At 24.8% G+C, this 65,490-nt stretch overlaps 7 protein-coding genes across 21 annotated transcripts; 4 read left to right on the top strand and 3 right to left on the bottom strand.

The window, feature by feature from the left end:
• Positions 1 to 3,134: 3,134 nt before the first annotated feature.
• LOC126905387 (uncharacterized) lies at positions 3,135 to 14,176 on the bottom strand. 3 transcript variants are annotated; one of them, XM_050685028.1, is made up of 10 exons: positions 13,914 to 14,176; positions 12,743 to 12,796; positions 9,296 to 12,674; positions 8,891 to 9,008; positions 8,071 to 8,150; positions 7,423 to 7,686; positions 7,118 to 7,340; positions 5,371 to 5,582; positions 4,006 to 4,084; positions 3,774 to 3,937 (listed from the first exon to the last, which is right to left on the bottom strand). In XM_050685028.1, the coding sequence occupies exons 3-10, from the start codon at positions 12,609 to 12,611 to the stop codon at positions 3,907 to 3,909; spliced, it is 4,323 nt and encodes a 1,440-aa protein (XP_050540985.1). In that variant the 5' UTR covers positions 12,612 to 12,674; positions 12,743 to 12,796; positions 13,914 to 14,176; the 3' UTR covers positions 3,774 to 3,906. The 3 variants fall into 3 exon arrangements, with proteins under 3 accessions (XP_050540983.1, XP_050540984.1, XP_050540985.1); XM_050685026.1 differs by having other exon boundaries at positions 3,135 to 4,084; XM_050685027.1 differs by lacking the exon at positions 12,743 to 12,796 and having other exon boundaries at positions 3,135 to 4,084.
• A 7,974-nt stretch (positions 14,177 to 22,150) lies between these two features.
• LOC126905406 (pyridoxal kinase) lies at positions 22,151 to 27,193 on the top strand. 6 transcript variants are annotated; one of them, XM_050685071.1, is made up of 8 exons: positions 22,151 to 22,376; positions 22,941 to 23,048; positions 24,475 to 24,574; positions 24,662 to 24,805; positions 25,850 to 25,970; positions 26,046 to 26,191; positions 26,616 to 26,789; positions 26,972 to 27,192. In XM_050685071.1, exons 2-8 carry the CDS (start codon positions 22,962 to 22,964, stop codon positions 27,082 to 27,084), a joined length of 885 nt encoding a protein of 294 aa, XP_050541028.1. In that variant the 5' UTR covers positions 22,151 to 22,376; positions 22,941 to 22,961; the 3' UTR covers positions 27,085 to 27,192. The 6 variants fall into 6 exon arrangements, with proteins under 6 accessions (XP_050541028.1, XP_050541030.1, XP_050541027.1 ...); XM_050685073.1 differs by having other exon boundaries at positions 22,151 to 22,411; XM_050685070.1 differs by lacking the exon at positions 24,475 to 24,574 and adding an exon at positions 23,961 to 24,060 and having other exon boundaries at positions 26,972 to 27,191.
• A 5,659-nt stretch (positions 27,194 to 32,852) lies between these two features.
• Positions 32,853 to 34,227, top strand: LOC126905413 (protein FAM210B, mitochondrial-like). Of its 2 annotated transcripts, none has more exons than XM_050685085.1 (2): positions 32,853 to 33,211; positions 33,289 to 34,227. In XM_050685085.1, exons 1-2 carry the CDS (start codon positions 33,160 to 33,162, stop codon positions 33,624 to 33,626), a joined length of 390 nt encoding a protein of 129 aa, XP_050541042.1. In that variant the 5' UTR covers positions 32,853 to 33,159; the 3' UTR covers positions 33,627 to 34,227. The 2 variants fall into 2 exon arrangements, 1 of the variants encoding a protein (XP_050541042.1); XR_007703994.1 differs by having other exon boundaries at positions 33,083 to 33,223; positions 33,289 to 33,512.
• A 70-nt stretch (positions 34,228 to 34,297) lies between these two features.
• LOC126905393 (uncharacterized) lies at positions 34,298 to 43,278 on the bottom strand. 2 transcript variants are annotated; one of them, XM_050685040.1, is made up of 11 exons: positions 43,167 to 43,278; positions 40,835 to 41,229; positions 39,933 to 40,091; positions 38,323 to 38,582; positions 37,969 to 38,121; positions 37,058 to 37,168; positions 35,728 to 35,875; positions 35,582 to 35,644; positions 34,759 to 35,091; positions 34,553 to 34,690; positions 34,298 to 34,402 (listed from the first exon to the last, which is right to left on the bottom strand). In XM_050685040.1, coding segments are annotated over exons 1-11 (1,851 nt in total). In that variant the 5' UTR covers positions 43,168 to 43,278; the 3' UTR covers positions 34,298 to 34,312. The 2 variants fall into 2 exon arrangements, with proteins under 2 accessions (XP_050540997.1, XP_050540998.1); XM_050685041.1 differs by lacking the exon at positions 43,167 to 43,278 and adding an exon at positions 41,295 to 41,774.
• A 2,249-nt stretch (positions 43,279 to 45,527) lies between these two features.
• LOC126905390 (mediator of RNA polymerase II transcription subunit 16) lies at positions 45,528 to 48,391 on the top strand. The gene has a single exon (XM_050685037.1). It carries the CDS (start codon positions 45,750 to 45,752, stop codon positions 48,180 to 48,182), a length of 2,433 nt encoding a protein of 810 aa, XP_050540994.1. The 5' UTR covers positions 45,528 to 45,749; the 3' UTR covers positions 48,183 to 48,391.
• A 175-nt stretch (positions 48,392 to 48,566) lies between these two features.
• Positions 48,567 to 53,105, bottom strand: LOC126905414 (transmembrane protein 242). 3 transcript variants are annotated; one of them, XM_050685087.1, is made up of 4 exons: positions 52,863 to 53,105; positions 52,150 to 52,266; positions 51,849 to 52,090; positions 48,567 to 48,833 (listed from the first exon to the last, which is right to left on the bottom strand). In XM_050685087.1, the coding sequence occupies exons 2-4, from the start codon at positions 52,220 to 52,222 to the stop codon at positions 48,669 to 48,671; spliced, it is 480 nt and encodes a 159-aa protein (XP_050541044.1). In that variant the 5' UTR covers positions 52,223 to 52,266; positions 52,863 to 53,105; the 3' UTR covers positions 48,567 to 48,668. The 3 variants fall into 3 exon arrangements, with proteins under 3 accessions (XP_050541044.1, XP_050541043.1, XP_050541045.1); XM_050685086.1 differs by lacking the exon at positions 52,863 to 53,105 and adding an exon at positions 52,486 to 52,626; XM_050685088.1 differs by lacking the exon at positions 52,863 to 53,105 and adding an exon at positions 52,486 to 52,625 and having other exon boundaries at positions 52,150 to 52,246.
• Positions 52,571 to 59,178, top strand: LOC126905408 (zinc finger CCHC domain-containing protein 9-like). Of its 4 annotated transcripts, none has more exons than XM_050685078.1 (4): positions 52,571 to 52,667; positions 56,307 to 56,759; positions 57,489 to 57,644; positions 58,897 to 59,178. In XM_050685078.1, the coding sequence occupies exons 2-4, from the start codon at positions 56,338 to 56,340 to the stop codon at positions 59,099 to 59,101; spliced, it is 783 nt and encodes a 260-aa protein (XP_050541035.1). In that variant the 5' UTR covers positions 52,571 to 52,667; positions 56,307 to 56,337; the 3' UTR covers positions 59,102 to 59,178. The 4 variants fall into 4 exon arrangements, with proteins under 4 accessions (XP_050541035.1, XP_050541036.1, XP_050541034.1 ...); XM_050685079.1 differs by lacking the exon at positions 52,571 to 52,667 and adding an exon at positions 55,603 to 55,912; XM_050685077.1 differs by lacking the exon at positions 52,571 to 52,667 and adding an exon at positions 55,921 to 56,130.
• Positions 59,179 to 65,490: the final 6,312 nt, after the last annotated feature.

Here is a 65,490-nt window from a genome sequence, read left to right as displayed (position 1 = left end):
AATTTTTTCAATTTTTTTTACTAAAAACTGTCATAACTTTTTCAAAAATGAACATATGAATATAATTTTTTTTTTATAGATGCTTGATGTCTTTACCTATCATTTGGTATATTTTTTTTGTAAATTTGACCTTTTTTCTGCCCACAGGGGGGAATTTAAAATGACAACTTTTTCACAAAAAATTAACTTTTCAACTTAACTTTTGAAAATGTTCCAGAAGGTCTGACACTTTTATATATATCTTAAATTTAAGCTAATGTAATATACTTTAATTTGAAAAAAAAAAAATTGACCTCTGGACTTGTCTTCACGGCGAAAATGGCTACCGAATGCTTATTTCGTGTGAAAATTCTCGATTTTATTATTTATATTATATTTAACTTTATAATGCTATAACTTATTGAAAAGTTTATGGATCCACACAATTTTATTATGAGAAATAATATTTTTTAAAAAACCCTTTTTCATTTGACATACTTTATCGAGATATTAATAAGGAACCAGCAGATCAAGTAGCTTTTGGAATAAAACACCAATTTTTTTTAAATTAAACACTATCTAAAGATTTGCATCGAAGCGTTTATTTTTGATAGTGATTTTAATCACTGTCAGATATCATTATACTTGATCCAACTATGCCACGTCACCACTGTGCCGCGACCCCCCTGTGCTGGGTTTTTTTTTTTTTAGATTTATAATTTATATAGCAATATGTTACAAAAAAATTTGGAATGTTATAGACTGGTAGTAGCACACAGAAATAGACTAAAAAATTAATAAATTTCAAAGTAAAATTATATAATATCAAATCTAATTCGACGTTTTAGTAAGATGAATTTCCGATATCATTACAATATCTACTTTTTCTTCTGATAGAGTTAATTATAGTTCGTTGATGTTATTTAGTATTCCATTGGCATTCCACAAGAGGATTGTGAGTAGGTGTGATTGTTGATTAACGGCCATTTTTAAGAAGTTGCTCGATGACAGTCGTGAGGAGTGAGATAAGTGGATTAATTAGCGTTTTTAGATCGGTAATAAAAGAAGATAAATGATTTGAAAAAATTTTCTCTGACGGCTGGTCTGATTTTGTCCACTTAGTTGGATTTTTTGCTGTGGTCGATTGAATAGTTTTAGAGTGAGAAAAGGGTGGAAAATTTTGAGTGGTTAAGATTTTTTCTGAGTGAGTTTCATTTGAGTTTACGTTAAGTAAATAATTGGTTTTAATGTTTGAGTTGAGATGTGATTTTCTTTGCTTTAGTAATTCTTTATGAGACTGACAGCCCCTATAGTTTGCAGGATGGGAGCCTCCGCATAGGGCGCATTTGGCCGGTTCATTTCGGTTTTTTGCTAACAGAGGACTCGTGATCTTCACCACAGCGAACACATCTAGGGTTGTGATTACAGTAACTACGGGTGTGGCCATAGGACTGGCAACGTTGGCATTGGGGTATTTCTTTTTTGGTGTGGGGGACTTCAATTTTTATTTTGGAATAGCAGAGGGAAGTGAGTTTGAATATTTCTTGATTCAGTTCAGCTTGCTCAAGGTCAACAAAGAAGAGGGGCAGCGGCGTTTTAGAAGATCTGTGGAGGACATTCGTTATGTTTTTGACTTGGTACCCTAGATTAGTTAATTCGTCAGAGATAAAATCTTTATCAGTAGAAGGGTGAAGGTTGCGGATGACAATTCTGAACGGTTTGTTTTCTTTTGACTGGTAGGAATGGAAGGAGATGTTTTCACTTTTGAAAAATTTAATGACTGATCTGTATGAATCAGGGCTAAATGTTTGTAATTTAACACCTTTGGTAGAGCTTTTACAGGAAAAACTAGATGCGTCGGTGAGTTCTTTCATTTTGAGGCAAAAAGAATTTTAGTATAAAAAAAAAAATATATTGATTTGTTGATTTTTGAGAAAGTTATGGAAGTTTTAAGAAAAAAAATGACAAAATTTACCAATTTTTAAAATAGTAATTTTTTTGGAGATTTGTCCCATAATTTTATTAGAAACTAAAAATGAACAACATTATGAGAAAACAATCTAGTATTTAAAATTAAAAATATACTAAATTATAGATTGGCTCCCATTAGAATAGTGTAATTGTAAGGGTGTCCTTTATTTTGTTATAATATACAAAATAATCATTTAATAGTAATCAAATATGTCTGGGTATTATGAAATCTTAAACACATTAAATGATTTATAATTTGTTTAAAATTATATTGGCTCAATAAATATGAGAACAAAGAATTTATTTTTTGTTGCCAATCATAACAGTTAAACTCATAAAATAATTAATTTTTGTTTATAATATTGTAAAATATTTTTTAAAAATAGTTCTGTTGACATTTTTGTAAACAAACAATAATAAATTGATTTTTCTTTACTGAGATAAATCATAAAAAATAAAAAAAATATCAATTAAATCAAACATTGTTTGAATTGTCAATTAAATCAAAATCACCTTCTGTATATCATATATTATTATAATTAGTTATTATTTAAAATATTTATGTTTTTTCTGAAAGAAATTTTTTTGCATTTATAAGTGGGATAAGTCTTAGTGGGTTTTTCAAGTAATAGGATTTTTTTTTTTATCCATCAGTGAAGTATGAAAAATTTAGTATAGACACTAGAATTTATTGGATTTTGTAGTTCACATAAATTAGTAGTTCTCCTTAAGTACAAAGATACATTTGTTTTAAATATAATATTCATGTGTGACCTATTACGAGTCTGTACATTATTTCTTTATCTCTTCTTGATTACTGCAATGTTAATTTAGTATGATCTTAATATTTTGTATTATATTAGCTGACAGCTTGTTAGTTTATAGGCAAAGTGTACATTAAATGCTCATTCTTTTACTATTGAAAACATTGTATAACTAAGCAAAAAATACTTCTATAAAATACTCAGTTTTTATTAATATATCATAGAAAATGAATATTAGATCATTTCAAATTAAGATTTTTATAAATAGCTTCATAAAATTAACTAGTTAAAGTTCATTAATGTAAAATTTAAGCACACATCAAGATAATACTTCAGTTAAATAACTTATTTGGAGGAACAAATAGGATAAATTATTTGTAATAAAAAAAATAATTTCATTTTATTTTTACCAATAACTATCTTTCAAATACCAGTAAATTTTTATTAAGTAATAAATAAATATTTGAAAAATATATTTACATACATAACATTCAGATAATAGTGCAATTAAAAAATTCATTAATAATTGTTGTGATTGGGTCTTTGATATCAGTCTTCTTTCTATTACTAATTATTGTAAGGTAAATAACATCAAAAAATATTAATTGGTTTACACAAAGTATTTATAACAGCATAATTACAATTATAATTCAATACTACCAAGGAAATTTTCACCCTATAATAATTGAAATTGTTATTCAATAAAATTACTAACAAAAGATATTTAAGACCATGTTTTGATACCTTTAATAAAAAGATATAGTCAATTCTCATTAAAACTATGATCTTTCTTAATTATTATAGTCATATAAGATTACATGAGTATTATTCTTGTATCATTTTTATTAAATGTATTTTTTTTAAATATAGAAGAAAACCAGTTATTTTGTTCTATACCCTGAATTTACAGCATTAATGAATAATGCTTAAAAATATTTTGGGTTAGTAAAACTATGCATAATATGGATGATCTCCATTATACATTATATTTTTAGTTTTTTCACATAAATGGCAAAATATATTTAATTTTTTAGGCAATATAGTTTTTGTAATATTATGAAACAAATCAAAAGGATCTTGCACTGCAAGACCTTCTCCGAAAAAATTACCCTTAATTTTGATACATCGTTGAGTAGGGTCACCAGTTTTTTTCTTATGAAAACCTAGTATATCTCTAGAGTTCATTGGAATATTAAAAAACTTTTCTTTTGCTATAGCTTCGCCTGTTGTAGGACATAAAACATAGCTTTTAAGTTTTTTAGAACTTGAATAAAAAGAGAAAAATCCATACAGTAATTCCCATTGAGAAATTTCTGGTACTTTCCACATTTGTTTTGCTTTTTCAGGTGTACAAAAAGTACAATCCCAATCTGTAACATAAAGATTTTGAGTAAGTAAATTGAAAATCTTTCAAATATGATTACTTAAAGTTATACAGTTCAAATTACTAAAAAAAAAAAATTATAGATTTAATTTTGCATATAATTTTCCTATGTATACAGAGATTCATTTATTATGAACCACTTAATTAATAAATAAATTTTGAACCAGTATTTTTTGGAAGTTGTTAACACGTTTATACTCAAGCTAGAGGAAGAGTACATCAGAAAAATAATTAGTGAAAAGAACAACAACAACAACCGCATCTCATCTCCAGTGTAAATTTTAAAATTCTAATAACTCCAGAAATACAGTTCCAAAAGTTGTTATAGACGTATCATTTATAATTAGACCATGGCCTACTAAATAAACTAGCTACTTATATGTTCCTGTTTAAAAAAACTAAGTTGACACCCTGTTAAGGTATAAAAAATAAACATTACAAATATTTTGCAATTAAAAATTGAAAAACATATACCTTAATAAAAACTAAAAATTGCCTATATATAAATAGGTATATAATGAGGGTAGGTGCAGATTGTATTAGTTATTACACTTGCAGTCCATACTCACTCTATATATTAAAATGTATGTTATTGTAAAAAAAATTGAGAGTAAGATCCTGTTTTTTTTTAATGTACAGTAAAATAAATTTTCAACAAAAACTAAATGTGAAAAATTAACAAGTCTAACTCCCTCCCTTCCAAAGAGGACCACATATAAAAGTAATAATAAGCAGCAACATTGCTTAGAGATCAGAACCTTTTTATCTTTTCTTCAGAGTTCTATTCTTCCCACGTTATTCCTAAATGAGTACTGAGCCATAATGTAGCCAAAAGTTAAGTAACATGACTCAAAAAGCAATGTTGCTCATTTATTTATTTATACATAAAACGGGCCTGACCCAAATATAAAAATTAAGATAAAATGGGTTATATGTAAAAAAAATATGTTATTTGTAAGTTAAAATCCAACTTTATATTTTTAAATTTATATTGCTTTAAAAATCTATGGCTTGAGTTATATATGGTTCATAACAATTCAGGTAAAAAAAATTTTTCTGAGTTTGAGATAAATAATAAAAAAATTTAAATCTTTATCTGCTCTTTTAGATAAAAATATTATATTGAAACTGTTGTCTACTTAACATATATTAAGTTCTTAAGCCCGCAATAAGCACTTAATATCAATCAAACTATCTTGAAATATAACTATAACAATTGTTGTATTGATGAAAATTTAAATTGATTTTGATGAAGTATTTTTAAATACATACCTTCAATGAACATAATGTCAGATATGGAAGCATGTTCTCTAAGAAATTTTAAAGATGGCACTACATGTATAGTCATTAAATAAAAGAAAACTAGCCAAGCTAATGCATAGCTTGTAAACATGCTTTGATTTTTTAGATCATTTTGAATTGCCCATCGCTTAACAACTGCACAAACAACCCAATGGACACGTTTATCCAACATTAAATATAACCTAGGATAAAAAATTGTAAAATTACACAGTAAGCATGTATAAAACAGTTATTAATCAAATGACATCATATTAACTATATTAGAAATTGACTAACTTTTTGTTCCTAAATAAAAATTACTAATAGTATCATGGATATGTATTCCAGCAACAATGTCCCCATTATCAATGCTAAACACATTCTGACATCCTTATCGAAAAAATACTCCCTTAAACACTCCTAGTGACCTTATCACCCAGTGACTTTACCACTAATTGATGTTATCACTTGGCCTATTGTCAAATTTGGCCAGTTAACACAAGTTCAATAATGAATTTTTCAATTGGCCAATATCACAATTAATTTAATTATTCTAATTTTCAAACATTTCTATTTCCTCCCTTATATATGGTAATTATTTACATTTTAATTAGTTTTATAGTTTAAACGGAGTGATTATGAGTCAATTAATGTTTAGTCATAGGAGCTTTATCAACCTCTTGATATATTGTTCCTCGTGTAATCTTTAAACCTAACCCCTCCCTATAGTTCTTTTTGCTTATCCTGTGTAACATTTATTACAGCTTTCACATTGTATTTTATAAATACCCGATTTCCCTCTTTTTCTACTTTATCTTTAGAGTTACCTAATAAATCATTTAAATTATTACTCTTTAATGTAACTAAAGTAATACCAAGACTTCTTAAAAATTATAGCTAGCTATATATTTTTCAATACAGTGGGACTTCGATTTACTGTCTGTCCGTCATCAAAGTTTTAAAGTTATATTCAAACCATAATCAACAATGAGTTATGAATTATAGGCCTAATAAATAATTCATGACTACATTGATTGTGGTTTGGGTAAGTCTTAAAATTTTAATGATGGTTAAACGTGTGACAGTTAGTCAAAGTTTCACTATACATAAATCATTAATTATTAGCACACATAACCTAATACTAGAGATGGAATAAAAATAAATAACTAAAGAAAAAAAGCTAAAACTGTTCAATAGTTCACAGCAATAAAAAATTCACTTAATTCAATTGATTATAAAAACTTATAATGGTACTCACAATAAATAACAACTGGCTAACCACTCCTATAATTAAGATACAGAATACAAATACAAACAATGACTACAAAACAAAAATTTTTCTCAACATTTAGAACATAAATCTCAATAATAATTTCAATTAAAATTCACAAATTAGTACGAAATATCAGATAAATACTACATGTCGTTATGGCCATAACTTAAAAGAATTAAACAAAAAAAAATTGATTGCTAAGTATTCAATAATTATTTTACAACTACTTAAGTCTTAAAAATCTATGGTGAAATGTATGTGAATAATAGGTTGCTGGCCAAAGTTTGTCGCGTTTACTCTATATGGCCTTAACATAAGCAGTAGGAGAACTGTATCCAAAAAATTTCTAATGATAAAAGTAACAACACCTTAGCCAGTCATTACTTTAATTACTTACAAAACAACACTCACACTATGTTAATATATTTATTTACTTAAACATTATATTTATGTATTTTTACTTACCTAACTAATTTAGTATTGTGAGTGCTTAACCCACTTTTAAAAGACAAATCACAGTGTAAACCTGAAGGTATATGTAAAAATTTAACAATTGGTACTCGAGCCCCACATATTGTCTGAATATTCTTGAAATCTTTACTTTGTGAACGAAAAACTTTGCCAAAATATCGAACTAAGTCTTCTTGGGCAGATGCATCATTACTCAACAAGCCATTAAAAGTATTTCCTAAAATTATGTTTGATTTGGATCAAAGTTTTATTAATTTTTATAATTTAAAAGCTTTTAAAACAGTAAATTTTTTATATACCAATATCAAAATACAAATCTACATCACTATCTCTAACAGCAAGTCCTGACATACGTGATCCAAATACATATGTTCTTCCAAAGTAAAAATGTGGACCAGCACAATAGTATATTGAATTAATCAATGAAATCAATCTGTTAGGAATACTAGGATTTGTTATTTCATAAGTTATCTCATTTAATTGATCATCTATTAATTTTATTAAATGAATTTTGTGGCTAAATTCTAGTTCTGTTTGTTTATTCAGTTCAGGCATTCTATCATCTATTAACACATATACATATGGTTCAAAAATAAATATAATAGTTTTTTTTATTTTTGAAAGTTAAATCAGTGATAAGATTGCAGAAATGACTGAGAATAGCCGAGTTCTATAAAATTGTATCAATATTTCCAAGTTTTAAATAATTTAATATTTGACATAATTTCAATCATTTTATTTGTAAAGTATTAATTGCAATACTAAATAAAATGTTTTTATTTAACTATCATTAACAAAGATTTTCATAATAAAATTATTGACACAGAAAATAGTTTTCTTTAAAATATTTAAAAGTTAAAGTATTCTTAATTCTATATTCTTTAAAAGTTTAGGACATAAAACAAAAAAATTTTAATTTAAAATAAATAATCATAAAAAGCACTTACCATCATCAATTTTATGAATACTAAAATCATGTTTTTTTTCTAGAATTTCTTTAAATTTTAACATATGATTCATTGATGACCTAAATAAACAATCATTACTTTATTCACTTAATAATCAATACTGTAATTTTCTAGATATAAGAAAAATGAGACCAACAATATTAATATTGATATTTGTCTATTTTATCTTCTTCTTCCTCGCCTTAATCACAACTACTAGGAGACGGCCATTTTGTACATTTTATAAATATACTATATGTTAATATTCTTTAGTCATTTAAAAAATGACTATAAAGAAAAAATTTGAAATTAATAGCATACTAATAAATATAACACAGTTATAAGAGGCAAAATACTCATGACAAAAACAATTTTTTAATCAAATTAATTAAATCCAATAATGAAAATATGATTTAACAAACTTTTAAGAATTTTGGATAAAAGGTATTATTAGTAAACATCAAGTTTATTTATTATCCAATATTATTTACGAGGTTTTAAGAATTACTTAATTTAATTAATAATTTTCAATCACCATTTTTATTTTTTTTTTTAAATAAATAATTCCATTTTGTGAAACATCCATTTTCTTTATTATGATTGTTTCATTCATTAAATGCATTTTATTAGTTTTCAAAATAATACTTAAATTTTTCAAATTATAAGAATGTTATAATTTCCTTTAATAGGGCAGATTCAAATGATAATTACATTATAATTGTTTATACTTAAACTACATAAAACATTTCTAAAATCTAAAAAAAATTTTAGGTTTAATTATTATTTTTATAAATGATTCTATAATTTTGAAATTACTTACAATTTTCGATACAATACCATAACAGAATTATTATTGGAAAATATTCTTATATATCCATACTCAGCAAAAATTTTTTTAAGCTCAGCCCAACTATTCTTCTTATACTCTGGTTTAGCTCCTTGAAAGTTGAATAAAATTACACTAAATTTAATATTATAAGTGTATACATATTATTAAAGCCACATTTAGTAATTAATCCGCCCAAGGTACTCAATTCCGCCACCTTTTATGACTTTTTTATTATGCTTATCAAGAACATTTTTTTTAATTTAAATAAGCAACAAAAAGTCTTCAACTCTCTAATTCATATTACTAAATAACTGGCTAACATTTTTTTCATTCCCGTCGCTAGATAAGGAGGGCCTCCTTATTATTTTAATAATTTAATATAAAGCATAATATTACCTATTATTTCAATAAAAATTTTTCGATTATTTGGGCCATCATCTACTTCCTTTTTACTATGTGCTTTTTCTTCTTTAATTTTCAAGGTATTTTCCAGTTTATTATTAGAATGGATTTCAATTTTTTTACTTTCTACATCATTACTATGATTTACTGCACTATTATCAATCAATAATTGATACTCAGCCATTATTTTATGTTCAGTAGAAGTTATATGATTTTTTAAATTATTAGAGAACCCTAAAATAAACAAACCACATACTTCACAAAATATCTTGAAACTCTCTTTTATATTACAAGCATATCCATTTTTTTCATGATTTTCCCAGAGATCTTTATCAGGTGTAATAAAATCACATACAGTACAAAAATATGCTACTTGATTTTTAAAACCAGCACTGGCTTTATATGATTCTTTCATTTTTTCAAATTGAGTTTTAAAATAATTACTAAAATTTGAGGTTTCCAAATTAAAATTTTGTTTATTTAACACATCCATAACTGAAATCTCTTTTTTTCTATTTTCTTCAATTTCATGATTTATTTCTTCAAAAACTTCTGTAGAAGGTACATCATTCTTATTTTGAAGTTTAAATACCCGTAAGAATGAGTGAAGTTGATTTTTATAGTGTTCAAATATTTGATGACGTTGGCCAAACATTAAGGTTTTACAAATTTTACAACGATGGTCCAAGTTTAAACCTTTAATTAGATTACTATGTTTTTTATTATTTATATGTTTTTTCCATTCATCTAATACATTACACAAATAATTACAAAGAAAGCAATAAAATCCAATGTTTTGAGTTTCTTCATACATTTCTTTATTAATAACAAATTTTAATAAATAAAAATCAAGCTCATTAGGTTTTGAGATAATTTTTTCATTGCTTGTTTCATAGTTTAAACTTAAAATTATATGTTCAATACTAAGTTTATGTTGATTATATATATATAATGAGCAATTAAATTCAATTTGACAACTCGGGCAATAAAACAATTCAGTTGTATCTGATGAAACCAAAACATGACTGTCAGTGTTAAAGTGAATTAGATTCTCTTTAACTTTGAAATGTTTTTTACATGGTTCACAAAAGTAACATTTATCATAATAATTATTTTGTATATCTTTTCTACTAATAAATAATTTCTGCATAATGAGAGATTCCATTGGTAGTGATAAATGATCTATAAAATGTTCATTTTTGCAATGATTAATAATTTGGAGATGTTCACCATAAAACATTGAATAACACAATTTACAAAAATACGAATATAATTTAGTGTTTATTTGTTTAGAGTGTAAAATAGCATGTGTTTCCCATTCTTTATATGTATTACATTTATAAGGACATTCTAAACATTCAAACTGCTGTACAAGAGTTTCAGGATTATTTTCAAAAGTTAATTTGTTACAACTAAATAAATGTATTAAGAGATCATGTTCACATGTTATAAGTACTCCACAAACTAGGCATTTATACGTATCTTTGTCAACAGAAAACCATTCTAATATTGATTTGGAAATTTTTGGACTTTCTAATGATGTTATAGATTTTTTTTTCATTTTCTTATTATTATTAAAACTTGTTTTAGTTAGTTCATCAGACTTACTAGAAGTTAAATATTTTAATGATAAATGTTCACTTGATAGTTCGTGTTTTAGGTATAATTCATTTCCATCATCACAAAAAAATTCTATATGACAAGTATCACAAACAATACGTTGTAATTTAATTTCATGACTTTTACTCCAATGAATAGTATTTGAATTTACTTCTTCATATATTGTACAGGGTTCACAATAATAAAACAATTTTTTATTAGACTTAGTAAAAATACGTTGAAAATTAAATGCCATAAATTTGGAAAATAAAACTTCAGATTGATTTGGATGAACTTTTTGATGGTCAACAGCAAAATATTCACTACCATAGCAATGCAAAGCACACATATTACAGGTATAAGATATTAGGTCATTAAAATGTAAGCATTTTTTTATGTGATCAAGTGTAAATAAATGATACCTCCATGTATTATAACTAGACATTATTTCATTACAAACAGCACAGAAGAATTTTTTTATTTTTTCAAGGTGTTTATAATTATTCTTATCTTGTTTTATGATGCATTCTATTAAATGATTAGAAATTGAATCTTCATTTAAAAGAACTTCAATTTTGCAAGCCTTACAAGTTGCTTTCTTAGAGTTAACAAAATACTGATTTAAAATTACAACTGGTAATTCTAAATTACTTATATAGTTTAATTTATTAGTAGTAATACGCAAATGTTCTATCATTATATGTTCACATGACAAAATATGCTTATCATAGACATCTTGGCTACAATTTAATTCAATCAAACATGAATTGCAATTGAATGATTTGGACTTTTTCATCCGATGATTATATGATTGACAATTTAATTCTGAATCAGAAAATATTTTACATGGTCCACAAAATGACCATGTTTTATTATTTTTAGGATTAAAGAAAAATTGATAAAATACTTCACTTAACAACTTAAAAATGCATGGCAATGCAGACCAATCTTTATGAACACTTTTACAATGAGTCAAAATTTGGTCTTCAGGTCCATAAAACATTGCTTTACAACCACCACAATTGTATGAAAAATAATGATTTCCATCTGTACATTTTGTAATATGAACAGAAGAAATAATGTGTAATTTCCATTTATTCTGTGATTTAAAGTGTACATCACAAAGTAAACATATAAATTCATCTATAAAATAAGATTTCAATTTTTTTTTTTTACAATGTATTATGTGATTCTTCAGTATTGACTTTTCATAACTAACTTTACATTTACAAATTGTACAGCAAGCATTTAAATTATCTTCACATAAAGTAAATTGCTTAAAAACTTCAATTAGTTGATTTGTTCTAAAATTATTACTTATCTTACTTTGAATTTGTATTTTACTTTCAGTTATATTTTTGTTGGATTCAATAATATACCTCAAATTATTTTCATTCTTATTAGAAATTTCTAAAATTGCTTCATTTTTACATGTATTTACATTTGGTACAGACCGTGAATGCGATTTTAAAATTCTAGAATTAGTTTTAACATTCTTATCATCACAAATCAAAGGTGTAGAAATAGATCTTGAAACATATGTTGAACTGGAAGTAACGAATTTAGAATTAGAAATATTTTGATTTTTTAATTTGTTGATTTTATTTTCTATACGCTTTTTATTCATATTTCTTTTTTTTCTTTTTTTTTCTGTATCAATATTTTGCTCATTTTTTCTTGAAAATCCTTCACTTTCTTTTTTATATTCCATTAATTGATTTTCTTTTAAATACTTGAAATTACTTCAGGACACAACACATTTCAAGCACAATAACTAAAAATATACAATATTTATGAAACAATATTTCTTTTTAAAGTCCTCTCTTACAAGCTAATGCTTACACTATAAAAGAAGGCAAACCTTCATAGTGCATTGAAATGAAAAAACATTGGAACCTACCAAACAAAACACAATATATTCAAATTAATATACTTATGTATAATTTGTAGTATATGATAAGTAAAACAGACCTATGAAAGTAAACTCAAAATTCTGAAAAATTTGAAAAAAGAAAATTTGAAGCAAAAACCTATATCAATTTGCAATGGTATTGTCTCACCATAAAACCAATACAAAATTAAATGATTTTTTATTACTTTTTATTAGAAAATTATTTGTTGCCATTATCAAATTAAACCACGATTTTATTATTTTACTGAAGTTACAGAGTTTAAAAGAAATTCATTAAACTTAAAGCATTAATAAAATATTTGTATTTATTTGTAAAAAGAAATATACAATTAATGTTTGATTCAGAGTATAAAAAAAAAAATTGTAATGGAAAATTTTTGTTTTAACTTTAATAGCATGTATCTCAGCTTTTTAGGTTTTAGGATGATCAAAAAACAATTTTGAATTATAAAAAATTTTAATACAAGAAGTGATTTTATTTTTAACATTTAATGAAACTTCTAGTCTTACAAATACATATATAATTATAAATGTCCAAAAAGACTAATTATACAACTATTTATTTACAATATCTTTCTGACAATTTTTAAGACATGTGTTGTTGAATTTTAAATGGTGATGTAGATAAATTCTTTAGAAACTCTTTACATTTATTTTGGCTAAAGAAATATTGGTTTACATGGTCATTAAAACAAATGTTTATAACTTTATATACTTGATCTACTGTTATTATATTTTACTATAGATTATGAAATAAATAATCCAATAAATCAAAAATCAACTGTAACACTTAATATAGCTCTGTTAAAAACTTTTCAGGACTTAACTAAATCGCATACAAAACAAATTCATTATTTATTTATTTTTAAAATAGTCTTATACTAGTATAAAAGTTGTATTCATTATTACTCACAAATTTGTAAAAATACAATAATTTTAAAATATAATAATAAGTTAAACAAAAGAGAAATTTATAATAGACTATCTCTTTAACTCGTTTTAGAAGATATCAAACATTGATTAAGAGTAACATTAAAATTATACAGTATATTGTTATCAAACTTAAATTGTATAAAAACAAAGTAATTAATTTTAATTTACCTTATTCTTTTACAACCAAAATACTGGTAAGATTAAAAATTTGTTCATTACTTGTTGTATAACAACTATAAGGCGTTAAATAAAAAATGATGAAAGAATGAAAACAAAATTTAAACTATTGAAATTACTGATGATGACGACTAATGAAAATTGAACATTCTTAAAAAAATTTGATTATCGCTATCACTTTCAGAGTTTAGAGGAGCAATGTTAGTAACGCGTCTATTAAGTTGTTAAATCTACCGTTTTACATAAACGTTTATATTATATACATTGGGGTAGCGGCACGCACAGTATGGACGTAGTTGGGACAAGATAACTGATAGTGATTACTATCATAAGAAACGCTTCAACAGAAATCTGTAATGTTTAATTTAAGAAATTGGTGGATTATTACAAAAGCAAAATAAACTACTATTTTCTTAATTATATCATGATTATTAGCTCTTAGATTTAAAAGTATATCTTATTAATATAGCAATTAAATATATATAGTATGACATTAATATTTAAAATTTTTATTTTTACGGTGAAATTATATAATATGATAAATTAGTATGTTTTGTTACTTCTATGACAAACTTGTATAGAAATTAAAGGGCTTGAAGCAATACTTTATAAATTTTTTTTTTCTTATGACTAAATACATTGGTCTACAAAGAACTTTCTTTCGGAATTAAAAATATACATTTCTAAATCAACTTTTCGTACTGTTTTTAAATCTAAAATTAGGCATTTTCTGTCATTTCTAAGTTTTAATATAATTACTAATTATCAAAAAATGGGCCGATCATTCATTAAATATCTAGTTGTTCAATGAATAGTCGCAAGTGATATAAAAGTGTTCAAAAAGTAAGGAAACAGGGGGTCTATTTTTGAATCGTCCGTTCGTCGAACGTATACGTTCGTTGAACGGTCACGTTCCTCGAAATACGTCCAACGAACGGACACGTTCCTCGAACGTTCACGTTCGTCAAAATAAGGTCAACGAACGGACACGTTCCTTGAACGGTAACGTTCGTCAAAATACGGTCAACGAACGGACACGTTCCTCGAACGGATTCTATTGTTCCATTAGGTATACGGCCTTTTAGGTATTGTTCGATGAACATATATGTTTTACGATTGTTTGCAATTTATTGTAATAACATAAATAAATATTTTGAAAATTAAATTCATACAGCTTGATTTTTAATATTTTAATATTTATTTTTAATTAATATAATACTTTTTAATAACAATAATTTATTACTAATACATACATTTATAATTTGCTAATTGAATTTATTTGATGTGAATTTATTCTAAGTAATTCGCTAAAACTATATAAATAATTTAATTACACAAATTCTAACAAAAATGTATTTACAATTGCATACAAGTTAAATTAAAAATGATTAATACACTTTAAAACAACAATACTTAAATTTTCGAAAATAAAGTGTTACATATATTTTATTTTATTTATTCATTTTAAGATTAATTGATATAATTTATAAATTATGTTACATATAAATAAATAATAAATTTAATAAGATTTTAGTTCTTAATTGGAAAAAATGACACCCTAGGTCACGGTCTACTCCTAAATACGCCACTGTTTTGAAAAGTTGTTAACATAACAAACATATATTTCATGAATAATTTTCACAAAAAACTTAAGGTAAATTTTTAAAAGATGGTTTATTACAAGGTGCAAGGATGCAACCAACAAAATAGTTGTTACACGTATTACGAGTTTTAATTAATATTACTGAGTAATCATAATATAATATTATGTTTCAATTTATTTAACATATTAACTGAAAAATGGAAATTAATTTATAATACTGAATATAATATTTTAATATTTTATACATTTTTTTTAGACAACGTAATATTTAAAACATAAATATTACTTTTTTCTGCACGTGTTCAAGCAATAGGGGTAAAAAATTTTGAGATAATATACATGTATAATACACAAGGGTTTACAAATACAGGTAGCTAATTGGTTTTTTATGACATCGATATTAACAGGTACACAGCATTGTTATTATTAATAGTAGTAAGGCACATTGTTGTGAGTTTATAAATACACTAACTGACAATACAGAAGGTATATCTAATGATAGTCATAATTGATAATAAAGAATCCGTGACTATGACAGCAATGTCATAAAAATCCAATTAGCTACCTGTATTTATAATCCCTTATATATTATACATAAATAGTATAAGGGATGAACTTAAAGTGTTACATAATTAATAATTCAACAATAATGTGTAACTAAAGATAATCGGAAATAAAAATGTTTAGTTTATTATTATTCTGTAAGTAATTGAGTGGGTAATGATAAAAAAATCACTCTGTATACAATGTATTTTATGGTTGCATTTTTCAAGTGAATTTTATTAAATAATGTGATTTTTGTTTATATTACTCAATTATCTCAAAAAAGGTCTCGCTGCATTTAATGAGATCGTAAACAAATATTATGTATCATTGATGCGCTGTAAGTTGCATTGAAATAATTTGGAAACTATTAGATAATAGTTCTATTTAAAACAATTTTTAATATTTAACTAAAAATTTTTGTTTGTAAATTTCAATCATTTTTTTCAACTAATTTATGTTTTGTAGAACAACATAATTAATTGAAATAATATTTATTATAATAAATATATTTTTATTAATAAAAATATATATTAAATATTTTTTTTATGTTCATAAGTTAATAAGGAAATCTCACTCAAACATGAAGGAGCCTTAGCTCCCTATTTCCGATTATAGCTACTTCTACGAATAATTGATTTGTTTAATGAATTTATTTAATTAAAACGATTTTAATTCAAAATTATATTTTAGGTAAATATGTTTGTCTAAAAGGCAAGTATAAGGGTCAAACCTTTCTTTTGTTATTTATGACCGTCCGTTCGATCGACCGTTCGACCCACCGTTCGCTAACGGATGGTTTCTATTATCCGTTGTGACGAACGTTTTTTAATGTTTTGAACGGTCGTCCGTTCGATGTTTCATACGTTCCGAACGTGTTCACGGACAACGTTCGCCATATAAACCTATATAAAATAAAATCTGAACGTATACGTTCGTGAACGGACGATTGAAAAATAGACCCCCAGGTCAATTGTTACAAACAATGAGAACAATAAAAACCCGTTTCCTTACTTACTGAACACTATACATAAAGAATATGGTAAGATTTTAACGAAATTGTTAAAAAATGATATTGTTATTGATAAAACTAAAAAATTTCAATAAATTAGTAAGAATGCAATTTAATTATTCGCTAAAGTCCACCCAAGTAGCAATTAAAATTCATACCAGGTTCATTTAATATAGTAACAACGGTGCTGAACTCAGTTCAAAATTTATTCATAGCACGGTTCAAAATGAGATTTGAATACTGATTTTAATATAGAGTGAACTGAGATCTACGACAGTTCATTAAACATTTATGGACGATCATTAGCAGTTACTATATTTAAAAGTAAATTTATAGCTTTTGAAAATATTCAAAATTTTATAATTTTAAAATTATATATTGTACTACTGTATGTATCATCTGTATGGACAATATATATTTATTACAGACAATACATTAGGTTGGGCCTTATTCATACTTGGTGATTTTTTTTACCAAATTTGATGTCAAATGATCGGAATTTTGTTCTATACAGCATACAAAAAATATAAGTGAATTTTGAGTGTCCTAGGTCAATCACTTTACGCACCTCAAAGGGATTGAAAATTCACAAAATTATGTATAATTTAGGTTTTTTGTATATATCTTTTTAATTATTATAAATAAAAAAATTCCACAGAATTAATAATGCAGTAAACAATAATGTAAAGGAAAAAGGTCTTTACGAATTTTTTCGTAACATTGATTGTTCAACATCTAACTAATAAAAACTGTTTAATTTTATTTTTTGTGAAAACACAGTACTTTTTGGACTTTAACGTTTATCTCTATAAATATTGCATCTACAAAAATATAGGTACTTAATTAAAATTAAAAAAAATAATAATTAAACGATTAAAAAAAATAAAATATCTTATGCATATTTCTTTACTTATACCTATTTGAAAAATTTGGTTATAGTTATAAATGTATTTAATATAATCGAATCATATTCAAAACCATTAAAAATAATCGATTATTTTTATCAAACGAATAAACGATATTAATTTAGAGTAAAATTTCAAGAGATTCTCTTAATAGACAAGTATACTCGACCAATTTTCTCGATTACTAATAATTCGATTATGCCTATCACTAATTTAAAATATGTGAATGGATACCATTAGCAGTTTTAAAATTGGTTGTCTAGTAACGTTTTTTTTAAAGATAATTAAAAAACCAATAGATAGCGATAGTTTTCCATTACTGTAAAAAGAGAGTGGCCTAGTCAAAGGTTTGCCAAATAGACAGTTACTGTAGGTCGTAGCTACACAATCCCAACAAGAACTATTCAAATACTCTTAGCATAGATTAAATACACATAAATAGGCCACGGCATTCAGACAATTGGCATCCGATTTTTTGTTAATTTATACCCGTAGAGATAGCGCTATATATCCTCTCGAAAATATTAAATATTTAATAATAACTGTCCAGTTTGCTGATATTCAAATAATAGACACGATTATTGATGTACGACTAACATCGTTAGCGCAAATTAAGATAAGAATTAGTTAATACTAAAAGGCGATTGCTATTTGATTTAAATGAAACTTTTCGTTTTAAATACGAATTCGATAAAATATGTGTTTTTTATTTTATTAATATTGATTAAATTTAAATATTATATATTTTTTTTAATTTTCTCTTAGTGTTGAAAATCTTAACTTATTACATAACAATTTCTCGCTACCGATTTGTCCACTGTCAAGATTTTTATATTATTTGGTGTTTAATTTCTTAACTTACCAGTAATCAAGTCTAATAAAGATATTTATTAATAATTACACATATTATAAGGATTTCATGTATAAAATTAGTAATTTATTTTTTCAAATATACAATGAAAATTTAAAAAAAAACAAATTTTAATAATATATAAATTAAAATATAAAATATAGTTTAAAATATAAAAATTTTAAAAACAAATATTTTAGAAAAAAATATTCAAACAAATAAAGCAATTTTAACCGAAGTTCAGATCACTAAAAATGATAAAATAAGAAGTTAAGATATGTTTTTACCGCAATTAAAAAAAATACACTTATTTCCTCGTTGTGTACTCATTGTTATAATTATAATTATATAGATAATAATACAAATAAATATATTAAATGGTAAAACCAAGCAAAAGGGGACCTTAGACTTCAGTACACTAGTGAAAATATGAATAGTGATTATGAAATAGGGAAGATTTTTTTATTTAGTTGGATATTTTTACATTGATAGGTTTTAAAAATAACACAAAAATACAAAATAGGCATGATAATTCGTGTTACAATAAGATGTAAACATATCTAATACATTCTGTTTTTAATGCAATTCCAAATATAATCCTGGCGCCGAGATATCGTATTATTAAATCGTACTCTTTTACGTGGTCAATTTAATAGTACAATTGTTTTACGATCTCTCAAAAAGTGTTAAATTTTATTTTTAATCGTGTTAAGTTTGATGGGTTACATGAATTCATGAAATTAGGCTTGTCAGAATCTATCATTAAAGTAAAAATGACCCATACTAATTATACAACTGGAATTATATCTCTAGCTATATATATATGATCTTATAGTAATTAAGAAAATGTTTTTATTGGAAGTTGTATAACATAAATCAAAGATAATTACGCAATCATACCGATTTTAAACACATCAGAAAAAGATGTTTCGATTTCTATAAATAATATTAAATTTGATTTTTTACAACAAGATTTCATGCTCATAAATAATATGTAAATACTATCAATTGTAATAATGTTAATACTTATAATAATAATAGATTAACTCTTTTAAATCAAAACCTTAAATTAAATCATTTAAACGGCAAAGAAAAGTCGTCTATTAATAATTTATGCAATCAATTTAATGATATATTAATTTTACCCGGTGATAAATTATCTTATACTAATCAAATTGTACATAAAATAATTACTCCTAATGCTCATCCAATTAATATAAAACAATACAGATACCCTATGTGTCATAACGATGAAGTTGATAAACAATTAAAAAATCTTTTAAAGCAAGGTAGCTTTGAAAAGTCAAATAGTCCATGGAATTCGCCTAGAATTCTAAATTTTATAAAGAAATATATATTTTATGTTTTGTCTGTTAATAAATATATATTTGATTTGTTTTATACTCTTTTTTTGTTATTTCCATAAAATTTATAAATTAATTGTTCAAAATAAGAGTTTTACAAAGATTAAATGATCTAAATTATTTTTACCATGTCAGAAATATTTATTAACGATATTTTTTAAAAAGGCACTAGTATAGAATTTACTCAATACCTACAAAAAAGAACAAATCAATAAGTTAATACTTATTTGAGTCATTATGTTATCTTAACTATATGATGTGTTAAGTGGAAAAAATGATACATAATAAATGTATTCGTAAAAAATTATAAAGTTATGTTTATGAATAAAATAAAGTTACACCTTTCAGAAAAGCTAGATACAAAAATAGTGCTTATTATTTAAAAAAAATGTATAAACATGCAAAATCATGTTTGAGTATCGTATTACTAGCTTGATAAATTAATTAGATTAGAAACATAATTTTAAGTAAAAATTAAAATAAAAACAAAGTATTAGATATCTTATTTTAACAAATTTTAAAATTTTATATTTTTCATAATTTCTGAATGTTTAGAATTTATAATACATGATTTCAAAATAAGTTATTTTATATATTTATGTTATTTAAAATATGTTACATGTTTATATATATGAAAACACTATTAATTATTTATTCTATGTATTATTGTTTTGTATTAACTTATATCAGTTTGCTGTGTATCTTATTGTGACTCAAATGTGTTATGTATTAAAATTTTTGAAATAATATTTTAGATATTATTTCTCTTTAAGGGTGATGGTGTCGTGAACCCATAATTATTTTGTAAATTTTAGTTTTAAGGAATTTATATGCAACATTATAATTACTATAAAGTATTATAGTATTAATATTTTAATGATTATTTAATGAACAATGTAAATATAAAAAGAGACTTGACCATCTTCTCAGTGGTCAGTGTTCTATCAGTGAATGTTATATTATAATTAGTTATTATTTTGACTCTTCCTGACAACACTTATCCGCGTTGTCAAATTGGACTTCGAACACCCACTTTATTTATTATTTGGCATCCCTGGAAAATTTGGTTTCAATTGGTTACCACATAAGTAGGTAAATTTAATGGGATACTATTCTAAAATAAATGAAATATTTGAAGCGGACTTAATAAAAAGAAAGCCATGTATGCACATCTAATAGTCCATAATAATATATTTTATTATTGTGGACTATTAAATGTGATTATTATATATCTTGATATAGTAATACAAATACAAAATAAGTATAATATAAAAGCTTTGTGATATTGGGGCACAGCTCACATGATGATTTTTATCATAAAGATTTTTCAACTCATCCTAATTACAAAGTAATTTATCTGCCACTGCTTTCTGTTTAAAATAATTTATAAAAATATTTAGAGACCAACAGTTTAGTCTTGTACTGTAATACCACATTTTATATCAAAGTCCTGTTAAGGATTCTTAGTATAGTATTAAAATAAAAAATTAAATAAAATTTCAATGAAAAATAATTACAAAGAGTTAAAATCATAAATAACCTTACATTATGTCATAAAATGCAATTAACGTGCATAACAATAACAGTTTAATTATGTGCATCATACATTCATTTAATAATTATTAAAGATATAAAATACCACGTATATTTCAACCAATAGAAGCACTCAAAATTTACGCTATCTATCAGCATAATCGCCTGCGTCCAGTGCATCGTTTCCCTGCGTCCATTCATGATAAAAATTGGACTGCCAAAATTGTGTACGGCGTGGTCTATCTATATGTATTTAATCTATGCTCTTAGGTCATTACTGTTATCATTTGGGGATCAACTGTATTTTGTACCAGCGGAACGATAGTGTAATCGGTCCTACTCGTTCCACCATGTATTCGTTACTTTGGACCGATTACACGAGTACCGACCCATTTGTTAGTTATCACAATTTATCTACAAATGGGATGAAATGAAAGTGTATTAAATAAATTTCCCCTTCATTTATCAATATTTTCTGTAATATAATTAATGATATTCACAATTTATAAATAACGTTATGAAATTATTACGATAACTTGTATGAAATTGATGCTTACATTAAACAAAGATCATTTTGTACTATCATATTCAAGTTAAATATTATACGGCGTAAAGATTACGTTATTTCCTCAACGAATTTGATGGTATTAGCAAATAGTTAACATATTCTATTGCATCAGTAGGTCCAATTAAATCATAAACAAAGAATCTAAAAAGTTTTAGTTATTATTTTTATCATTTCACTAATTATTTGTCTAATTTAATTATGAATTGTCATTTCATCATGTTAATATTTTGGTTAAAATTCAACCAAGATGAATAATAAGCAAATATTATTTCTGAAATTCAAAGAATTAGGAACAATAATATCACCAATTAATTAATAATTAATGCATTAAACTTAATATTATGACATTGTAGTTACTTATTACCTTTAATTTTCTTGTATTTTAAGCTTTGATGCAAAGCTGAATGGTATTTTTACTATGATGTGTTTTTAACATATAAAGGATGTATATTTCATATTTTTATTTCCTATAATGAATATAATCTTGTGATGGTTAAATGGAGGAGATAGTGAATAAACTCCAATAGTCATAATATTTTTTAAATTTTGTAATAGTTTTTTTATTTTATTGCTTAAATTAATAACATTTTTATTTGATAAATATATTCAAACATTAAATGTATAATATATGATTTTATAGTATATATAGAAGATTTGCATTATGGAATTGCCAAAAAGAGTTTTGTCTATTCAAAGTCATGTAGTCAGTGGTTATGTAGGGAACAAAAGTGCCGTTTTCCCTTTACAAGTATATTATATTGATAAATAATAGTTATATTACTAGGATATGTATTTTTATTTAAAGAAATTGAGTTTTATAAATATATAAATTAGAAATAGCTTAAAAATTAGAACGACATTGAATTGTTGATGAGATAGCATTATATTTTTCATGATTTAATTTGTTAAGTAATAAAAAAAAAAACAAAATACGGAAGTAAATATACTTAGTGAACAATATATATAATATGTATTATTGTGTTCCGAGTATCAATTTTACATATTTTGTAATATAATATGCCAATATTGGTATAAAAAGTATATATTGTAGACTTATAGATATTCAATACAAATAATTATAATCTTCCTGGTTTTGGACTGAAAATGTTATTGGGAGGACATTAAACCCAAATAGTCTGGATGATTTTGATCGTTTAATTTAGTTTTTATTTTTCATAATAGTGGTTTTGACTTTTTTTTATATAAGGCATGTTATGGAATAGAGTTTGTCTCTTATATTAATATATAATTATTGTATTAGGTACTTTGGTTAATTTCAGTCTTTTGGATTAAAGGGGAATATTCATTTGGCCCACAAGTAATAAGGGTCTATTATAAAAAGATCATAGTGTTGATAAAATAATTAAAAAAAAAAAAACTTGTTAACGATTTTTATGAACATTTTTTTTATGCGACATGTCAAAAAATCTGGCTTTATTTCCCCAAATAGGTATAATTCATGTCTGATTAATTTAGATTTGTGGTCTTATATGTAGGTTTAATAAATGACCTCTGAAAAAATTTTACTCTTACCTTTAAAATGGTTATTTATCCTCCATTTCCATTAGAAAATAAAGTTATTTTTAAGATTTTTAAAAATAACATTCTTTTAGCTTCAATGTGAATCTGAAAAGGTATTAATTTTACTATAATACTATAGGTTATGGGATTTGAAGTTGATGCCATCAATTCTGTTCAACTTTCAAATCATACCGGTTATAAATTGTTTTATGGTCAAGTGTTGAATGAACAAAACCTAAGTATGAGTATAAACTAGATTATAAAGTCATTTATATATTTTTACATTTAAAAAAAGTAGAAATTTTAATAATTATCTATATTTTTAGTGGAATTAGTGTCTGGTCTTGTTGAAAACGATATACACTTTTACTCTCATTTGTTGACTGGTTATATTGGATGTCCAAAATTTCTATCAAAAGTGGCTGAAGTTTANTTTAAATGGTTGTCAAAATTGAACAAATTTATTAAATATTTATTCATAAATTATACTATAAACCTAAAAACTTCTAATCAGGATATAATTAAGGAAATAAGAGACACTATCTCCAGATTTGTATCAAAGCATTTCTTTTGATAGTGATTCATTCAATTATTTTCAGATATCATCTATATTTTGTTTATTTAAAGTTATTTTTAATTTTTGTTTAATTTAGGTTATGGGATTTGAAGTTGATGCCATCAATTCTGTTCAACTTTCAAATCATACCGGTTATAAATTGTTTTATGGTCAAGTGTTGAATGAACAAAACCTAAGTATGAGTATAAACTAGATTATAAAGTCATTTATATATTTTTACATTTAAAAAAAGTAGAAATTTTAATAATTATCTATATTTTTAGTGGAATTAGTGTCTGGTCTTGTTGAAAACGATATACACTTTTACTCTCATTTGTTGACTGGTTATATTGGATGTCCAAAATTTCTATCAAAAGTGGCTGAAGTTTATAAAATTTTAAAAGAAAAAAACCCTAATTTAATATTTGGTAAGTTATAGTATTTTATTTTTTTAGATAACTTAAAAATGAAATATATCTATAAAAAAGAAAATATCATTAGGAGTTACTATTATTTTTACTGCAGATAAGAAATGGCTTTAGAAGATTTGTTTTATTTGTTTGTTTCATTTAAGTAGAGTGTGACTAAACAACTTCAATTTATCTTCTTTAAACAACACTGGTCAGTCAGTTCTATTAGTAGCACTGACCAGTCAATAATTCTAAGTCCATTCTCCTTATTATAATATAATTATAGTAATATTGTTAAGTTTTTTTATATATTAATAAAAAATAAAAATATTGATTATTATAAAAAAAAAATATTTTTTTTAATCAGGGACAGATTACAAAAAAATTTTAACTGCAGGAAAATGTAACATTGATCTAACCTTTTGCTACTAATTCTTGTACACTGAAACTTCCTTTCAACAGAACTTTATTAGGTGAAAACTTTCTTTTAACAGAAAAAAGCTTCCGTTAAAAGGAGGTTTTAATATATATATATATATATTACAACAAAATAGTCATTGAGAAACTATCTAATTTCCAGTCATCAATTCTTCTGAATTTAGTTTATTTTTGTGAAAAAATCTTTGTTTTACAACAAAATGTTTAATAGATATAACTTCAATGTGTAAATGAATTTACACATAGTGCTCATATTGTATATCCACTATTAAAAGTAAAAGTATTTTTAATATTAATTTATTAAATTTTTGAATAGTTGGGTTGAGTAGTAGATTTTCAAATCAATTTTATCATTTTAAAATTATTTATTGATTAGAATATTGTGCTTCATTTAGTGGAATCACTGTTTTTTTCCAATAAACAGGTTATTTTGTATTTGAATTTAATAAATTTTATTTATAATTTTTTTTAATTTTTAGTGTCCTGAAAATTTATTATTTTTGAATGAATACCTCCTCGCAAAAACTGTAATTATTCCAATAAATATACATAGAACAATTTTCTGTGTTCTTGTTCTTCATATATTATTTATTTTCAGTAGTTTTATTATATTTATATTTACAGTTTGTGATCCAGTATTGGGTGATAACAAAAAAATGTATGTACCTGAAGAAATGTTGGATGTTTATAAAAATGAAATAATATTTTTAACTGATATAATTACTCCCAATGAATATGAACTTGAGTAAGATTTAATCCTGTTTTTATATAATTAATTATTGATAACTATATATATATGTTTTTGTATTTATAACAATAGATTGTTATCTGGTAAAATTATTAATACTGTAAAAGATATAAATGAGGCCATTACAATATTACAAAACTTGGGTTGTAAAACTGTGGTAGTTTCTTCATTCAATCATAGTGAAACTAATTTGAAGTCAGTTGGAAAAAGTATTTTTAGTAGGTATCATGCATTTTACTTGATTTTAATTGTATCTTTATAATTTAATTATATATTTTTTAAACATATTCAAATGTATTGTACAAGTCTTCAAACTTTATAATTGACCTAATCCAATCTAAAAATTAACATTTTCTGGATGGTCTTTAGTATTTTTTTACAGATCTTAACTAAATTATGAAGTAAATAATTTTGTTTTAAATATTCTAAATAAGTTACATTTTTTATGTAATTAGTTTTAGAAATATACTTAGGGTTTAAACTCCCAAATATTTTATTATTTAAGTAATTAAAGGGAAGATACACAAGAGTCTTCTTAAAGTTTCTATTTTAAATGTAATATCATTATATCCTTTTGTGTTTTCTTATAAACATTAAATATTTGAAAGTTTATTGAATTTCGAATTTTTATTTAAATCACAGGTGAAAATATTGTAGAAATTGACATACCTTACATCAAGTATTCATTTATTGGTACTGGTGATTTGTTTGCTGCTTTATTATTACTATGGATGTCATTAAATAATAATAATTTGAAAGAATCTATGGAAAAAACTATTGCTACTATTCAGGCTGTTCTAAAACGTACTGTTCATTGTAAGAGTAAAATTTTTTATTAGCAGTGTTTATGTAAAATGTTTTAAACCCATTTTAAATTATCTTTAAGAATAGAATGATAATTTTAAAATTATTAAACATGGCACTACTTCTATTTTGAAACAAAACCCTCAAATATTTTGTATAATAATTTGTTTTATTAAATATTTATGTAATTACAGATATAATACAAGCTAATCCAAAGAACTTTATGTTTAACAAAGAACTTAAATTAATTCAAAGTATTAGTGATATTCAAAACCCAAATGTTACAATTTTTGGAAAATTAGTTTAATTTAAAGTATTGTTTCCTTTATAACATACATTTTTTAGTCTTATATAATGATTTTATTTTTGTTCATTAGTGAGAAATTTTGTAATTTGGAATTATCAATAATAGTCATATTATATTAATAATTAATATAGATAGATAAAATATTTATCTAATAATTGTATAATTTTATTTGAGGTTGATTAGTTATAATATCTAAAACGAAACCTTTAAATATTGTTATTTTATGTCTTCCAAATTTCTATACCATTTTCAATAATTAAAGTAGAGTATAAACATACCAAACTTATGCAAAAAATAGTATAAAAATAAATATTAAAAAAATAAACTTTGTTGTGTTATTTTGAATAAAATTAATTTTAGATTTTTACTTACTAAGTATGTAAAGTAAGTATTAGCAAAAACTTACTGAAGTATTTAAGTTTTTGAAAATGACTTAATTTTTATTTATATGTTGATGATATTTAAATTTAGCTAATTTTAGGTTTACTTAATAGTCTAAATTTAAAACTTGATTTGCAATAGTCAATAAATTTATATCACCTAAAACCTTATGCATTATAAAATATACTAATTAAAAGACATAAATATCTTATATATATTTTTTTTAAGTTTTGTCATAACCTGAAAATACACAAATATAAAAGTTGGGCATTATTATTTAGTGCCCAATAAATATTATTAAATGCTTTGTAGACCAAGTAAATCGTTGTTTCATTAAATTTATAAAGATAAAGAAATTTTCTTTCAGTTTGGACTAAGTACACTACTAGTAAAATAAACTTGATCGATACTGAGAAATTAATTTTTTCCATTACTAAAAAATAATATTTTTAATAAATTTATTTTAATTTTTATAAGCAAAAGTGAATGAGTTCATCAATCTTGTAAAAAATACTTTTTTTTTATATTTTCAATAAGTATTTGAAGAAATGGTTGAAAAGGTATTCAGAATATATATTTGAATGTCAATAAAATTAAAAAAGTCAGATTTATAAAAAAAAATATGTAAAATGATTGGTAAATACTTCATGTATCTATAAAAAAAATTGTATTGATCCATACATTTTTCAAAAATTTATTGCACTTTTAAGTAAAAAAAAAAAAATAGTAAAAATGTCAAAAATTAGCGATTTTTAAATTTGTAATTTTTTTTAGATTTCTCCCATTTACGGAAAACGAGGGAATTTTTTTTTCAAATTTTGTGTGTAATGTTTTCAGCTAGATACGATTTGTGATCTTTTGACGTATCGTTGAAAGAAATCAGTTGAGTAAGAGCTGAGAAAAAGTGGTAACAAACACAAAAAAAAAAAAACATCATAATAAAATTAATACCTTCTCAGTTTTGTATCGAATCTAAAAATAATATGAAATACTTTAAATTATTATACACTATACTTATTTAAATTTATGAATACCAATTTTTTATTTTTTTTTTTAATCAACAGTGTGTGTTTAGATTGAATAAATTTAACTCTTTTCATTAACAAATGAATTACTTAACAATATATTTTATTATGATTTAAAATATATAAATGACTAAAAATAATTTTTTTTCTGACTTCACGATTATACAAGGTGTTAGTAAATTCAATGTCACGAGTAGTAGGATGATATTCAGTAGGACCTAAAAATAGCGAAATCAAAAACTAAAATGTCCTATCTCCAAAATTGTGGTTTTTCTGGTTCCCCCACTTCAAATTTTATTTTATTATATTATTTATAATATTTATTTTATATGTAATATATTTTTAATGAAATTTTACTGGGAGTCCTGTGATGTAGTTTATTTTTAGTTTAAACGATTACATAACGAGAAAAACCCACATATAATGTGATATTTTTATAATTTCACGAGTTTATTTCGTCTTTTATTATTCGATTATCCCCATTCCTGACACAGCGCACCAAACTGTGACTTTCTCACAATGCAGAGGCTTTTCGTGTACCTTTCTTGGATTATCGGCACACCAATAACAGAAGTTCTGCTTGTTTACGCTGACAGACAAGTAAAAAAGTGCCTCGTCACTAAAAAAAATTGCGGATGTACACTTCCACGGGGAAAGCGCGCTGTGGATCGGTCCACATGATAGTTCAGACTAAATCCGTTTCAAGATAAAACTGTTTACTTTGCCGCTTGTACTTACGCTATCCTAACTTTTCTAACTTTTAACGAGATCGTATTGAAAATAGGGAGACAGTTATGCCGCACCTGTATTTATTTAAATGTTAAAAAAATACTGTTCACTATTAAATAGTCACTAATTAAGTTGCAAAAAATATTAGATAACTTTTAAAATATAACAATGAAAATGCATAAATTGCAGTAAAAACGAATAACCTGTATTGTAAAAATATTATAATGTGCGTCATTTTCTTAAAAATGTAATTTAAATTTACACTTTTTTATTTACAAAACCACCCACTGTTAAAGCATTTATTTTAAATTTTTTACAGACTAAATATTTGACCCGCAAGAATTTTTGTATTTGTTCTTGGGCTCAGATTTGAGAACCTTTGACAGTAATGCTTCTGGTTGTAACCGTAAAAACAGCAAGTTGAAATAAATAATAGAACTCAGTTGACTTATTAGATGTATAAATAATATTTCAAAAGAATATAACGTAAACAATTATCAAATAAATAGTTTATAATAAACATTCATATATGCATAAAAATGAATGGTAAAATTGTAACTTGTACAGTGTAGACCATACAGATGAACAGTGGATTATTTTGTAAGTAAAGCCTTGCGGCTTTTATAGTTCCTAGTTAATGAAAGTTGTGGATTGACTCTCATGTCTTTTCTAGGGACGGTTTCTGAACATGATTTGGAGGAAATCTGTATCTCATCATGCTATACTACAAAAAATAATTTTATCTTTTAAAAGCCGATTTAAAAATTACTTGACCACAACATTTGACTAAAATAATACGCTGTCTTTATAACAAGTCTAGATGTTTTTTAAGGTTTAATTATTTAATTAACTTATAATAAATATCGAAAATATAAACTATTGCATTATGTTATCAAAATATTGTACATCGAGATAGGCATTGGAAGTGGTTATTTGTTGTGTAATTTTTGTCGAGCAGATTGTTTCCGTGTTCCAGTTTATGTATATCATGAAGAAATAACCACTACTGTATGCTCAAAAGCAAATTAATCATTGGAAAATTGGTCAAATCGTTAAACTTTAATAATCAACAATAGAAGAACGTTTTATCAAATAAAAATATAAAACAAATTAAATTTTTTTTTCTATCATATAATTAAACTAAAGATATGAAAAATATTGATTTAACTACATATTATTGTAGAATTTTTTTATTTATGAACATTTTTAATTTACAATCGTTTACAAGAAAATGAATGTCTTATATTTAATGGGTCACTTTGAATACATATATAAAGGGTTACGGAGATTGCCACGAACTGATGATGCCCAGACATTCATTTACTCCGTCACTGTAAAAAAATCCTCCGAATACATTTACTACGAATATAGGGTTACAAAAATTTGGATTTTACTAAGACCATGAATACTCCGAATAGGACTATTAATTGATTGCTCCGAATGAAATTAGCTCCGGATACCGATTATTCGCGAAATCGAATTAAAAATTATCAAATTTCGGAGTAGATGAATATAGTAGCAATATAATAACTGATGGAAAAATATAACCCTTATCACTAATTAATAAATATTAATTAATATAATAAAATAGCGTTATAATTGATTACTGTCTATTAACGAATAATTATTATAATAAAGATCCCCGAAATGTATCCGACTTTTGATAAAAAAGGTACATAAAGGTAAGAAAGAGGGCTTTGAACTAAAACAACCCGTTACATAACTGGTGTGAGCCCTTAAATTTTTTTTTTTGGAGGGGAAAGAAGAACGATTCCAATTTTCAGACATAAAATCTTTTTTATCTCGCCTTATTAGTGCTTATTATAACATTATAAGCACATTAATATTATAACATTTAATTAGTTTAGTTAAAAAATATAGGGGTACGTTTCATTGATGATAGGATTCGACATTAATCTTATTAGGGGAATACACTGATTTTCATGAATATTATATAATTTAATTGACATAGAATAAAGTTCATAAGACAAGATATTAAACGTATTAAATTTTTTTACTTTTTTAAAGTCGAAAAAGTAAATTTTAAATTTGAGTTGGCTTAAATAGCTATTTTTTCGTGCGGAGAGAGCAACGAACAGTTGCCGAATTGGTTACAATTGTGTCCTTCGCGCTAAGGATACGAGGTTCGAATCCGTCAGTACCAATTAATATTTTGCATTTTTTTTGAGATAGAATAAAATTTTTAAATCATTTGATATTTATCTCATTTAGATTCAATAACTTCAATAAATATAAAGAATCCTATTACTATAGTCTCTTCTCGCGAGAGGAAATTGATATTCATGTTAATATTATTTTACTATGTGGTTCTTTTTGTGGCTACGATTCATTTTGCCAACCCTCACTAGACCTACTTTTTGCAACAATACGTCAAATTATTACAATTTGTATTTAGTTTAAGTTATTACTCTTAAAAATTGAAAAAATATTCTTTATTCAAATAAAAAGTAGCTTAACCAGCTTTTTCCATACAAACAATTAAAATCATTAATTTCTGATATTCTTATTATTAATTCTTAATTTATTTTCGAATTATATTTGATATGATAAAGGTATTCAACTACAATAGTAAATAATTTTACTTTGTAATTTATTAATTTTTTAAATTTATTTGTGTGTGCTATTACCAGTCTATAATATTCCAATTTTGTTGGTAACATGTTGCTATATAAATCATAAATATAAAAAAAAATTATTTTTAGTTTCACCTGAATTTAACGATGGATTTTTACAATTATAATCAAATATTATAATACGCTCAATTGAGTAAATCTTTTTAACAACTTTTTTTTATTGGTTCTTTTAGTTAAAGTAAATCAAAATTAATTAAGTTCTAAAAATTTCCATTGGAGAATCTTTTTACACACCAAAAGTTAATTAGAAATGATTACTATGATTTCTATTTAAGTGATCTATTACGAGAAAAATGTAAAAAAAATCTAACTTTTCTGATAAATGTACTGTAAATAGTAATTATAAAATTTCCTAATTGCATATTAATCTTAACAATTTCATTTTTTTTCTATTTAATAATATCAATTTCAAACTTGCAAGTTGAGCTAAAAGTTATGATAATAAATTCATTTTTTTTTTATTAAAACTTTCACTTTGAAGGACAAAAAAAAGAAGGTTCAAAATGATTTCTTTTAACATATTAAAAATCAAAATCAATAATAATTTTAAAACAATTAATTTTAAAAATTATATAATATATAATTAAAAGAATTACTAATCTGGGTATAATTAAGGAAATAGAAGTTGATGTTGCTTTTGTCCATAAATTTTTTAAACACTATCTACAGATTTGCATAGAAGCATTTCTTATGATTGTGATTTTAATCACTGTCAGAATAAATCTATGCTGGACCTAACTATGCAACGTCCCCACTGTGCTGGGTTTTTTTTTAAATTTAATGTCTGAGTAAAATCCGTCGTAATTTTGGTAACCTATGGTATCAGATGTTCGTAACAATTACTACTTTGTTAAATGTCGAAGTATGTAAATGTCGGAGCATTATCAGTTCGTGGCAAAGGTGCTTTCCCCATATATTATATAAATGCCCCCTTCTACAGAAAATGTGTTGCAAAACAGAATCGCCTGATAAGGCCTCACGCCCAAACAATTTTATCATAGTTCGTGTTGTGCTATTAATGCTGAATAAATTTATAGTTAATAATATCAAAAATCTATGTCTTTTGTTTCATCAAGATATATTTTGATAAACAATGTATTAACATCTCAGAACACGTTTAGCAGTGCTGTGTTTTGAAATCTCGAGAATAACAAAACAAATTTATTAGTTAATTCATTATATAATAAAGGACTATTATTTTAATGAAATGTTTCGTTCTGTGTCCTTGATCCTGAAATCATCCTTCAATAGCAAGCCAGTTTGTTTATTTAGGCGTTTACAAAGGAATGGCCATAGAAGTTTTAATTGCATATCAAATAAATCACAAAATGAAACCAAGTCAGTGATGAGGTGTTTTACAACTATTAAAAATAATTTGTTACCCGTATCTTTTACAAAATTATATTTTTCTACAGTATCCAAAGAGGATTTAACGCCTAAAGAAAAATTTAAAAAGGCTGCCAAGGAGTATGGTTTTGTTTTAGTAGCATTTCATGTTGGTATATCTTTAATGTCATTAGGCTCAATATATTTTTTCATTATCAATGGTTTTGATGTTCAACAATGGATATCCTTCATAGGAATGTCAAATACAGATGAAAATACCAAAATTGTAGCAGGTGCTAGTCAATTTATCATAGCATATGCAATTCACAAATCGTTAGCACCATTTAGAATATCAATTACACTTGTATCTGTTCCATTAATTGTACGTTATCTAAGAACTAAGGGTTTTATGAAAAAAAAAAATTAAATTATGTTTATTCAAATTATATACAACTTGATAATCAATGTCTTTTGCTGCCTGGGTTTTTTTTGTAAAAAAAATAAAATAATTCTATAAATGTTTAAATAATGATTTTTGGTTTTGAAAGGGTTAGTAGCAACATTTGTAAATATTTCCTATTTTATTTTACATTTTTTTACTACTGTATTGTATTTATTTTATTTTTAAATTTAACTAAATTACTTTTTAATAATTTTGAACATTTTAAATAAAGTTAATTAAATTTTAGTAAACTAAAGAAGTTTTTTAACACCTAAATAAATATTTTTGTTTCATCAAAATAGCAATTTATTATCATTTCAAGAAAATATGTTTATATAGTAAATAAAGCAATAACCATAAAAAATAAATAAAATTATGGTTTTTTTGTTGTTTTATTTATTTACATCTCAAATAATTAAGGACGGCTATAATAGCGAAGTAACTTATAAGTTAAAATTGAAAAACTACACAGAATGTATAAGCATAAATTATACAATCAGAAAGTATTTTGAGGAGTGGCATTTCTATAAGACCTTAGTATTAAAAATATGAACATTTTTGATCATTTTAGTGCCTTGTGTATTTGTTTTTTTAATCTAAAATGAGAGAAATAGTATTGATAATTTATTGATAAAAATTGATAAAAAATTAATTACTTGTATTTTGCATTTCTACTTATTTTTTTTTGTAATATGTTTAGATAATTGATGCCCATCTTCAATTTTATCTGGGGATAAAATCCTTTTTTTATCACTTTCATACTAAAAAATATTTATTTAGAATTTAAACTTTTATAAAATAATGATCAAATTCATAAGTGAAAATAAATAGAATGCCAAAAAGGAAAAAACTTATTAAAGATTTCAGAATTTAGTTAGTGTCCGTATTTAGGTAACACCTTATATACATACACTGTATGATGATGTATTATCACAGAAATTTCCTTTTTTTTGTTTACTATGAACAAATGAGTAAGGAACTTCATCAGAATCCAACTCATCTTCATGTTCCTTTTGAGCCCATCTTCTATCTTCATCGTCTTCAATAACCTTTAAAAATTAAAAATTAAATATGCTATATTAAATTTTTTTATATAAATGTGGCAAAATATCATTACAGGTGTAATTGCAATATCATCTAAACTTGACTCTATACATTTGGCATGGTTGTTCCCTGTTAGTACAACTTTAACAGTACCATTTTTATTTGTTTGAAATGTATATGGAACATTTTCTGCTTCACCCTCGCAAGAATAATTATCTTCATATTCATCGTCATAATCAGGAAATTCAGATTTAACATTGGAATCGCTTGTATATGGCAAATTAGATTCATATATGGCATCTGGATCATCTTCATCTTCAATAATTTCTGGTTTAATACAAGATATATTGATTTCGGGGCCATCACATTCAGGTAGTAAATCATATTGTTCAATTTCTTGAATTTCCTTAAAAAAATCAATAAAAATGATTTTAAATGAAGATGAAATGAATTTAATAATCACTTGAGTTGAAGTTATATATTTCTAAGATATTAGGGTTTATTCATAAGGTATTAAAACTAAAAGGCAAAAATATAAGAAAAAATAAAACTATAAAATGAATACCATAACTATAATAAGTTTTGGATAAAAATAACATAAAAAAAAAAAAAAAAAAAAAATGTTAATTACATAAAATAATAAAAACCCGTTTTTAACAGTTTGATAATGTTTCAACATGTTAATAGTCATTCTATAATGTTATATAATAAATAATGTTTTCATAAAAAGTATTATAAATAAATAACTCCTTAAGTGTTTAAACAACAATAAATACTTTAGAAAAGTTATGTTATAATAATATAAAGTGTAAAATAATAATATTTTTTAAATATTGAGAACTGGTATATATTGTCTAATTTTTAATTTTTGTCCATTAGTTAAATTATAAAATTACCTCTGGTTCTTGTTTTACTATCAAAGGTGATCTATGCGTATCAAATTCATTCATTTCATTAGGCTAAAAAAGATATAGTACTTTTGATTAATTCAATTAATCAAAAATCATAAAAATTAATCTAAATATTTTATGATTATTTGTACCAATTTATCTACTTGTCCTGGAGGATTAACATTTCCTTTGCCACGTCTGAACCTCAATACTACAGATCGACTATCAATAACTAAATTATATTTTTCTTTATAAGCTTGAATTGCATCTTCAGCATTTGAAAATTTAATGAAAGCATATCTATAGAATAATCAATTATAAATTAAAGTTGAGAATTTTATAGTACAGTAGATGTTGTTTATTAAAATCATAGATAACATGATTATTCAGCTATCCTGATTCAGGTTCTGATCATTTGTATATAAATACACTGGAACTATTTTAATTAGTAAAATCAACAATCCCCTTTATGTTAACATTTTGTATAAAAAAGCTGGCTTTATTTTTGAATTCTAAGCAGAACTCTAATGTTTTCATTACCCTATTATCATCTAAAATTAAAAAACATGTTTATGTTATTTATGTGCTCTTATTACTCGAAACAGTTGTTTTTGTCATTAATAATCATAATTAAAAAACGTGAACTGTTTATGACAAGAGGGCACTTCTTAATTCACACAATAAGCTTTCTAAAATGAGTCCATGTAATACAGCGGGTATGCAAAAATTTCCTAATATTTTCTTAACACATTATTGAAAAATTGCAATGAACTTGATAGTTCTGCTGTTAAAAATAAAAATAAGTCGAGGAAGAGAATACAGTGTGGAAAAGAAGAAGATGGTTAGCTAATGCTGAAGGATTGGTTTTATGTGTATGGGATCAAGAAGCTTAAATTGCTCAGTATGTACAATAGAAATGAACATCTATCAAACTATCCCGAGCTCTGAAAATGAAAAAAAGTTGAAAAAGATATACCATTAGAAGCTCCTCTCTCTGTATATGATGCTCTCAAAGTTTAACAAAAATGTTAACATTATGTTCAAAATATGGCTAATTCCTTTACTAATTTAGATATTTTTGAGAAATTCAAAAATAAAACTATAAAGAAATCAAAATTACAGTGCATAATTGACAAATATTTAAAAAGAAATTTATTTTATCTGAATATTATTTAATAACACTTAATATTTGACAATACTAGTAGGTTTTGAAATTCTGTTAATAAAAAATTTAATTTACTAGTTAATTTTTGATGATTTAATTTTTCCTAAAACTTAATGTGAAGTTTGTTTAGTGAGATTATTTGGTAGTAGAGTAGCCAGAATTTTTGCTAATTTGGATAATTAGCTAATGGAGCTATGGGGCTTTAGACCTTGACTACGCCACTGTTATTTAGTTAAATTCTTTGTGGTCCCAATGTGATCATAATAAGCACTGTCTACTATACTTTATTAAATAACTAAATTTTTAAATATTTTTACCTAGTATACTTCATTTTTTTAGCAAAGCCAATATCAACTCGAGTCGCTTTAGGAAATTCATCTTTAACTGCATTAGATGTAATGTTAGTTGGCAAATTACCAAGATATAACCTAAAAAAAAATTATCAATCTTGTTAACATTTTTTAAACTTACTTAAAATTGAGTTTATAATACTCAATCAATTAACTATCTTATACAATTAATAGACAGGTGTGAGAAAAAAATGCTAGGGTTTTAAAAATCCATAAAACAAACACTATTAAATTTAGCTTTTTTTTTGTAACCATAGATATCATAGTTTTTTATTATTTATTAAATAAATAATAATTAATAATTTAACCAAACACATAAAAAAAAAAAAAAAAAAAANTTTTATTATTTATTAAATAAATAATAATTAATAATTTAACCAATAACATAAAAAAAAAAAAAAAAAAAAAAACTGAAAAAGAAAACGAAAATAGTCTTAATTCTTAATACACTGATCATCAGTGGCAATACACTAATGTAGTTGATTTTCAAAACCTTGAGCTACTTTTCGAAATATTTCAAGGTATAATGTGGTAAATTTGAATAATTTAAATCTTCACCTCTTATAAGTAATGTGAACGAAGTTTGAAATTTTTTTTCTTCAAATTAATCCCCCTAATAAAAATCACACATACTTAAATGAGGCCAGTAAACAGACCATCCCATGTTACCCCTGAAAGAGATCATTCGTTAATATTTATTAATCAAATTTTTGGGAAGCCACAATTTTTACTTTTGAAAACCAATACATCAACTAAAAAGTATATTTTAATAGTTATGATGACACTCTTCCTGAACTCTTCTATCCAAAAAGCTTTCAGAACTGGACATTTTTTTTTACTACATCCTGTAAAACATTGAATTCTAATTTAACTCTTACGTATAAGGATCAATACATTCAGGAAATGGTTTTTCCTCAAATTGACTTTCTTTTATTTCCACTCGTAACTTTTCATGTTGAAAAATTGTTTCATTTAATTCTTTAGCGACACTTTCTATATCTGCATTTGGTTGTACTTGTACATAGCAATACCTAGAAAAAAAAAATTATTTCTTCCTTTAATATCAAGTTTCTTACTGGAAGGTAATTACAATTTAATATTGTAGCTATGAAAAAAGGTTTTCAAGCTTTTCATTATTAAATGTTGATTTTGTTTTTTTTTAAATTATGTTCACTTAACAAAATAAAATAAAAATAGTAAATACAACAATTAAAGACCCTTAATTTAATTACCTTGGGTTACAAGGTGTATGAAAATGTACAGATTTAATGTCTGAATGGAAATTCTGTACAATTTGTCTTGTTATTTCATGGTCCGGAAATCTTATCATTATTTGTTGGTTATTTTTAGGTGTACGAAGTTCCATCTCAGCAGCAATCGCTTTCTCTGCATCTTCACGATTCCAAGGTTTTTGAGCTCGTTGCGGTTCTCCAGATTGTTGAGATTTTAGTTTACGTTTACGGGTCTTACTTTCAGCTACTGAACTTGATTCCTAATTATTTTAAAAATAAATATAGTATACTGTACATACATGCGACCCATAGTTACATACAGATGCAAGACTAGTCTAGCATCCAGAGAGATGGAGAAATTACAGAGCTTCAAGAGGAAAATATATCGACTGGTACACAATAATGACGTGGATAGATTCAAAAGAAGAACAAATGAAAACCTGTGGCAGCTGTACAATAAATCGAGTCTATGGCATTCCTTATTTAGAAAGAGACTGAAATGGGCAGGTCGCATCTGGTAAGCCTTAGGTATGCTAATGAAGAAGGTCACAGAAAGCAAGATAACAGGAAAAAGACCAAGAGGTAGATGCTGCCAGTGATGGATTTATTTAATAGAAAGACCTAAAAAAGTCAATTCTTTGTTAGATAAAGAGTAGCATTGGGCAGAGAGAAGTGGAAAAGTATTCTAGAAGGTCCTGAATGGACCGCTATAAGCCTAGGAAGAAGAAAGATAAATATAGTATTTAATGCATAATAAATGTAGTATATAAATAGTAAAATATACGTAATGTATTTAAATATTAAATGTAGTATTTTATACATATGTAATTAAGGATGCTATCATGGAGAATGAAAATAATGCTGTACAAAGCTCTAGTGAGACCGGTAACACTATATGCTTATAAAGCTTGGGTAACAACAAAAATATATGAAAATAGACTGGCTAATTTTGAACGAAAGGTCCTTAGAAGGATATTTGGCCTAGACATAAATACTCGAGAGGAGTTTGTGTTAAAAACAAATCGAGAAATAGAAGAATTATATAGGGAAACAAATATAATTTGAGTCTTTAAAAGTAGTAGGCTGAGATGAGCTGGACATGCGAAAGTCTGAAGGCCCTATTGGATTAGCCACAAGTTTGAATTATAAAAGAGGTTGGGAGTAAATAGCAGAGAAGAACTAACTCAAAATAAAGATGGATGAAGGCAAGTAATTGTCGTGGCAATGAACCTAAATGGTTTGTAAAAGTCAATAAAAAAGATAGAATATTTAATACACAATATCAAAAGATGTTTACAAAAGAGTAAATAATTTAATTTAAACAAAATTAATAAAATATTATATGACAAAAAAATTTTCAGGTTAGTTTTAATAAGTAGATTAGCTGTATGAAATATTCTGCACTCTCAACTTGCAACTTCAGCTCTAAATTATACTTTGACTTAAATAAGATAAAATTTAAACAATTATTTAAATAATTTTATTAGAAGCATAAGTTTTAAATTCTTTCAAACAAATAATTCAAAGAACTTAAAAAATGTATATATTTTTTAAACTAATTAATTTAAAACATTAACATATTAGTATATAAATTGAGATAATTGTATTACTTGATTATTCCCATTTGTTTGAATTTGAACAGCACTTCGTGGCCTATTTATTCGTACATTTTGTCTTGGAGTAAATCGAGGTCTTGGGTTAAATTGTTGCCAATTTTGATTTGATAAACTTGACTGACTAGACAGAGTATTACCAAAAAAATGTCCATTCTAAAAAACAGATATACAGGTGCTCTAACTGTTCTAACAAATTCTAATACTTTTGATGCACTGAACATTTTTTGTTACATTCTTTTTTAAATAATTTTTACAGGTTTAAACTACATTAAAAACATTTTTTATTGTATGTTTCTAATATGGAAAAAACTAAGAATAGAATTTTTTATTTGTCTGAAATTTTAAATTATTAATAAGTAGACAACATTTTAAGGAGAAGACCCAACTTAGATTAGTACACTCCACTAGTACTACTTACCCACTTTATGTATTAAAATGTTTGTAACTGAATAAGTACTTATCCTAAAGTTGCTATATACTCATCAACATATTTTGTAAGAAATAGACTAAAAAATAGTTACTTTGATTTTTGAACTAAAAAAATATATTTATAGTTTTTTTTATTCTAGAGACAAATAATACAAATATGCTTTTATAGTTCAAAACTATACCAATTATTTAAAAAAGAAAGTAACAAACTTTATATAATAGAAAAAAAGTAATAGAATTTTTCAGAACGGGCTGTGGTAAATGCAGTATTAATTCAAAGATACCACTTTATGTAAATAGTAGTATTATTTCCAATATTATATTATACAAATTGAAGCACATGGATTTTAATTAAATACTTAATAGTCACAAATATTATCAATTGGCTTCACAAATATACACTAAGCGTTTAACATTAAATTGTTTCTATGGCAATAGTTTTCATTATTGTATTTACAACAACTTACATTATTAGAAGAAAATTGTCTAGAATGATTATTTCTAGGAGTATTTCCAAACTGATAAGGAGAGCGTTGTCTTGAATTAACACTGAATGATCGCCAACGAGGAGACGATTTCATACTAGAACTTGTAGTTGGACTGTAAGTATTAGTAGTACAAGGTGATGTAATAGCAATCGAATTAGTAGAAGTTGCTGATCCTAGTGTATGAAATTGTGTCCATACATTGTTAAAGTTTTGCTGAGACCAGAAATTATGAGGATGGTTATGTGATGATGGAAGTTGAGATGATGGTAAAGTTGCATAGTCTGTTCGCAAATTCAATGAATTACTTTTTTCTAATGATTGATTAGCATAATTAGTCAATATATGTCTAGATGGATTTAAGTTGGATTGATCCACTGAAATACAAAAATTTTAGTATTATAGATACATATTTTTTAGTTAGAGTATGTGTAAGTCTTACTTTAATTTTCAAAATACTTTCATAAAATGATGTAATATGAACCTTTAGTAAAATAACTGGTTCTATCACCAAAGGTTTAAGTCTAAACTATTTATCAAAAAGGATATCACTAATTTTTTAATCAATATTTTCACTATTTACTTATTTTTATTTCAGCAGACAAAAAAAAAAAAACTAAATGCGTCTTTTATAAAATAAAGTTGAGATCAGCCCATGTTTCAATTTAAATTGAATGCTGATTACTTATTTTACAACATAAAATATGGTTTTTTGAAAACTTTTCTTCTTGTTAGAAAAAACACTAGTAAAAAATTATGGGAATACTATTGTAAAAAAAATGATTATTTGTTGTAAATTCTTATCTTTTAGGATAACAATATTAACGATAAATAATCATTCAATCTATAAAATGATTGCTTTAATCTAAATGTGGATACATAAATCTAAATACAAGCTCTTATCGGTGCGGTGGTTGTACCTTTGTGATAAAATAATTTACATAAGCAACTTATGTCGTGACTTTCAACGATTGTGGCGCTATCTCTAAATTTTGAAAAACCCATTCGGCTCAATTGCAAAATATGTGTCGGATATAGATGTGGATGCAAGTTCATTTAATTTGGCAACACTAGTGGTATGGTGATTAGAGAGGCGCTCGTTCATCTAAACCGCCTCCATGGCTGTTCAAATTTATATTCGACACGGCATACGTATTTTTCTGTATATTGTGTAATTTTACTTCTTTCGCATAGTACGACAATCATTTTATAATCTTGTTTACCCTTCAATAAATATTTGACGTTTGTGTAACTTTGTTGTCTTGTGTGTTTTAAATATTATTTTCCATTACATTTTGAGTCTCTGCGTCTTGCCATTCATCGTTATTATTAGCGTTGTCATTAAGTTTTGCACAACAGTTCATCCATCGTTCTATCTATCCATTTATCCTTCATCTCAATCGGTTCCAACTTCTAGCAATTTACCAGGCCAAAATGATGAGTATTGTTATTGTATTTGTTATACATTTTTCGTACAAGAGGGGATTTTAAAGTAACGGTGCCATCTATTATTGTACATGTTTTTGTACATTTTCATGATTCCTCCACTATTTTTGAAATTTTGTATTCTAATAACATGTTTGTCGCTAGAGCTCATTGTTGGCTGAATTTTCGCCTTCTACCGAATTTTTACAACAAAACTGAATCGCATTTTCCGTTCCTACCAAATTTGTCCTGTTCAGTATATTTTATCATCATTTGTGGTATAAGTAGGCGCACTACAATTGATGATTGTGGACCACTACTAAATATATTATATACATTTTCAAATATTCGGTTGTTATCCAATATATGGGAATAGTTTTTTAAATATTTGACAGTTAATGCTAAGAATAAACTATTAGCATGAAACGTTTCTACGTTTGTACTCTTTTGAGTTTTTATTACTTAACTTAAATTTATCAATAATACAAAACCACAACGCAATTTGTTCAAATAATCTACTTATTTTGTTTAATTTTTAAAAAAGACGAATATATCTATACTAAACAACTACTTATCATATCAGTCTTACTTTAGGAACTACTTAATATAGGTAAAGAGGGAAGTATAACCCTTTGGATCACGGTTGGTAACGCGTTGTTACGAGCACCGGTGCAAAGGATTAAAAGGAATATTTAGAAAAAGCTAGTTATCTTGATCACGGTTGATAACGCGAAGGTTATAATCACCGTTGAAGATTAAACTAGCTATTTTAGAAAAGAATTTGAATATATAAAATTTTGATCACGTTTGGTAACGCGTTGTTACAAGCACCGTTGAAAATTCTATATATTAAAGATTAAGATATTAAGAAAGAAATAAAGAAACTTACTCGGTGGAGCGGTGTATGCACGTAATGTAGTCGGCAATAAATAATGCAATTAATTTAACAGTGGAAAAGACAGGAAAAAAAAAGAACAAGATATGCAGTGAGGGTGTACCTTATACTGGCCCCCATCACTTGAATAGTGTAGATTAAACGTTTACTGATCATTTATTTTTAATATTTTGTAATGAATAAATGTGCATTTTAATATCTTATTTAAATTGCGAGTTCCCGTTTGGAATGATATGTAACATAAAAGGGTATTAATACAAGCATTATTATCTATATAATTAAATTAAAAAAAAATACATTATATTATATTCTTTTGAATAAAATTTAAAAAACAGCGCTGTCCAGCGGACTTTCTTGCAACTGACAAACGGCACTAAAGTTGTAGCGTAACGCTACAAACATAAAAAATATTCGAATTGATATCCGATAATAAAACGGACACAGGAGGCTCGAATTAAATTATTCCAAAAGTTACATGATCTGCTAGTTCCTTATTAATATCCTAATAAAGATAAAGTATGTCGAATGAAAGAGGGATTGTTAAAAAATATTATTTCTCATAAAAAAATTGTGTAGATCCATACACTTTTCAATAAGTTATATCATTATAAAGTTAAAAATTTAAAATATAAAATCGAGAATTTTAACACAAAAATAGCATACGGTAGCCATTTTCACCGTGAAGACAAAATAAAGTCCGAAATTTTTTTTTTCCATAATAAAGTATATTACATTAGCTTTAATTTAAGATATATATAAAAGTATCAGTATTTCCAGAACACTTTCAAAAGTTAAGTTGAAAAAGTTAATTTTTCGTAAAAAAATTGTCATTTTATATCCCCTCCTGTGGGCAGGTAAAGGGTTAAATTTATAAAAAAAATGTACTAAATAATAGGTAAAGACATCAAGCATCTATAAAAAAAAAATTATATTGATATGTTCATTTTTAAAAAAGTTATGGCAGTTTTTAGTAAAAAAAAAATTATAATAATAATAAAGAAGCACATCATAGTAAAAAAACCCAGCACAGGTGGGTCGCGGCACAGTGGTGACGTGTATAGATGGATCAAGTATAATGATATCTGACAGTGATTAAAATCACTATCAAAAAAAAAACGCTTCGATGCAAATCTTTAGATAGTGTTTAATTTTAAAAAATTGGTGGATTATTCCAAAAGCTACATGATCTGCTAGTTCATTATTAATATCCTAATTAAGATAAAGTATGTCGAATGAAAAAAGGATTATTAAAAAATATTATTTCTCATAAAAAAATAATGTTGATCCATACACTTTTCAATATGTCATAGCATTATAAAGTTAAAAAAATGTAAAAAATAAAATCGAAAATTTTCACACAATAACAGCATTCGGTAGCCATTTTCACCGTGAAGATAAAATAAAGTCCGAAATTTTTTTTTTTCACGATAAAGTATATTACATTAGCTTTAATTTAAGATATATATAAAAGTGTCAGACCTTCCGGAACATTTTCAAAAGTTAAGTTGAAAAAGTTAATTTTTTGTGAAAAAGTTGTCATTTTAAATCCCCCCTTGTGGGCAGGTTAAGGATTAAATTTATGAAAAAAATATACCAAATGAAAGGTAATGATATTATGCATCTATATAAAAAAGAATTATTTTGATATGTTTATTTTTGAAAAAGTTATGGCACTTTTAAGTAAAAAAAATTGAAAAAATTTCGAAAATTAGCGATTTTTAAATTCGTAATTTTTTTGGAGGTTTCCCCCATTTACGGGGAACGAGGGCATTTTTTTCAATTTTTGAGGGTAATGTCTTCGACTAGATACAATTTGTGATCTTTTGACGTATCATTGAAAGAAATTGGTTCGGTGAGAGCTGAGAAAAAGTGGTAACAGATAGAAAAAAAAAAAAATAAAAAAATAAACACATCTTAGTAAAACCAATACCTTCTCAGCTTCGCATGAAGCTAAAATTGAAAAAATTTCGAAAATTAGCGATTTTTAAATTTGTAATTTTTTTTTTAGATAAAATGGAATTATTTAATCTGCAATAGAGTTAAAAAGACTGATTTAGGTTAGATTAAAGATAGGTCAAAAAGTTAATCAATAAATAATATATTGAAGCTATTGAAATTTTGGCTGTTTTTTGTAATTCCATTAATATGCATTGATTCTCATGTATACACGCATAATCAATTATTTGATACAATAATTATAGTAAAAGGTACTATACAATAAATTCATTCCTTATACATGGTATCACTGATTTGAGGCAGGTTATTAGTAAATCAAATAGTCCACCATCTGGGTTATCTTATTTGTGATAAAAATGAGAAAATTGGCAGCGTTGAAAATTGTGTTGTTCTGTTAATATAACATGATAGTAGTTAATAACATTAATCGGATGAATTTTTTTTGTTTACGTTTAATAATGTAGAAGTTTTTCTCAAACAACAAGAGTTAAAATTATTATTTTTTCCTATAATTTCAAAGTTATTACAACAATAAATAATTGTGGAAGATGAAATTAATTTGTCATATGAAACAATTATGTAATTTATGTTAAAGTTTCTACGAATCATCCGACCGGTAAAATGGATTTGGTGTATTCGATATTTCGTAAACAAGCATGGAAAACTCAATTTCAAAATGAACAAATGGAAGAAGATATGTGTTTCAAATGTTTAGCTAAAATATCATCGAATAATGTTGTAGCTTGGGTAACAACTTTTGATTTAGATGATCATGTTAATATCAATTGGGGATCACATGTTTACATAGCTGATCTTAATGTACCATGGAAATATCATAAAATAATGTCTAACAATTGTACAATTACTACTTTAGAATGGGATATGTATGGTTATTCATTGTTAATTGGTGACAAAAATGGCATAGTTTCGGTATGGACGTGTAGTAATGATCATAATCTTACAAATTGGGTTCAAGTAGGTTCAAAAGACTTTCGAGGTGAACCAATCATAGCAGGAACATTTTTCCATCTAGGAAAAAAATTGATGCTCGTCAATGAGAAAGCAGATAGCATAAATTACTTTGAAAAATTTAATTATGTACGTTTTACACCTTCATTGAGAGTTTGGGGCGGTACAGGTCTACCAGGTTGTTTAGTTATCTCTGCAACTGGAATGATTGCTGCTCTTTTAATAAATGATAATGGTGAACCTATGATATCTGCCACAAATAGTTTAGCAGTAGCCAGATATCGGATATCTGTTGTTGATATTAGTTATAGACAAAATGGAAATTTTCTTATTGTAACTTCAGACGGGCGACCGAGATCACCTATTCACTGTTATGAAGTTTCTGTTAAGCTTTTGAAAGAAAAAAGTTGTACCATAATATCACAGTGGCTACCCAGTTTTTTTTTGACATTTAATGAGACTATTGATAGAGTTATATCCCATGTTAAGTTTTTACAGCGGGAAGGTTCCGAATCACTCGTCATTGGTAGTAACAGTAATAATGGGTGTATAATAGAAACTTGGGAATTAGTAAAAAAAACTAACCCTGTTAATAAAGTGTTTAAAAAGCTAATTACTGAAGACCATCCTACAGTTTGTTGGATAAAAAAGAGTTCATTTACTATTAGTGCTCAGTTAACTGCATTGGCTACACCTAAAATGTCAATAACATATAATCAGTCATCAAACAGTCAATTTATAGTTGCCGCTTTTAGTAATCATCAAGTTTGTTGTCTATCGAGAGACTTGACCCAACAATGTTTATTTGAACTTAGTAGTTATTGTGAAGATAATATAGGTAAAATTGGCTTACAACATAGTTCTAATATTCAGTTTTCAGATCTTGACATTTCTTACTTAGGAAATGTTTTTGTTGTATGTGATAATATGGGTAATTTATACTTGTTTCAATTATTATCAGTAGCCGAGTTAAATGGACCATTAACTGTTGCTTATGCTACAATGCAACTTGAATATTGTTTAGTAACTGGTCTTGATTGGTGGGACCTAGCAATTTCATTAAGACCTAATATGTTAGAAGCAGTATGTAATCGTTTTACTGAAAATTTTCAAAAACAATCTCAAGTACTTCAGCAAAAAGAATATACTACATATTTAAGTATTCGTTCTTTCCTTTATAAAATGATGCCTGGAGCACAATCAAAAAGATCAGATCTCATGCACTTAATGACTTTACACTCTATATCAAATGCTTTCAAAAATGTATTACGTGTGAGTGATATAATGGCTGATCGTGATCCAGCTGAAAGTTTAGTATCTGTACTTAAAGAGCCAATAGTTGACATAGATAAAATTTTACCTAGCTTAGGTGGGAAAGATTTTACAGTAGAACCGAGTACTTTACAATCCCTACATCAACTTATTCAATGGGTAGCTCAGCTAGCTCTAAATGTTATTGTCAGGATACCAGAACTTCGTGATAGTGCTGGTTATAATTTATTGAATGATTTATATGCTATTAATACAATACGGGAATTGTTAGTAATGATACGTATTTGGGGTTTATTAAGACCTAATTGTCTTCCTGTCTTTATTAAAAATATTGATAATCTTGATGTTCTTTCTGTAACATTTCGTATATTGTCACGCTTTGTTCAACTTTGTGGAGATCATGATGATATGTTATTTGATGAATGTTACACACTTCAAAGTCAAGTTATAATTACACCCATTTCTTCAGTGGCTGCTGGAATTCATGAAGTAGCATCACCTGCTTTATATTATCAACATTTACCTTTAAAACTGGTTTTTGGGCAAGAACCAGATTGTTTGAGATACACTACACCTACTATTGATACTATTTCTAATGGTAAACAATACTCAGATTATATCAATGATTATGATGTAATTAGAAATGTTTATATTGGTAAATGCCCATTGACAATAAAACAATGCAATCGATGTGAAGGAAAAATGCAGTTAGCTGGTTCTTCAAGAACTGCAGCAATAAGAGTCTGGGAAAATAGATGGGCAAGAAACTGTCGATGTGGAGGTAGATGGCGAACTGTTAAAGTTGGAACATAAAAAATGGAAAGTATTTAATGAAAATCATTTAAAATTAACGTACAAAATTTGTATAATCTCAAAGAATCAGCCTTAAAATAGTCCACAATTCCCTGTTGTATATATTAATTACCAAATAAAAATGGGATGTAAAAAAAATGTAAATTTAAAATTATACAATTTAGTATTATATAAAATGTCTCTATATCTTTTATAGTAATTATTAAAAATTAATGTTGTAATATTTATATAAATATTTTTATTTTATTTAAGACCATTAAAATAATCTAAAATGAATAAATAATGTTTGACTTAAAATACATTTATTTAAATTAAAACGAATATTCAATATATAATTTATATATTAATTCATTGTATTATTAATTAAACAATGTACCCTTAATATCAATTGCTAAATTTGTAAATTTTTGTTTTATTTATAATTTAACATTATTAAAATATATTATTCACAAATAAATTAAATGTTACAATTATAACAATAAATCTTTAATTGGTTGATTCCTGTTTATCTTCAGGTTTTTTTTTACCAGAATAATCTGTAGCCAAATATGTCATTAAATCAGAAAGACCATCAAATTCTGTTTTAGAAGAATGTTCTTTTGGTGTAAGCCTCGGTAATAGAGAGCCTATTTTCATTCTAAATTCATGCAACTGTAAATAAGTAATGATATGATTTAAAGAGAAAATATTTAAAAGTAAATTATCAATTAAAAAATAATAATCTGGTTTAAAAAAAAAAGAATACTCTAACTATCATATTATTACATATTACAATATTCTAAAACATTTAATTTAAAATTAAAGTATAAGGTATATTTTAATCATCCTGTCGATAGACAAATTGAGCAAAATGTTTGAAGCATCTAACATAAGGTATTCTAAAATACCTTATAAGGGGGTACACTAATTTTCATGAATATTATACAAATCTAATTGACATAGAATATAATGTTAAAGTTATTTCAATTTTTTTTTTCTTTTAAGTCGAAAAAATAAATTTTAACATTTGAATCAGTTTAAATTGCCAATTTTATCAAAAAACGAATGTGACAAACGTTTGGTGATTTTTTTGCAATTTATCTGTTCGAATTTTGCTTTTAAATTATCCACCAATTTCTTAATATTTAACATCAACTACAGATTTGCATCGAAGGGTTCTTTATGATAGTTCCAACTTTGCCACTCTCACACTGTGCCGCGACCCCAAGTGCTACATTTAGATTATTAACTTTGTTGAATATCAAGAACTCCATCACTGTAGTCTTCTCTCGTGAGAAGAAATTTATTATTCATATTAAAATTATTTTACCATGTGATTTTTTTTTGTGGCTGTCATTTATGATCTCAGCTATTACTTGACCTACTTTTTTTAATCATACATCAAATGATTACAATTTGTATCTAGTTGAAGTTATTATTTTGAAAAAAAATTCCACTTTATCAATTAAAAAGTTACTTAGCCCATATACTCCATATAGACAATTAAAATCATTAATTTCTAATATTGTTATAGTATTTATTGTCAAAATAAGTTTAATATGATAATAGGTCTCAACAAAAAAATTAAATAATTTTACTTTGTAATTTATTAATTTTTTAACTTTATTTGTGTGCGTTACTACCAGTTTATAATATTCCAAATTTGTTTGTAAAATGTTGCTCTATATATCATTTCTAAAAAAAAATGATTTTTAGTTTCACATGATTTTATATAATCAAATTTTATAATACGCTCAATTAAGTAGATTTTTTTAATAACTTTTTGATTGCTTTTTAGTTAAAGTAAATTGTTAGTTAAAAATGATTACTATGATTTCTATTTAAGTGATATATTACAATAAAAATGTAAAAATAAATTGAACTTTTTGGATAAATATATTGTAAATAGTATTTATAAAATTTCCTGGCTGCATATTAATTTAAAAGATACTATTTTTTTAATTCTCATAAAATGTTCTATTTAATGACTTCAGTTTTAAACTTCAAAATTGAGCTAAAAGTTATGGTAACAAACTCAACTTTTTTTTATGATTAACTTTCACAAAAATCCACTTCAAGACTAATTAAAAAGTAAATAATTACAAAAGGCTTAATATGAGGGAGGCCATAGAAATCTTTAAAAATAAGAATAATTTAATATATTGTGATCTTGACCTACTGAAAAATTCATTATTATACTTGTGTAATCCAATTTCTAAGAATAGATACATTTAACGTTGGAATGTTTAGAAATACTAAATTCATTAAAAATGTATTAAATTAAATCTCAAGTAAGAAACAATAAGTTGAAAAAAAAGTTTGTGTTAATGATTTATTTTTTTGGTGTAAATGACCCTTAAATCTAAAATAAAAAATTATATTTATTTGTAAAACTGTTTTATTTTTTATATCAATAATTTTTTGAAATATAAATGCCTATACTTTTGGATAAACAGTACAGTAATAGTCATAATGAGAGTGTTAGTATTCCCCATTTAAAAAAATAATCTTCCTTTAAAATAATTATTATCTAAGATTTAGATTTTGCTCAATATTAATAATTTTTTGGGAGGGTTTTTTAGACATGAGTCTTTATCTTGTGTTAAACTTTGGGGGAGTGACCCTAAAAATGTATTCAAGTTACCAATTGTCTATGATAAATAAAAATTTCAATTCTTTCTGATTTAAAATAATTTATAATGATGGTCAGAATAGTCTAACTTACTCTAAGGACAATCACATTAAAGGATTTTATGATTATAATTTTAATCTGTCAGACTTTAATTTAAACTAGTGTTCTCTACGATTTGTAATATAACTATACTAGTTTTTTATTTTAAAATGGTATAGCTTAACAAAAACTAAATTTTCAATACATTCATTTAACTTGTATTATAAAACTTTTATATATTTGTGTCAGGTAACAGTAGTTTTAGCCAATTTTTTTATTGAAAATTTTAGATTACTTTTCATTGTATAGTAGAATAATTTTGAGATTAAAATTTTTCAATTAATTAACAAAATATTTTTAAATGTGGAACTACAACATGTGAATATTTTTAATCTTTAAAAGTATTCTCTTATAAAGTTAATCAAATTGGCTAAAGCATTTTTGCTCTAAAACTAAAGATATAGTTAAAAGAACGTCATACTGGCAAATAAAATTCTTAAATTTCCCGTTCTTTTATTTTCAGGTAATTTTTTTTGTTATCCATAAGAAAATGAGCTATGACATACACTTTGTTAAAGACATTGACATTAAAATAACAAAAAATGAAATTTTCTGCATAAAAATTGTTATGTGTAAGAAAACTTATCAAATTGTATTTACTTATAGTCTTTGATTTTTCACCAAATTATAAAGAAGAAATTCTATAAAAAAAACTTTAGATCTGTGATCTAGCGTTTTTAAAATTATAATAACGCAACTCTAAAGTAATTTATTGAACATTAAGAAAACCAAAATATAATGAATTTTATTAAAGAATATAAAATACTAGAAATTATGTTAATATAAAAAAAAAAAAAAATGCTAGATTACAGGTCATTTTCTTGTTAACAATTTTGTCAACATTTTGAGACTCTGGCATTATATACATTTAAATAAAGTTGCACAAAATATAATAATAACTGTTTATTTTTTGTATGGTGTCTTCTTAATAAAAAGTTTAAAACTATTATAATTACATCATTGGCACCACTCATTTTCCAAATGCCAAAGAAAAACAATCCACAACCTCCAATTGCATAGAAAGAACCCCATTTAAGAGCTCTAATAGCTAACTGTACACCAGTTTCTCTTATATTTGAGGATGGAGTTTGTCCTTTGGCAAACATGTTTGGATCAGTTTTTCGAGCTGATGCAAGAGTAGACGCAAATGCAAATATACCAGCACCAGTTGCTACACATGTTAAAAATGCTGCTGAAGCTAAAGTTATAAATATAAAATTATAATAATATAATATAATTATCATTATTTTAATTTACCTATGGTTTCATTAGATTTGTTAGATATTTTTTGTTGAGTAATCAGATTATGAACTTCTGTTTTATCAACCATTAAGTTGCCAATAAATTATCCGTTCTACGCAGATATTGGAAAACCTTTATGTATGTTAGTATATATTATTAAGTTTTATAATCTATTTTATAATTAAAATTAGCATGTATATTGAAAAATTAAATAAAAAAATACAAAGTGACTATGATTTACTCCATATATTATATAAAATTTAACTGTCATTTTGTTTTACTGAGTAGTACTATTTGTTAATTATAATACAGTAAGATAATCATAAGTTAAAATCAAGGTTTTATTCTTACTTAAGATTGGTGTTTTTTTTATCCTTATTGTAAATTTTCAAAGATTACCGAGTAACTCGTATTACACGCTATTTGATAATAAATAGTTTTTATTATCTATTATTTAACTACACAGGAATAGGAAGCCTGATTAAATTTTTTTAGCAATCGATTTTATAGAATAAAGGATAAATATCAAATGGGTAAAAGGTTATTATTTAAATGTCAAATATTTGACTTAGTATACATAGATATAATCAACATTATGAGCATATGCTTAAATTGAAAAAAATTAAATTTTATCAATGACTTCTTATTGTTGAATAGCTAAATATTGTAATAATCGATTGATGTATTATTATTATGTATCTGTAATATTAATATTAATATTGTTATACTCGGGTTCCGGAGATTGCCACGAACTGATGATGCCCCGACATTCATTTACTCCGACACTGTAAAAAAATCCTCCGAATACATTTACTCCGACAACAATTACTACGAATACCTGGTTACAAAAATTTGGATGTTACTACGACGACGAATACTCCGAATAGGACTATTAATTGATTGCTCCGAATGAAATTAGCTCCGAATATCGATTATTCGGGAAATCGATTAAAAAATTATCAAATTTCGGAGTAGATGAATATCGTAGCAATATATTATCTGATGGAAAAATATAACCCTTATCACTAATTAATAAATATTAATTAATATAATAAAATAGCGTTATAATTGATTACTGTCTATTAACGAATAATTATTACAATAAAGATCCCCGAAATGTATCCGACTTTTGATAAAATAGGTATATAAAGGTAACATAACTGGTGTGAGCCCTTAAATTTTTTTTTGGAGGGGAAAGAAGAGCGATTCCAATTTTCAGACTTAAAATCTTTTTTTTCTCTCCTTATTAGTGCTTATTATAACATTGTAAGCACATTAATATTATAACATTCAATTAGTTTAGTTAAAAAATATAGAGGTACGTTTTTATGATGATAGTATTCGTTATTAAACAGATGCGTTTATAAAGATATTCGGTATCCCATTCTCTAAAACTGTCATTACAATTAGTTTCATATGAAATCAAACAAAAATATGATTTAATATCATTTCATTGTTCAAAGGTGGGTAACGAAATTAATTCAGTCCAGTTTGGATTTGACCGCAATCTGGAGAGACTTGAGGGGGCTTTGTCTCCTAAAATTCTGCCATAGACTATACCGAAAATGAATTAATTTGTATTTCTTGTTGTATAGAAATATTTTTTTAGATTAGGTAAAAAATTATGTAATTAGAGTTCCCAAATATTTTGTTGCAATACTCCTACGCTCTAGTCAAATTAAGTAAACACAAGGCAGTTATAAGTTAACAGTGGACAATAGTTTATGATTTATCATAAACTTACAAAAATCTTCTGCTAAGTAAATTGGTTTTAAACTTAACTAACTCGATTAAAAATATGCAGTCAATTCATTAAATAATGGTTCAGTTTTTTTTTATTTGCATTATGATTATTTGAAGTTTTGTCAAATATACGTATAGAGTTAAATATTTTAATTTATAATCATGATTGATAATCAAACAATTATTCATTTTTTCTCATTAAATGGAAATCAAATATAATAATGTAATATTGAAACTGTACAACTTTTTTTATAGGACATATATATATATATACATTTTTACAAAACATAATACATTACATTACGTGATTTTATTTTGAAAATTAATTTTTATTTTTTTTGGAATATGCTTTCATATTCTAAAAAGTACATATAAAATTAATTCAAATTTTTAAAAAAACTTCATTTTGTATTTATAAAACAATACATTTGTATTTGCAGGATACGCGTTAAGCTAACGAGATGAAAACATTGGCAAAATAATCATCTTTTCGCAGTGTCGGCCTGGCTCAGAAGGCCCTCATTAAATTTAAGATTTTTTTTCTCACTGGACCACTGAGAAAATTGTCCAACAAATTTAATTATTATTAAAAAAAGGAAAGGCTATTCAGATATTTTTTTCAAGGAAATATTAAACTGATTTCAATAAATGTATATTAGATTTTAAACAAAAAGAACTTTAAATAAATAATTTTTTACTCCTTAATATTTTTAACTTTTTTTTGAGCACCACTGGAGATTATAATGGTTTTACTTATAATTTAACATTGATTATAAAACTCATGTCACAAAATTAAATTTTTTTAACGATGAGTTAATATATTTTTAATTTTAGATGACACACAGAATTTTTAAATAAGAAAAAATTAATTCTACTTATATATAACCAAAACTTACTAATTCTTAGCATAACTCATATTAGACTTGTAGCAAAACTTACACAGTTTAATACTATTTTAATTTTTTTTAATATAAGTTAAAAATAATTTTAGTAATTAATTTTCAATTAAAATTGCTGAAAGAAAAATTAATCATACTCTTCTGAGTCTATAAAAACCTATTGGAAGAAACTTCCAGAAAGTAATAAGACTAAAAAAAATGTGTTCAACAATTACTGCATTGAAGTTGGATATACTGTGTTATTTTATACTTAGATATCCTAATGCAGCACAGGAAAAAATCCAGACATCCCCAAGAATGATTTTATATTGTACAAACAATTTTATGTGTTATATTAGTTATTATTTTTTAATATTACACACTTAGGAATTAATCACTAATAAAATTGCACAAGACAATTTTTACAGCACATATTTGTTATAGAAAAATTAGTTTTCAAATGGATCTCTTAGATGTTAAAAAATAAGTTACTGTTAGATAAAATTTTGTGGATCGACTGAAAAAACAGTTAACTAACAGTTTTTTGATTTGATGAAAATATTTTGTAATTATTGGATAATTAAAAAATAAAATTCTCAAAGATAAATATATATTCTAACAATAGAGAAAACTTTTTCAAAAATGTACATTTGTATTAAACACTATTCATTTTATGTTACTTAATGAATGACTATTATCATTCGAGTATTAATGACATATGTCAAATGTGAGTAATTGTACCAGAAAATAATAAGCAAAATGTATATTATTGTATAATAACTATAGTAGCAAATAAATGCTAATTGAATAGAACATTTTAATTTAAATTTTACAATATTATTAATAATAATATAATTAATTTAATAATGTAGTGTTTCTGTAGCCACGTGACCCTGACGTTGCAACATATACGATCAATGCGCCCTATTACTAACAATGCAATCGAAATATAATATAACTTTCGATGCATAATCAAACTATCGATAATGTCGGAGTTTTTACTATCTCATTTTTTAAATTTAATGTCGGAGTAAAATCCGTCATAATTTTGGTAACCTATGAATCAGATGGTCGGAGTACCAGATGTTCGTAACAATTACTACTTTGTCAAATGTCGAAGTATGTAAATGTCGGAGCATCATCAGTTCGTGGCAAAGGTGCGATCCCGTTATACTCTATGAATATAATTATATAATTATCTATGGTTAATCAAATATATCAATTACTAGAAAATGTTCACAGTATTTCGTTTTTGTAGTATCAACACAGAATAGATAAAATCTTAATTATTCTGAGATATCACAAGTAACCATGAGTTCATAATTAAAAAGATTTTATTTATTATTGTTGAATCAATTAATTGTCTTATTTTGCGGTTAGTAATTTTGTAATACATTTAAAAATTATTTAATTTAATATTTCTATTATAATTTCATTATATTTAAACAGATTTGGTTATTTGAAGGTATATTAGCAATAAATTTTATAATTAATATTTTTTCTACGATATATTATTATTAATAACAAATTTATTATAAATATTGGTTTTAGGTTTAAACTGACAATTTTTAATTAGATTACAATGACGAGATTTGCTAGAGCTCGAGGTTCTAAATCATCTAATCAGAAATTACCAGAAGAAGCTACTCCATGGTCACAAATGAAACAAAAAAATAAATTGAATAGTTCAATTGAAGATGATTCTAAAATACATTTGCTTAAAGAGGACAAAAAACAGAAATCATTTTCTAATGTAGAAAAATTTGATGGATTCAGCGTATTGAAAGAAGATGCTGCCGAATTACGATTACAAAAGTCTAAGTTAATTAAACAGGGTATACCAAGAAATCAATTAAAGACACACTTGTTACCTTTTCGTCGACGTGCTGAAAAAAGATTAGCAAGGCTTAGGCAAAAAATGTGTTTTCATTGTCGTCAACAAGGACACATGCTTAATCAGTGTCCTAAATTAGGATCCAACACTGCTTTAGGAGTATGTTTCAAGTAAGGTTCTTTTGTTTATATTATAATAGTAAAGAATTTTGAAAAAATAGTGGTAGCTAACTTAATATATTTATTTATACTACCAATAAACGGTATTTTATAAATTATAATTTAACATGAGTGATTAAACAAACTAGTTATAAAGAAAGAAAAAATTATAAAAATGTATAAATAAATACTATTATGTTAAAATAGTTCATAAAATTTACAAATAGTTTGTGTAATAAAGTCCAAGAACTAAGTATTGTTATCAAGATGGAACATTATATGTAAAGGATTATTATACATATAGGAAATATGATGTGAAGGGATATGAAAAAAAGTATGATTTTATATTGGATAAATGGAAACACGGAAAGATAGTCTATCATATAGATAACAAAAAATAGGGGTGTTGATTAAATAGCTTAGTAGCGCGTTGATGAACCAAAAGTTTAAAAATATGTTTATTGTTATTATATTATGTTTATATATTATAAAATATTAAACATAAAAATATGTTTAATTGAGATAATTATTATTTAACCTACAAAATATTCTAATACATACAAAAAATAATTTTTCCTATGAATTTACTCAGTGTTGAATGAATTTTTACTCCCATAAAACTTCATACACTTTATAAAGACAAAAATCCGGTTTCTTTTAATTCATTTCTTGTATTATAATAATTGAATGCCTATATTCATCATAAAAGAAATCTGTGAATAACCAATGTATTCATTATAGGTGTGGTTCTACTGAACATAAACTACAAGAGTGTCGTAACACAAGTTCTAATCAACTTGAATATGCTAAATGTTTTATATGCAATGAAGAAGGGCATCTATCACGTCAATGTCCTGACAATCCAATGGGCTTGTATCCTAATGGAGGAGCATGCCGGTAAACAGGGTGATTTTTCTACTATAATTCACTTAGTTTCTCACAAAATACAAATTTTTTATATAGGATGACTTTCATATCGCTCTCAAATTATGAGCTATGTAATATTTTTTAAGTTCATCCCTTTTGTCTTGGAAGAATATTGGCCTAGTTTTTTCAAATTCGATCACTTATTTTGAATTAAGTAAATGTTTAGTTTTTTTTGATAATAAATTTTAATATAACTATTCATTTATTAGATATAACGCTTCAAAATTTTGAATTATACACAATATCCTAAAAGAATGGTAGTTTATAATGTTGGGAGTTAACATTTGTAAATACACCAATTAGCGACCTGTGATATATATAATATCTCGTATATTATACATGTATTATAAAACAAAAATTCAAATCTTTAAAGTATTATATTTAATAAACGGATGAAGTTTTATTAAAAGTTCAAATGTCATGTACCAAAAAAAAAAAAAACCATATATGTTATTTAATTTCAAATATATGTTGCCATTTGAAAAAACAAGTTAACACCCTTACAAGGCATAAGGGATAAACTTAAAACGTATTATATAGCTAATAAATCAATTATAATATATAACTAAAAGTAGCCAAAATTTTTTTTTTTATATTTTTATTCAGCGAATAATTGAGTTGTTGAAATGTTAAAAAAAATCAATCGCTCAAGAATATATATTTTTTTGGTTCATGACAATATATATTTTTTTAATTTCTCTTCTGTTATACTTTACTATTTTTTAAAATTGACTTTATTAAAAAAATATTGATATTTGTGAAAAAAAATAGTATTGGTTGGGTGGCTAAATTTGGTTTCTGACCACTGCTATGCCTTTTTTAACATAATTTCCTAATTTTTTATACATTAAATAAATATATCATTTTTCTAATTTATACATTTTAGTAGTGTTGAGTCATCAAATATGAATGTCTGTTAATCATTGATGTACTTTTGGGTGATTAAAATAAATTTTATAAATGCTTGAAGTCCTGAATCTTGATTACAACTGATAGGAAATAGTAGCTAAATTAATATTTAAAAATTTAAATAATAAAATATTATTTAACTGACATTTAGTGAAGTAAAGTAGATGTAAACAAATGGATTAATAGCTATTAGAATATTTTGAATCCTTTAAAATAGTTTAATTTTAATTCAAAAAAAAAATATATTTACATTTACCTAATTAATCTTGAAAATTTTGCTTGGATAAATTTATTTATGATAAATATTTTATAGGTTATGTGAAGATGTTACTCATTTTGCAAAAGATTGTCCTGAAAAACAGAATTGTAAGAAAGAAGAGTACTTGCCTGTAGTTGGATTAATTGATAATAAAGCAATTGAAGAGTTAGACTGTAACCAACAAAAAAGCAGAAAAGATCTCTCGGGATTCAATGGAAATAAAGGATTAAAGAAAAAAAAATTAGTTATTATGAAATGATTTTGAGATAGCTACAATTTAATATTAAAATTTTTTGTCTCAATCTTACTATTAATAAAGAAATTTTAGCCTCGTCATTTGTGTTCCATTTTTTGTACATTAGTACTACAATAATTTAAGAAATAACTGGTTATTGAAAAGTGGGCTAAATATTTCTTGGAAAAATAAATTTGTATAAACCAATCCTATTCATTAATTGACATAGCGATTTTTACTAAAATGCATTAGCATTTCTAATTATATCTTTTAATAAACAAATTTGAATACAAAGTTCATTTTAATACCACAAAATTACATAGAAACTGAAGTAAATCCTAAATGAAAACCTAACAAACTTAGTTCTTTTTATAAGACTATCATTTATTAATTTCAATTATTTTAGCACTAATTTTACTACCCCAAAAACAGTTGAACAATGATATTAAGAATCACTACATATTTTTTTTTTTTTAGTAGGGCAGTATTTTTGTGTATATTTTATTCAGTACATTTATTTAGTTAATTGTTTTTCTTTAAATGAAAATTCATTTTTTGAAATTTATAGTACATTTTATAAGTATTTTTCAATAAATTGAGTTTATTCATTAAATTTATTGTAATTCCAAAGTATAATAATTTTTTTAAAGCAAACTAATATATAAAAATGAAAGGAACAAAAATAAGACAAGTAAAATGAAAAAAAAAACTCTTTCTTTTAATTTTACAACCTTTATTGAAATACGAATAATTACAAAACAATCAAAATGGGTTAATATTTGCTAAGATAAATCTCATTTTGAATAACCAAGAGAGAAAGCAATATATCTATATTGCACATACAACAGCTACTAAAATTAAATTTTTCTCAATAATAATCAATACACATACAATTTTATTTATTAGATAAATTCTTAAAATTTAATAATAATAATGAAGTTATACTAATTATAATTAAATATTTATAAATGAATATTATCTTTTTTTTACATTTGGTCTTAGCTATGAGAAAAACCACATTAAAAATTGTTAATGTTATGTTTAAAACACAATGTAGAAAGGGAACAGTGTATATAATAATTGTCAAACAAATTAATTGCACCTATAGGATATTTACGTGAAATTCGATCAGAATTCATTAACAGCCAGGTACAAATATTAGTCGGTTAAAAAAAATTCAATTATTATCACTCAATTACATGGTAATATTATTACATTAATGTGTTACAAATATTATTATTAATTATTATCATAAAGTACAATATATATATGAACGTCTTTTAATCAGTAAAACAAATACCAACCACTTAAAGGCCACATAGTCACATAAAAAAATGGGTAAAAATGATTTTAATGTGTACTTTTCTATCTGAAGCACACACGATATAAGGCAAATATTATTGAATTTGCTGATAAATATCAGCAAAGAACATTGAAAATTTGCTTTTAGTCTTAAATACTCGTATGTATTTCAAGATGAATATTTTTCAAAATATAAAAAAAAATTCAATTATCAATTTTAAATAATCATTAAAATTTGTAGTAAATATATTAAAAAGATTGGTTATCAAACCAAATAAAAATCATTATATTTATACACATTAAAAAAAAAAAAAATAGATTATATCGACATGAATTTTTGTCTTTTTCCAAGTTTCCATCACCATATTTTTATTATTTAAAATAAAAACAAAATATATACTATAATATTCTTAAGCTAAACATATTAATTTTAACACTTAATTTTCATCATTAGTTACTAGGCACGTTTTGTGACCGTTTTACAAATAATATAATTAATTTTGTTAATTATACACATAACATAGATCATTATTTAGTTACACATTACTATCATGTTAGACTTAGAATATAATATACATAAAAAAAGAAAAAATATTTATCAACGCCCATTCTTTTTTTAATTTTAATCCACTAGGTATGACTAGAGATATTAATAATTACAATATATTAAATTAAAACTAGCGGCACACACACAAAAATAAATAAATACTAACAAAAATAAACTAAATAGATTAAAATGTATTTCATACTTCATTACGCAATATTTAAGTGAATGACAAACTAGTAGTCCCTTAAGCGTTAGCACAATAAAAATATTTTTTTGGTTTATTTAAGAGACATTTATGACTCCATCACCAGAAAATGTCATAAGCCATAAATGTTGAATGACAATTAACTATTTTATTTTTAAGGCACGCTGTTTATTTTATACAACTACATAAATTATTAAGAAAAATGGTAGGACAAAAAATGTATTACAGAAAAGATAATTAACCATAATATATCCTGTTTACACAAATTTAGCACTAGCACCTCATAATTACATAAAGATACACCCTGGGTCACACAGTTAATTTTAGAACGTTGAAATTTCTAACGTTAGATAAGTCATGTGATTTCATTTAAAGTTGTCTTGGTGTTTTCAATACATTTTTATCTTCTACTAATGAAAAAAAATTGAGCTTATACTAGGTCTCTTTAAGAGACCAATGTATTATATATGCCAACGTTGTTAAGGGACTACAAAAAAAAAAAAATATTCGTGGAAACGGTACACCTGATCAAAAATATTACTATTCTATAACGCCATTACTTATTAACCCTGTTTAATATTAATACACTAATTAAAATAGTAGGTATATAATATATTTATATATATATAAATTTGGTAAATGACTGCGAAAATAATTGATTAACAGACTTAAAATAGAATCACTATTAATGAAAAATCATGATATAGCGTGTATCGAGACAATAAAAAAATTTATTTGAGCAAAATCAATATAAAAAGATTTGCTTTAACAATATATGAATGTATTATTATTGAAAACATATGGACAATTATAATAAAAAACAAAACGTCAATCAAAAGATTTTCCTTTTTTTTTTTTAATTTATAAAACCCAACAAGAACAAAAAAATAATAATGTTAACAATTTAATCTCAGTCTAATCGACAATGAAATCACATTAAAAAGGCGTAACATTGTTTTAAGTTACCAACAGATTTTTTTTTAACAAACATCATTACGTGAAAACTTAACTGGATATGTAAAACCCAACAAATTATGATAGTTTTAGTTATTAACATATGTAAGTTTGTTATGATTTTGTTATTCAATTTTAAAACACTACAAATGATTGTCTCTGTTGGTACACATGAAAATAATTGGACTAGGTTTAGATAATTTAATATTATTTAAAATTACAATATAAAATATATGAAATTTTCAAATATGTAGTTTTTTACTGTTAAATACTCTTAATCGTCAAGTCTTTTCTTTGCTCGTAATGACTGCTGGTTTGCGAGAACGATTATGGGTGTTACAATTATAATTAATAATAGTTCATTTGCACTCTCTTGATTTGAACGCATGTCATAATTCCGACTTAGATAATATAGTTTATATTAAATACATTACAAGATACGTCAACTACTTTTAATAGGAAATAGAACATCATGTTACATAACTGTATGAGTAAAAAAAAAAACATTTTGACAACAAGCGTTTATAATATTATGTATAAATACAATACATTACTGGTAAATATCAAATCACTTGGTTTTAGTTATTAATGTAAAAATATCGAGTAGATAAAATATTTATTTTGGTAACGAAACTTGTATTCAGTGGATTTTCAACAAATGTAGCGTATACTTTGTCGCACATTTAAGTACTTAAAATAATCGAATGCAGATATTAAATTTAATAACTGACGATAACCAGACAATGGGGCAGTGGTCAATTTCTCATAGTACATGATAATTAAAGAGTTCTTCACGGCATAAAAATCTCTATTTTTATTTGAACACGATAAACACACCAAACTAAAACGACTAAAATTATCCATTTTTAGTTTAAAAAAATCTATTAAAATTAATGAGTTACTATTACGTTTAAACTTACAAGAAATATTATTATTGTTGACATAAATCACATAAGTTACATGTACAACTAACATGAGTTATTCACAAAAATACTTGATAGTACCCTTCTCCCGTCGGTTTCACAAATAAAGAATAAAATTTAAGCTTAATGAAAGCAACAAAGTTTTAAGCCTTCTAATATTTTTACTATAATTAGATCATTTAGAATAAATTTATCGTCATGACAATCGTTTATAATTTAAAACATTATTGTTTTGTTATACGCGAGACAAATAAATGTTTTATCCAAATTAAAATACATGATTTAGTTGTTATAAAATATGAATATTTTTAATTCATCATGAAATTTCATAATCTATTGGAATAATTTAAAAGATCTTTAACACACTTAATCATCGTGCTAACAACACTAGCTTCGTTTACTTCAGTCTCATGAAATAAAAACTGTCAAGGGCTCCAAGTGATTATAATAAAGTTTAAAATTAAAAAATTAAGAATTAACAGTTACATGCGTCACTTAATAATAAACATTTTAATAGAATTTTTACATCAATTAAAATTAAGTTTTTCTTTTCAATATATTTAAACTAATTGAACATTGTGGCACTTAAATCACAAAAAGTGTAGATATGAATTTGACATAACAAATAGGTTAACTAAAGAATAGCTTGTTAAAAATAAGGGAAAAATAACATAATATAAGTAAAACTAAAATAAATAACAAAATCGTACACATTTATTTGTATAAATATACATCAAATCCCTTATATATTATTATAAAATGGTTGTGTAGTTTTTGATTAGACACATTTAAGGTTATACTACTTTTACTCACATACATGTACAAAGAACGATTATTTTTCCTGAATTTATGATTGAATTGATAAATTTTACTGCATTTTAATATATTGACTAAGACATGAACAAATGAGGAACATAACAAATATTCAGTTAATTGAATAAATGTGTTAAGTTAGTATACAATTGAATCATAATAAAAACCAACCATATATATTATACATGCATACATAAGTATGTGCAGATAATAACTAGAATAAAAAACCGATTAAGAGTAAATTAAGAAAAAAAAAAAAAAAACAAATTAAGACTGGCGTAGGAATGCACTCTTGAATGGTTTATTTAGCTAACGACGAAAAACACTCATCTTATTAGGATACACAAAACCCGAAATTTCTATAAAAGAATGTTAATAATGAAAATAAATTAATAAAGGGGGATGTTATAACATATAATTCAACTATTTGTTGAAATGAAAGAACACAATGATGTACGATAATCATGATTTTTTTCTATTTCGATAAATAATTTCCGTTAAAGAATCATTATAAGGTATTTGCAGGGTAAGAGATATCTGTTATTGCTTATAATAATAATTTTTTTTTTTAAGTTAAATTTATTCAATTTAGTATAAAAATAAGTGAGCAAGGGATGGATTAATATTTTTATTTTAGTAAGTTTTAGTGACATTTGTGTAAATATTTCTTTGATTTAAATTTTATTTATGGTAATTATAAACGTGATCACAGTGCTCTTTAAAGGAAACGCAATTTATCACTGCAATAATAAATATATATCCCCAAAACATCTCTTATTTAATCTAATATTAAAAAAACAATTTTTAATTAATTAAAATAAATTAAGTTATAATACTACTAATAATAAATTACAATTTATATAACCTACAAATAATAAGGACGTTTTATATTTAGTTAACATTATTGAATTTTATCATTGTCGTTTCCTTAAAAAGCTATTGACTAAAAATTAACCACACATTAAATTTATAATTAACATTAAAATTATTATTTTTTAAATTGAAGTTCTAGCAAAATATATAATAATAATATTCTATAAATTATGAAATATATATAATATAGCATTTATTAATAAAATAAACATAATTAGTTAATATTTTACTTTTTGGTTTTACTTGGCAAAAGACAATTTTCTATTGATATTTCTGTGTTAAAAATTACCTAAGACTTAATTACTAAGTGCGGAGTGCATCACACCACCCTTAAGAAAACACCTTAAAATTACTTATTATAAGAATTAGTTTAAATTGAATTTATAACTATGGAAGACATAACTACTTGCCTTCTGAACACAATCAACCTTAAATTAAAAAAATAATTGGGAGAGTATCACNGTATCACATGAAGCATATTGGTTGTAAATCATCTTAATATTATTAACATATGTGTTTAAAAAATGGTACTTTTGGGAAATTGTTTCACCAAAGACGTTATTATCCTAAAATACTCTATAATACTTAAAAAAAAGTTTTTATAATGATAAACAAACAGATATTGAGATCTACTGCTATACTAATTTTACTGGTGATTTTATTCTTTTTTTTTCTTTTTTTTTTTTTAGATGACAAGCTAAAGAACTAATTAACAAATTTTGTTCTGTAAAATAAAATATTAAAATACATTTTTTGTTAAATATATTGCTAAAGGGTAATTAATTTTTTTTTTTTT

This window comes from Daktulosphaira vitifoliae, unplaced genomic scaffold (genome assembly GCF_025091365.1).
Source record: "Daktulosphaira vitifoliae isolate Bord-2020 unplaced genomic scaffold, ASM2509136v1 Scaffold_4, whole genome shotgun sequence".
Classification (NCBI taxonomy): domain Eukaryota; kingdom Metazoa; phylum Arthropoda; class Insecta; order Hemiptera; family Phylloxeridae; genus Daktulosphaira; species Daktulosphaira vitifoliae.
This window is presented reverse-complemented; position numbering and strand designations above follow the sequence as displayed.

Excerpts from the sequence above, each read along its gene's own strand:
- LOC126905393 (XM_050685040.1), bottom strand. Across the intron at positions 40,092-40,834 it reads GACAATTTTCTTCTAATAAT|AATGGACATTTTTTTGGTAA; the intron begins GTAAGTTGTTGT and ends TCTGTTTTTTAG. Across the intron at positions 38,583-39,932 it reads AAACAAATGGGAATAATCAA|GAATCAAGTTCAGTAGCTGA; the intron begins GTAATACAATTA and ends TAAAATAATTAG.
- LOC126905390 (XM_050685037.1), top strand. The coding sequence starts at position 45,750 with ATGGATTTGGTGTATTCGATATTTCGTAAACAAGCATGGAAAACTCAA.
- LOC126905406 (XM_050685075.1), top strand. The coding sequence starts at position 22,962 with ATGGAATTGCCAAAAAGAGTTTTGTCTATTCAAAGTCATGTAGTCAGT. Across the intron at positions 24,575-24,661 it reads GTTGAATGAACAAAACCTAA|TGGAATTAGTGTCTGGTCTT; the intron begins GTATGAGTATAA and ends CTATATTTTTAG. Across the intron at positions 25,971-26,045 it reads CCCAATGAATATGAACTTGA|ATTGTTATCTGGTAAAATTA; the intron begins GTAAGATTTAAT and ends TTATAACAATAG.
- LOC126905387 (XM_050685026.1), bottom strand. The coding sequence starts at position 12,611 with ATGGAATATAAAAAAGAAAGTGAAGGATTTTCAAGAAAAAATGAGCAA. Across the intron at positions 7,687-8,070 it reads TATTCATAAAATTGATGATG|ATGATAGAATGCCTGAACTG; the intron begins GTAAGTGCTTTT and ends ATGTGTTAATAG. Across the intron at positions 5,583-7,117 it reads CACAATACTAAATTAGTTAG|GTTATATTTAATGTTGGATA; the intron begins GTAAGTAAAAAT and ends TTTTTATCCTAG.
- LOC126905408 (XM_050685078.1), top strand. The coding sequence starts at position 56,338 with ATGACGAGATTTGCTAGAGCTCGAGGTTCTAAATCATCTAATCAGAAA. Across the intron at positions 56,760-57,488 it reads GCTTTAGGAGTATGTTTCAA|GTGTGGTTCTACTGAACATA; the intron begins GTAAGGTTCTTT and ends TATTCATTATAG. Across the intron at positions 57,645-58,896 it reads CCTAATGGAGGAGCATGCCG|GTTATGTGAAGATGTTACTC; the intron begins GTAAACAGGGTG and ends AATATTTTATAG.
- LOC126905413 (XM_050685085.1), top strand. The coding sequence starts at position 33,160 with ATGGCCATAGAAGTTTTAATTGCATATCAAATAAATCACAAAATGAAA. Across the intron at positions 33,212-33,288 it reads AAATCACAAAATGAAACCAA|TATCCAAAGAGGATTTAACG; the intron begins GTCAGTGATGAG and ends ATTTTTCTACAG.
- LOC126905414 (XM_050685087.1), bottom strand. The coding sequence starts at position 52,222 with ATGGTTGATAAAACAGAAGTTCATAATCTGATTACTCAACAAAAAATA. Across the intron at positions 52,091-52,149 it reads CAAATCTAATGAAACCATAG|CTTCAGCAGCATTTTTAACA; the intron begins GTAAATTAAAAT and ends TTATAACTTTAG. Across the intron at positions 48,834-51,848 it reads AAATGAGTGGTGCCAATGAT|TTGCATGAATTTAGAATGAA; the intron begins GTAATTATAATA and ends ACTTATTTACAG.